This window comes from Manis pentadactyla, chromosome 1 (assembly GCF_030020395.1).
Source record: "Manis pentadactyla isolate mManPen7 chromosome 1, mManPen7.hap1, whole genome shotgun sequence".
NCBI classification, from domain to species: Eukaryota; Metazoa; Chordata; class Mammalia; order Pholidota; family Manidae; genus Manis; species Manis pentadactyla.
Window position 1 is genome coordinate 81,294,987 of NC_080019.1, and position 72,089 is coordinate 81,367,075.

Here is a 72,089-nt window from a genome sequence, read left to right on the forward strand (position 1 = left end):
TGTCAGTTAAAATTTGCCATCAAACAAAACTTTTACCAACTGCTACCCTTATGCCCATTGGACTTAAACCAGCTACTCTTCCCCACACTTTATATTCTGAATTAAATTGTGTGTGAAAATTACCTTTTATTGACTTTAGTAAGAGCCTTATACAAACAACTGAGGGCAGATTTCAACTGCCCAGTGCCAAAATAGCCCTCTGCTCCATCTGTTGGATGCACATATCATTAAGACTTTTATTAGCCTCAGAAATAGAGAACTAATTTTATGGTATTAGCAAAAAATCCACAAAAGTCCTTGAAAAGCAGCTCTTACTGGTTCTGGTAACCACTGCATCTGAACAAATGCTGTTAAAATACCAGACTGACAACAGACATTAAAAGAGAAAATGCCTCCGAATGATAGCACCAAAATGTCATTTCATGACAAAATACATCAATTCATATTTTACATTAAACTGCTCATAGAAAATATACCTACTGCCCCTTCAAAAATGGAGACTTTTTAAATTTCAAGTTTTGACAGAACACGGAAACTTCCCCAGAAACACTGGGAAGACATAACGTCTTAAAGAAACCACTGTGAAGGAAAGGCATGGCATAAAAGTCACCATCAGAAGAAATCAAGAACTTCCTTGGAAATGGAAAAGTTGTTAAAGGCTTAACCACTAGGGTCTCAGGGAGAAGTAATGATCTCTTACCAGAAGAAGAGAATAAAATCATGGAAGTCTAATATGGCTTTTTACAGTTCTGCTTACAATTATGCATTAAACAGTTTACCCCTTGTGGCTGAGTTCCTAAAGCCTGCTGAGATGTTGTACTCGGAGAAACGAGTACATGCTGTTTTTTCTTCTGTTGTGGTTCATTTTTATTAAAACAAAGAACTTAACTTTTTCTGAATTTGACTCTATCCAAGAAGACCAACAGCATGGATGCACATTTGTCCAATGTTTGTAGTAAGCCCAACAATAAAAGACAATGGCTTATACATTCATGCCCAGTCAATGTCCTACAGGCTGGAATTCATAAAATAAAGGCAGCAGATGGCACACCTAAATTTAATTTGCTCTTTGATTTATCCTTGTGTTACCACTCTGAAATGCAGATACTGAATGTTTATCTAACACTGTTAGAAAACACACAACCAGGCTTTGAGCAAGTTTATCATGTAATCTGATGCTGGATCATCAATCTTGAAAATGAAAACCATAGACCATCCACAGAAGCAGTCTCCTCAGATTAAGAGGGACCTATCAACAGCCAATACTCTGTGCATCAGGGTTAGTATTTCATTTGGTTTGGAATCACTGTTCATGGCAGTAAAGCAATACCAGAGACCATCAAGAGGAAGAATATGCATCTGATTTTGCTGTCCTAATTTGAAATCAGAGGGGTGTTTTTGTGTTTCTTACTTACCAATGGTCCCTGAGAAAACTGGTGGTTTGTTCTGATTGATTAATGTGGTCACTTTTCTATGTGCATTCTTCTCTTAAACACTGTGCTTCTGTCTTTAATTGTCTATTAGTATGTATACATCAGATCAATATTTTACACCACATTCCAAAATGAAAACTTCTTTAGTCTTACGTTACTGCTTCTGACAGCTGTCAAAATAATTCCTGCTGACATCATGTTTAACAGATTTGCCTCTGAGTCAGATAGTGCAAGGGAGCAGCAGGCAGTGCTGCAAAATTAGGTCATTACTTGTGAAGCAAGTTCAACCCTCCCCCTATTTAGACACTGAAACTTCCAAGGTAAAAAGAAACTGTATATTCAGAGATTCTGGAATCTTCTTTTAAATCTCTGTCAATTTAGCTGTTTAATTCTCAGTTCTATGGAAGTATTTTAGTATTATAAAAGTATAGTGAAATAATACCTAGTTCTCCAAAGGGACTACAAAACATTCCAACATTAAAATATATCACTCCTAAAATATATATACATATATGTGTGTGTGTGTGTATCATTAATAAAGGGTAAAGATCCAAATGGTAACATCCATTGTACTGACCACCTTTCTGAGCACTCAAATGTCAACTTTTTCACATGATTCCAGGAAAATCTGTTGTTGTCTGTTACTCTCAAGTGTCAACCAGAGTGATTGTCTTAAGATTAGCCTATAAAATTACCTCATAGCATAGTAATATAATAGAGAGAAACACAAGAGTCTCAGTGACTTAGAATCTGGGAATAGAAAAACCAATCTGGTGGTTAGAAGCAGATTGCCAAATGACAGCATCAGCTGCATTATCTGTGTGCCTGGAGGTTGCCCTTCCAAACTAATTTTAAGAATAAATTGAAATTGAACTGGAGCCATGCGAAGTAGAACACAGACCTTTCTGGATTCAAATCAAGTAAATAGTAAACAGGTTGTCAGAAAATATCAATGTTTTCTTTTCTGAACTGAACTGATTTTATGCTTTTATTTCTCTACCCATATGGCATATCATGTTATTAACAATTATTTATTAAAACCCTGTCCTTTCCTCAAAAGAGTTTAAGGAACTTTAATGTTCTGTTACAGCATTTTAAGAATAAAAATAGTTCTCCATTACCTTACAAACTAGAATAAAACAAATATTTCTCATATTTGAATTAGGAGTAGATATAGACATCTTCTTAGAAGTTTGTTTTCAATAAAGTATAAATGTTAAAAGGAAATATAACATATGCAACTTATTCATTTGATAATTCAAAATACCTGGGAATTTTTCCCTAAAATTCATCATCTAATGAACAAATCAAATGTCAAAATATTAAGATGGTATATAAGAATTAACAAAGATAAATGTAGGTATAAAACAGGTTGATTTATTTGACTCCATTCCAATTTATCTCCCCATTCTTCTGTCCTGATTAATTGCCCTCAGCAATGAGCTGGAGCCTAGTTATGCTGTCTTCTTAATTCCTATTGATGGAGTGTTGATATAAGGATAGAAAGAGAACCAACTGCTTCTTAAGTAACCCATTTTTCATGAGTTAATCAATCATAACTTGTCCATTTTAATTATCTCCCAAATTCCAAATAGAGATATGCTTGCAGTTTCAAAATATTTGCATGATTAAAGATAGTTTCCTTGTTTCAATAAGAAACCTCAAATTGATGAGCCAGGTGGTAAGATTTAATGGGAGTCCTGTTTATGTCCCAGCTTTCAAAAATTCTGTGGTCTGCAATTCACTAACAACATTCCCACCAGAGACGAGTAGAATATGCCTATTAATGATGATAATCATATACATCTATACACACACACACACACACACACACACACACACACACACACACCAACATCAGTAGATACTAGAGAGAAAAACCAGCCAAAAATGTTTACTAGCCTGTCTCTTCATATCCATAAGGCAGTCTATCTGAATATTAAACATAATTACACAAAGTTAGCAGGCCATTGTGCACCTGGATAACATTTTTAGGTTGTTTTGCCCTCCTTGGAGCAATAGCAACATTGGGTCATCAGTTATACCCATCAAGTTACAGGGAAATTCTGGCTGCCTCACAAACAACTGGACAGCTCAGTTATGATAAGGGTATGAGCAAAATTGTCACTGAGTTGACTGAACCAGTTATTTTGCTTGGATGCCAACAAAAACAAAAGCTAACTCTTTTCAAAAATAACTCCCCATTTAGGGGCTTCCCTCTTTTATCACCTAAAATCCCATTGTGTTTTTAATATCAAAATTGAAGCAACAATGTTCTTCCATGACAGATGGTCTGGCACTTGATGATATGATAGGATGATAATGGCAATCACAGTGATGATTGAAATTTATTTCTGAGAGAATAATTTTTATATAAATTTCTTCCTATTCAATATCAAAAGACACAAATACATGTATGTAGAAAGGACTTGAACTCCTCCAAGTCAGAACAGCTAGAACTATCTTCTCTGATTTAACAGAAGTTACACATTCCCTGATTTCTCTCTCTTCCCTGCTATCATCTGATCCTTTAAAAGTGAAGAGGAGCCCTTTGTTTACTTCTCGCCCATCAGTTCTAGGTAGCACTCAGATTGGGAGAATGGTTTACCCAGAATTATCAGTTGACCCAATTGTTAAGCCCGTATTCTAAAACAAGTAAGAAAGATGTCAAGAAAACTACTCCCTTCATATTTTGCCTGGCCCTTGCATGCCTGGCACAGCAGGCCTCGAAGAGCAGGAACCAAGCCCTGTTGATCTCTGAATAATCCAGCACTTACCCAGCGATCTCAACATTGAAGTCACAATGATCGCTTTGGCCTTGAACAAAACAGACCAACAATCCAGAAGGCCAAACTTTTAAGGCAATGCGATTCCATTTGTGAACTCCGTCTAGAGTTTCCCAAAATGTGTTCTCAAAATTACTGGTCCTGAGAGATGCTTTTGAAGGAAATGTTCCACAGCCAAACACACTGGAATGTAGCATTTGTCCTTCTTAGTCCTCTAATTCTATCTGGACTTAACCAACCTGGCACTCTACTGTGAGATGCGTTTGGGAAATGCCATATCAGAGTCCCTTTTTGATGATTTACAATACATATTAAAGACTCTAAAAAGCCCTACACTGAAGGAGCTTGTTTGTTTTAGCTTAAAGCAAACACATTTGACCTCAGAACTCTTTCCTATTTAACACCATGGAATATGCGTGGGGAAAGGCTTTTCCAGAAATGGAGACATCACATAGGATGAATTATAACACCATAAGGCAGTTCACAGACTCTCCAAAATCTCATGCTGTTACATGAAACACAAACAGACACAAAGGTGCCTCAGAGCTTATTAATCACCAAAGCTGTGCATAAAAAAGAATTTAAACATAAAAACATGAGATGGGAAGCAGAAATTTCAATATCTATGGAAAAATTATTGTAACTAACAAGAACAAATTTTAATTACTAACTGAAAAATCTTAATTGCCCTCCACTTGGATTCACAAAGCATCTACTGAAATACACTCTCTAGTATGTTTATAGTTCCAAGTTATAACACCACAAGTCAACCTCAAATGATTATTTCCTCTTTAGTGTATATTTGTCATTCTTTTTAGCCATTCAGATCTGAACCCCTTCTCTAATGCTGGAGAATGTTCTAGCTAAGAAGTCACAGGACGCAAAGACCCTTCCCACTATCAAAGTTAAAAGTCAGACTCCCACTTTCCCAGTCTCCCTTTTAGCTAGGCTGCTGACCTATGACCCTGACTTTGCTTAGCTGCTGATAACAAACACAAGTGAACTGCTCAAGACCTATCCTGGGAAGTGTACAGCAGCAGCAATGACAGCTGTATTAAATGATTTTTGAGGGGCTTATGCCAAAGTTCTAGGGGTGATCAAAGGACTTTGGCCTGGCCAATCAGCACATCTAATCATCCTGACCACAGAATTGCTTCAAGAATACGGAGGCACATATCCAAGTCAGTCCACTGACATTCAATCTGAAGATTTGGGTTAGAATTTGGGGGGAGAAGAAACTATCTCTTCAATAGAATTGCCAATCCAGAAGAATGCAAAACTGGACCTATTAGTGGCCATCCTATTATCACATGACAGAACTGACCAAAAAGGGAGACCCAGGCTTAACGAACATCATCAACTGAACTTATGAAACCAGCACTAATGCTGAGCTTTTCAGCTACATGAATAATGAGTTCCTTCTTTCATTTAGTAGTTTAGGCCAGGTTGTAATGTATGACAGAACTGCCAGAAACTCCCTCCTTGAAGGCCATGGTGGAGTCTGTGAGATAGCTAATAGATCCTGTTGTACTGTATTACTGCCTCAGGTGAAGTACAGTAGCACTGAAACTTAAGAAGAAAACTACTGGCTTTGCAAAGTAGACCATGATGACTTATGGAATTTGTTCAGCTGATTGGGTCTGGTAGTCTGGGGAGGCATGGCCGAGGTCTATATTACAGATTGGTTTCATCATGCTGCTTGGGGTACCATTGATATGAACCTTAATTAAATGCCACATTAGACAAATTGAATGGATTTGGTCCCAGCCCCTATCAGTCAGATTAATCAGAGTAACCGACAGAGTAGTATACTCACAGGAAAATTCAACACAAGTCACCTTAAGTCAAGAGTGTGTAGAAAGGGGTAGGTATTGCTGAAAGACAATTCCCCATGGATTCCTCTGTTTCTGTATGTCTTGGGGCAGCTTTTATTCTGGACTATTTTTTCAAATTAATTTGTACAGCAAACAGCTTGGAAGATAGAAATGCCATCTCCTGGCTGGTTATTATTGGTCTGCTTTGGTTATGTAGCTGTATTCCTATTATGTTAATGTGTGTACACAATTTAATTAGTAGTTTAAAACCTATACATGCTTATGTTACTCTACAAGAAGATAGGTCAAAGAAATAATCTTCCCATGTTTTCTTCCGTCTGCTACTTCTATAGCTTTTCTTCTTCCTCCCTAATTACAACCCTTAAGTAGAATTCGTGCCTCATATCGAAATTACTGAGTATCATAATTCTTCCAAGTGGTAGAGATACCTCACGACAAATGCTGGGCATAGAAGCCACAGGGCATAAATCTGCAAAGAAGTAAAAAGCTAACCTTTTCAAACAATAAGGCTTCTGTCTCACTTACCAACTTTACATTTCCCTGTATGGCCCCGGAAGATGACTGGTTAGCCAGAGACGGGTAAGATTCCTCAAGAGAGGAACAACCTAAGACAGGCACAGTCGCAGGGGGGCCATCAGGTGAGAAATTGGGGATCAACAGAGGTGAGGCTTAGAACCTCACCCCCCCCTGTTTTGAGAGAAATCTTCTGCAACTGTGGATGTTTTGTTGCCCTTGTCTAGCTTGGATTAATACTTAGTCTATAGGCACACACCTGATCATCTACATTTGCCCTCTTACAGAACTAAACTATGTTTTCTACCTTTATCTTGCACCTACCTACCACTTCAGCATTTTACTTAAAATAATAATAATAATAAAGGAGAAATGTGGGATTCACATATAAATCAAGTATAAAAATCAAACGAATATTCATATTTGACCTGATGGTTTATAGTTCATAATGCGTGATCAAAACCGAAAGTTTCTGTGATGACTGCCCTTGCACTGTTCACCATGTAAGAACTTATTCACTATGTAAGACCTTGTTCACCATGTAAGAACTTGTTCGTTATGCTTCAGGAGATTGGAGACTGTTGAGAATTAGGCTTGGGGTGATTAATGATTGTGCATTGAGTCCCCTATACAGAATTTTATTGTTGTTAACAACCATTTGATCAATAAATATGAGAGATGCCCTCTCAAAAAAAAAAAAAAAAAGATTATATCCAAAAAAAAAAAAAAAAAAAAAAAAGAATTGCCATCTCCTTCTAGAGCAAAGGAAGTTCTATTTGCCCTCCAGGATAATATAGCTAACGTTTCCTCTGGTGCAAAGTTTGGGCAGATTTGCCAGCAGAGCCCTCATAAGTGAAAGTTCCCTGAACTCAGTATTCCTCAAATGTGACACAAATCTGTGTATCCAGCCATCTATCTGGGCCTACCTCCACATCATCCTCATGGGACTGGGGAATAAAAGGACCTACACAAACATAAAGCTTATACTGCCTGCTATGCCATTTAAATATACAAAAGTTATTTGATTTTGTCCCAGAAGTTTCATGTCATAAACTTTTTATCTTACAGAAAAAAGAGACTCTCAGAACCTACACACTTTTTGACAATGACCTAGAATAATGACAGAGATATCATGCTTGTGAGTTGAAAGTCCCAATATTTGTTCTGAGATTGATCTAAAGATTCAGTGCAATCCCAGTCAAAATCCCAGCAAGATTTTTCATAGAAACTGACAAGATGATACTCAAATATATGTGGAAGTGTAAAATATTTAGAATAGCCAAAACAATCTTGGAAAATAAGAAAGTTGGATGACTTATATACTATCTAACCTTAAGATTTATTATAATAATAATCAAGACATTGTGACAGCTATATAAAATTAGACAAACAGATCAATGGAACAATGAAAGTCTAGAAACTACTCCACACATATATGGTCAAAAGAATATTGACAGAGAAGCCAATGTAATTCAGTGCAAAAAGAAGCCTTCTCAACAAATAGCATAGGATTTACTGGATATTCGTATTTTAAAATTCACTGATTCATACCTCACACCATATCTAAAGACCTAAACAACAAGCTGTCTATAAGAAAATACAGACAAATATGTTTGCAACCTTGGGATAGGCAAAGGTTTCTTGGGGAAAAAAAGTGTAAAAGAAACAAATTATTTTAAAAAATTGAAAAACTGAAACTCCATTAAAATTTAAAATTTCTGCTCATCAAAAGATAATATTGATAAAATTTTAATGCAAGCCACATATTGGAAAGAAATATTTGCAATGTATATATTTCTAATAAAGAACTTAGATCTATAATACAGAAAGAACTGCTATAAAACAGCAGTAAAAAGGCAATCAATTTCTTTAAAAGGTCAAAAGACTTCAATATATGCTTTTGCAAAGAGCACTTAGAAATGACCAATAAATGAAAAGATGTTCAACGTCATTAGTATCACAGAAATGCAAGTTAAAAACCACAATTAGATACATCTGCACACTCACTAGAATTACCAAAATTAAACACCAATAAAACAAAACCTCTAGAGAGAACACAGAGCATACTAGTGGAAGTTTAAAATGGCACAACCACTGTGGAAAACTGTTTGGCAAAGGTCTTATAATGTTAAACCTTCAACTACATTATTTAGCAATTCCACTCTTAGATATTTACTTCCCAAAATGAAAACATATGTCAACAAAAAGATTTGTGCAAAAATGTGTATTGCAGCTTTATTCATAGTATCACAGAATTGGAAACCACACAAACATCCATCAAATGGATAAGCAAATTGTGGTATAGTCATACAAGAAAACATTACTTGTTAAAAAGAACAAACCAATCATGCAAACAAAAATACTAATGAGTATCTACAACATTATCCCAAATGAAAGAAGCCAGACACAAAGGAATATATATAGTATGACCTCATTTACATAAAGTTTTAGTACAGGCAAAATTAATGTATGAAGCTAGAAATCCAAATAGTAGTTGCCTGAAGGGAATACAGAAATAGACTGGAAAGATTTCCAAAAGAACTTGTTGGGGTGATAAAAACGTTCTATAACTTGATGTTTATTACATGGGTTTATACATTTGTCAAAACTCATCCAAATTTACACTTAACTCTAATGAATTAATTGCATTTAATTTTCAACTCAAAAATTTTTTTAAAACTCAAAAAAAATTACAAAATATATTTTATTTAAAACTCATTTACCTACAGACTATTCAAGGTCTGACATCCGAATTAAAAAGGTCACATTTGAGATTATTTGCTCTGTTTCCACAGGTGTTGCAGCAGATATCCTCCTAGACTTTACTCAGCTACCAAAGCGACAATGCCAGGAAAACCATTAATCAAGGTTTGAGTGTGCCTATTCGCAATCAGAAGACAGAAACAAAGAACACCCTGGATTATAAAAGCAGGTGAAATGCATGCAAAAGCCTTACTCAGGAACAATGTTGGCATTCTTGATTCTTGTTACTGTAGCCCTATCATCTGCTCACCATTCTGGTGAACACTTTGAAGGGTAAGTAAGCAACTCCTTAAATGGCCAAGTCTTTCCTTGCTTTCCCCAAATTCGAATGCATTACTGATTTTAAATTTTCTCTTCTGCCCTCACCATTCAGTGAGAAAGTGTTCCGTGTCAATGTTGAAGATGAAAATCAAATCAGCGTACTCCGTGAGTTGGCCAGCACCAAACAGGTATCTCACAATTCTATACTAATCCTTCCCACTTTCTTTAAAAGTTTAGAGTGCACTGTGATTCCATCAAAGGGAGAATGACATGAAATATTAACTATAGCACGTTTTTAGCAAGAGGAAAAAACCTGAAAAACATTTAGTGCCACAGTCCCTTCTCTTTCTGCCATAGCCCTGGAGTATTGTAAATCCATGGTTACTTTTTTAAAAAGCTGACAGCACCTGGCAACTGGATGTGCTGAAACTGTCACAAAGGTCATAGAACATCAAATGTACAGTCGCTTCCCTTCTAAGGCAAAAGAGAAAAATGATCAACTTGGATATTACTGAAAAACTGGGCTTCTGTCCAACTTGAAATTCATTTCCACATCCCATGTATCATCTGTTCTCTTTGATTTTCTTTCATTCCAAATCAAACAGCTTGAATTTTCATGACCTTGATTCAGGCCCCCTTAATGATATGACATGATAGCAGGTGGGGGGAGGAAGAGGTAAAACTCATGAGTAATTTCCATACTTTTCCTTTACTTTCAACAAACCAAAATCTTTATGGTACTTCTTTAAAAAATCCACTATATATGGGGTGAGAACTGATATTTTTAATTATATATGTAGGTGGCAGGAATCTATTGCTGATCACAAATAGTTCACTTGGGCCACTGCTGTTTCTTCATGAATATATAAACCAAAATAATTTACTAGCACCTAAATATCTGTCTATCTATCTTGATTTCTATAGTTATTTCTCTAGCTTTTAAGGTGTGAAGGAAAAAAGAAAGTAAAGAGTGTCATAATATGAAACAGATTCAGAAGCTTACAAATGAAAGAATACATAAAGTATTCTATTCCAGCCTTCCACTCAAATCTGCAATTTCGTCCATGGAAATAGTATCCCTGGTGGTAGCCCTAATATCATCTGTTTGACTACTTCTAGGATAGTGAGAATACAGTTTTTTAGAGTAGCCCACTGGACTTACAAATCATTCTAATTGTTACATGGACCTGAAAGCTACCTTCTCTAACCCTGACCCACTGGACAGACCTGAGCCAAATACTGTCTTACCTCTAAGATGTATCTTTTCCAGGCCTTCCATCATTATCACTCTTAGCACTGGGTTACAATCGCTCTGATCATCTCAATATAGCCCAATATTTTTATTTATATTTCTTTTTTTTAAAGTAGTTCTCTGAATTGACATTAGACCTCGAGGGGTGCTCTAATTAATACATACTGCAGGACCACTGCCTATCTTCATTTGTAAAGCATACATTTATTAATGGGGCCTAAGATTCTTTTTTAGCGTTTTGAACAGTTATGGAATACTCTTAGCTCAGTATACCTATTGTGAATCAAAACCATTAGGTGACTTTTTTTCTCACATGAATCACCTTCAAGCACCATATTCTTTCTTCTGTGCTTGCCTAAGTGATTTTTTAACCACAATGAAGGATTTTAGATTTACTCTGTTAAAATTTATCTTGTTGGCCTATTTTCAGCATGTTGAGATGGTTTTAAAACAAAATTCAATAATCCAGGGATATAATTCTTCCCCCCAACTTTGCATCACAAGCATGTTTGATAAGTATGCCTTCTCAACTTTTATCTTTATCACTGATAAAGAAAAATATGGGCATATCTTGGATATACTGCAGGTTCAGTTCCAGACCACCACGATAAAGCAAATACCATGATAAGGTAAGTCAAATGAAGTTTTTCATTTCCCAGTGCATATAATAAAACTTGTTTACACCATACTGCAGTAACAATAACAGTATGTCTAAAAAATGTACATTGTTAATTTAAAAATATTTAATTGCTAAAAAATGTTAGCCATCATCTGAGATTTCAGTGAGTCAGAATCTTTTTGCTGATGGAAAGTCTTGCTTGGATGTTGATGGCTGCTGACTGATTGGGGTTGTGGGTTGCTGGAGGCTGGGGCAGCAGTTTCTTAAAAGACAACAGTGAAGTTTGCCACATCGATCAACTCTTCCTTTCACAATTTCTCTGTAGCATAGGATACTGTTTGGTAGCACTTTACCCACATAGACCTTCTTTCAAAATTGGTGTCAGTCCTCTCAGACCCTGCTGCTGCTTTATCAACTATGGTTTTGTAATATTCTAAACTCTTTATTGTCTTTTAAACCATCTTCACAGCATCTTTACCAGGAGTAGATGCCATACCAAGAAACCAATTTCTTTGCACATCCATAAGAAGCAATTCCTCATCCACTCAAGTTTTATCATGAGAGTGAAGCAATTCAATCACATATTCAGGCTCTACTTCTTTCTAATTCTAGTTCTCTTAGTCTTTCCACCACTTCTGTAGTAACTTCCTCCACTGAAATCTTGAACCCCTCAGAGTCCCCCCTGAGGGCTGGAATCAACTTCTTTCAAACTCCTGTTCATGGTAATGTTTTGACTTCTGACCATGAATCAGACATGTTCTTAATGGCATCTAGAATAGTGAATCCTCTCCAGGTGTTCAGTTGACTTTGCCCAGATTCAGCAGAGGAAACACGATCTATAGCAGCTGCTGCCCAACAAAACATCAGTTCTTAAATAATAAGACTTGAAAGTTTAAATTACTCCTTTGACCCATGCATGGGGCTGCAGAATGGATGTTGTGTTAGCAGCAGGGACAAAAACAGTATTAATCTCCTTGCACATCTCCATCAGAGCTCTTGGGTGACCAGGTGCATTGTCAATGAGCAACAATAATTTGTAAGGAATGTCATTTTTCTGAGCAGTAGGCTTAAAGTATTCAGTGAACCATTTATAAATACATGTGGTGTTATCCAAGCTTTGTTATTCCATTTGTGGAGTGCAGGCAGAGGAGACTGAGCATAATTCATCAGGGCCCTGGGATTTTTGGAATGGTAAATGAGCACTGGCTTCAATTTAAAGTCACCAGCTGCACTAGCCCCTGGCAAGCAAGAGTCAGCCTGTGCTTGAAAGTTTTGAAACCAGGCGCTGACTTGGCCTTTCCAGCTATGAGAGTCCTAGATGGCATCTTCTCCCAACAGAAGGCTGTTTCATCTACACTGAAAATCTGTTGTTGAGTGTATAGCCTTCATTAATGATCTGAGCTCCATCTTCTGGATAACTTGCTGCAGCTTCGACATCAGCACCTGCGGCTTTACCTGCACTTTTCTGTTATAGAGATGGCTTCTTTCCTTAAACCTCATGAACCAACCTCTGCTAGTTCCAAATTTTTCTTCTATAGCTGCCTCATCTATCTCAGCCTTCAGAGAATTGAAGAAAGTAAGGGTCTTGTTCTGGATTAGGGTTTGGCTAAACAGAATGTTAAGACTGGTTTGCTCCTCTACCCAGAACACTGAGACTTCCTCAATATCAGCAATAAGGCTATCATGCTTTCTTATTATTTGTGTATTCACTGGAACATCATTGTTAATTTCCTTTGAGAACTTTTACTTTGCACACACAACTTGGCTAAGTGTTTGCACAAGAGGCATAGCTTTCAGCCTGCCTCAGCTTTACCATGCCTTCCTTACAGAGCTTAATCATTTCTAGCTTTTAATTTAAAAAGAGAGAGTATGACTCCTCCTCTCACTTGAACACTTAGAGGCCACTGTAGAGTTATTAATTGTAAAATACTAGTATTAATATTTCTGTGTCTCAGGAAATAGAAAAGTCTGAGGTGAGGGAGAGCTGAGAGGACAGCAGGTCAGTGGGGCAGTCATAATACACACATTTATCAATTAAGTTTGCTGTCTTATACAGGTACAGTTACTAGTGCCACAAAACAATTACAACAGTAGCACTGATCACAGGTCACCATAACAAATACAAGAATAACAAAAATGGTGAAATATTGTGGGAATTACCAAAATATGACACAGAGACCTGAAGTGAGCAAATGCTGTTGGAAAAATGGTGCCAACAGTCTCGCTTACTGCGGCATTGCTACAAACCCTCAATTTGTAAAAAATGCAGTAACTATGAAACACAATAATGTGAAGTTCAATAAAATGAGGCATGCCTACATTATGTAAGTCAGGGACAGCACAGAATTGGAGGCCTCCTTCATCATCATGTATTCAGTACACATTTATCATGAGTCTCACTGTGCCAGACATAGTGTTAACCAACTTTCTTTGGAAATGTTTGCTCTACTATCCACATTGCTGAGGTGTGACCTACAGCTAACACTGTGCTTTCCAGCTTGTAAGGAATATGAATGCAGAGACATGGTCAAGCACTTTGCTTCAATCCAGACTCAGCATTCTACCAGGCTAGTGCTCTTTTTCAATAATGGCCTCTTTCAATAGTTCATTGGGTTGGACTTACTCTTGCTTTAAACCATGCTGGCTCCCAGGAATCACAGCTTCCTTTTCTGAGCATTCACAATCCATCTGCTTCTAGTTCATTCCACATCTTTGCCAGAATCCATGCCAGGCCCCAAGAGCAACTGCTTCTGGGGTCCACCTGTTTTCCTGTGTAGGAAATCCAAGACTTGCTCCCTCCACTCCTTGGTGTCTGTTAAAGCTCTGATTCCTCCAAGATTGCTGGGGAGGTTCTGCAACCACACCTGCAATATTTTTGTTATTTACCTTAAATTCAGTATTTAATGGTAGTCAAGAGGTGAAAATCTGGGCTCAGACTGCCAGGATACTGTTCCTGGCTCTACAACATGGAGTACCTCTCTGGGTCTCAACTTGCTCATTTGTCAAGTGAGGAGAATAATAGTACTTACCCTATAGGATTGTTGTGAGATTTAAAAGAATTAATATAAGTAAAACATTTACAAAGAACTTATATATTAAGAATTATATATGTTTGTTATTATTAGATCTGGGATTTTGAACACAGTTTAGTTAGTATAATTCCCCCTCTCTTCATCTATCTTGGGCCTCAATGTTCTCTTACCAAAGAAAGTATTTCTGCTAAAATCATAACATGAAAAATTCTTTACTTATGGTAATTTCTTCTCTCTCTAGAAATAGAAGAAACAAGAGAGAGTATAACTCCTTAGAAAAAACAAAAGACAAACAAGAGTTAATAGGGCTCTTTTTCTCTTCCACCTGCAAACATCGTTCTTTAGCTCCCAAACACTGGGTTGTATGTTTCTTCTTTACTCATTTTATTTCCAACATGATTGAAGAATAGATTTTTATTCTCCTTAGCCATCTTCCAAGTGTAGTATATTCTGGACTATAGCCTTCCTGATAAAATCCTTACAAGGGCATCTAGTCTTTGTATTCATCCTTGGCCATGTGCCCTTCCTCTCAGCTTTTGAACATGTCCTATTAAAAGCTGAATGTATTGGAGAAATCTGTGACCACCCTGCACTCTAGCAACCTCCCCGTTTTCATCTGTAACTGTATAGTAAAGCTTTTATTGCCTTGCAATCAGGGTTGCACTTTTTCCTTTACATCATAAAATCTACTCTCTTTTCTCTGTACTTTTTGAACTGTTCCTCTAGTTTAAGGTGCATATTCATCTATGCTCAAGGTAACACGGTTAGTCTTCCAATGTTCCTGTCTCTCCCACTCTGCTTTAGGGAAGTAAGTTCTTCCCTGCCATCTGGAATTAGGCCTAGAGCAGAAGTGACTTCCCTTTCCAACAAGAAAGGAAAATTCCATCAAGATAAATGAAGAATCACGGTAAATTAAGATGTTTGAACTTTCAGTCAAATGCAATGTGAAGAAACAAATTTGTGTAAATTTGTGAAGAACCAAAGATCCCTAACACCAATCTTTATTCTATTATATGACCATCTTATTCCTGAAAGAATTTATGGTGGACACTCTACTTTATCTTGGTTTTGTGCTGGTTTTGTGACATATCTTAGGAAGAATTCTTTAGTTATTAGCCAACTGATTGAGCTGCTATTGCCACAGTGCTATCAGTTCAAAGATATTCCCTTATCTTCCAACATATGTTCTTTATGATTCTTTGGCACTCAGCTTTTTGTATCTATAATTTTATAACCTCAGTTTTGTAACTTCTTCACATATAATTCAATTTCCCACATCTCATATTATATATTTTACTCCATTTCCATATTTCAAATAAAGGTTTCATTGACAGGTCTTGCTAGTTACTGAAATGTATGTTTCTCTCCTGTGCTAATACTTTGAGTTTATTATTTACATCTTTACTTGATGCATTGCTAAACATCTATGGGGCTATAGTACTGCTCCTAATTTTGGCTCCATTTCTCCTAAGAATGGAGAATAAGAATAACTCTAATATAAGAGTTTACACCATACTTGCAGGACTCCATAGTAGTTTTTTAAGGGACTTCAGGTCTGCAAGTCTTCTGTGAAACATATTTATGAGATTCTCTACTCCATTTTAAAGAATCCATCATTCTCAGTGCAGAATCTTAAAGGTAACTCTCTCTCTTCTTTATTCTCCTCTCTCCTTACATATATATTTCCCCCAACATTTGGCAGAGCCAACACCAACAGCCAAGAGGTTAGGAGACTAGGGAGGGCAGCTTCCAACTTAGTATCAGGAAGAAAACCACTCGTAAGGCAATTAGGCTGTTCTAAAGTGGTACCACATATACTCAAGATTGTATCAGAACCATCATCAAGGATATTGTGTGGGCATTTGTTGCTCTAAGTGGAAAGCTACATCTTAATATAGGTTCTTCCAGGGCAGAGCCTGAGACAAAGGTCCGAGGGCAAAAATTTCATTAAGGAAGCACAGGGAGCACTGGTAGAGGAGTGAGGAGGGATGCAGAGAAGGGAAGGCAGCCGACAAAGGAACTGCTATTAAGCTGGCTACCATACAGGAGCCTACAGAGGAACTCTAGGAGAGGGGGCAAGTCACACGCATCAGAATTATCCCCCCAGAGAAGTGAGGGAACTGGAGTATTAGACATCCACTTTCCAGGGTCATTGATTAAACAGCTCTCTGGGAAGTTATTTTTTTGGCAGCTCCTGCCTTCCATGAGCCTCTAGCTTGGTTTTATCCAGCTCTAGGAAAAACCCTTCCAGGGCAGAGATGCAGACCTGGCAGCAGAGAGTCCCAGCATCATGTATGAGCAGGGCACTCTCAGGTTGCCTGCGTATGCTTGGAGGACATGATGTGCTTTACTAATCCTAAACTTCGGTGTCTATAATAAAGTACACCTCCCTCTCCCGTCCCACCTTGAAATGACAAGCATATGTTAGGAATACAATTTAGAGTTAACTTATAAAAATATGCCTTCCCATACAATGTGCTTGTCTTGATTGCCCTTCTCTTAACAATGTTGGCTAACCAGAATTCATCACGAGCCCCTTGTTTTCTCAGCCTTATCATAACAAGCCTTTACATTTCCTTTACTATCTTAATCTCTCACCTTTATCCTCTCATCTTTGACTCCCCAGATCACACTCAGTAGCCAAACTTTATTAAATCATCAATACTCTCTCCTTTCAACATCTTAGTGTCAACCCTACTCACACATTTTCTTCTTGAATCCCTCCTGATGGAATCCTAATTTCCCTCCCTCCCATTTCCCTGACATTCCCTACGATTCCACCTCATGACTGAGCACCCACTAAACATCTACAATGGTGTGAAGGTTACCAGGCAAGATACACGCTATTGGATACTCCATAGGCAGATGTGTCTAAAACTGGTCTTAATATCTTAACATTATCAATTTTTATTAAACAACTCTCTTTCAGGTTTCCAAATCCTAAATATCACTACCTGTCCCATTCTCCAGCCTGAGACTAGTTCATAAACATCTAAGCAGGGGTTGGGTGAGATACAGGGTCAGAGAGATCCTATGTTAGGCTCACCCCAGGCTTCTAGGCCTTTATTCAGCTTAAGGAAGGAACAGGAAAACTGACACTTACGAGAGGCAGCATGTCCTTGGTTAATATTTTACCGTGGAAAAAGGAGATTTGAATCCACATATCCACAAAGAAAAACATGAGTTATCAAATATGTCATCCTGTTATTATTGTGCATAAGTTTCTCTAAAATGTCCCCATGAAGAGGGAAGCCATGTTCAATTTGCTCACTAGTATACTTCTAGTCTCAGGTACAGAGACTAGCACATAGTAGGTTCTCAGTAATGGTCAATGAATAATTGAACAAATGAAACTGTCAGTACATTACTGGATCTTCAAGACTATTTTGTTTCTGGCCATGGTACCAAGATGACCACTGTGGAAAGATACATTTCTCCTCCTTGATATATCCTCCATAGGCCAGGGATACTCCTGGTCCCACACATTACTGTGACATGTGCAACACTGAGTTACAAGTGAACTCATAAAATAACTCCTTTAAAAAGTAAAAAGGAAAGCTCAGTGTCTCTCTATTAAATTTTGTGGCTCTAGTTAATTCATCAACATTTATTCAGCACATTTATCTGTTACAACAAATATCACTATCACAATAAGCAATTGCTCCAGAGAGTCAATATATAGAAAAAAAACAGTTATGGAACACCACAATTAACTAGTTTAATAATTATATGTTCTTCTTGCTTGTTGATAATCAATTAAGGCTATGTATTCATGTGCAAACATTTTTATTGACATCTAACTGCTTGGTCCCAACTCTTGTTCACTCCAAGGAGATGTTTTTAAGAGATATCATGGGTAACTTGAATTTGAAAATAACTCAAAGGAGAAGACTAATAGTGTACGTGCTGATGAGAATTCACTCTGAATTACAGGTGTCCAAAACAATATGTCTTGTTCTTTATTCAGATTGACTTCTGGAAACCAGATTCTGTCACACAAATAAGACCTCACAGTATAGTTGACTTCCGTGTTAAAGCAGAAGATATTTTGGCTGTGGAAGACTTTCTGGAACAGAATGAATTACAATATGAGTAAGTTTATGTTTTTCACAGCTATTAAAATAATCTCCCATGTATGCTCTCCTCTGAGCCTCTGAATAACCCTGGGAAGGTAAAAATAAGACCAAGACCCATGTCTTTCCCAGGATCCCACAAACAGATCATGGCAGAGCAGGCCCTGGGCTCCCAATCTTAAGACTTCAGGCCTGATAGTTACTGTGTTTAGTTATTCCCCTAATAAAAACGGTTTTGACTCTTCAATCTTGACTCCTCAAATCTTCAGCCAGATACCTGCCCTGCTACTACTGGTTTACAACTGATATACAGACTACAGGTCATACTAACAGACCCTCTATTATCAGCAAGACATAGTTTTAGTTCCAAATTGTACCAAGTCTTCTTTCCAAGTGAGTAGCCAGACCTACTGTCAGCCATGAGGGTTCTCCACGCTCCTTTAGTGTAAGGACCAGATGAGACAGACTGAGTGGTTCCTTCTGCCCTTTCCAGGTGCCACACTGTCTCCAACGGTAGAAGGCATGGAGGCAGGCCTGAAACAGTCACCCCACATGTCCTTTCCCCGAATGCCACACGGGCCCATCTAAGTCTTTTAAGATGAGAATGTCCTCCTAAGTGGGGGCAGTTGTCCCTTTGTTGATCCAACACATAAATAGTAAGTGCCTACATATTCTAAGTACTGGAAAAGATATATATATATATATATATATATGGCTCTACCCCATGCAGAGGGAAACAGACTTTAAGCAAAAGAACTGCAATAATATGTAACAGAAGTCAACAAGAGTGAAGAGATGGAGATGTCGGGGAATAGACAAGTCAAGGGAGTAGAGAGGGCTGCACTTAGAAATGAGGCTTCAGCTGAAAACTGAAAGATGAGTAGGGGCTAGCCAAAGACAAGGACAAGTAATGCTCTAGGCAGAGAAGAGAATATATGCTAAGGCTTAGAAACGGGAGAGACGGTGCTGACCTGGAGGCATTTGCACTAGAAGGAAGGAGGAAATGAGGTCTTTAGTCTAAAGCAGAGTTCTTCCTCCAGGGTGTGGATCAGTGAGGGGCAAAGACAGTTATAGGCTCTAGTTCTGAACGTTCGACCATTCATTCAACAATCCCCTACCACAAGCTCAAGTGTTCATTCTATTTTGAGTAAATGCAGCCTATGTAATTTTTAACAGACATTTTCTCTTGTTTTTCAAATCTTAAAAATATATAATATTTATGCCCATGAAGATACCAGAATTGTCACCTATAAAATCTGTACCTCCATCAGGAGAAGTGGGGCAGTATAATGTAACAAGTAAATGCTTTGGGAAAAACAGATCGAATTCAAATCCTGGCTCTGCAGCTTCCTGGCTGTGTGACCTTGGATAATTTGTTTAATCTTTCTGAGCTTCAGTTTCCTTATCCACAATATGAAGATATAATGCCTTTCTCAAAGGGCCATTGTGAAGATGAAATAAAATAGATAAATAAATTGGAACTGGTATCATTATTGCTGTAATGCTGCTATGGTTTACTCTTGTACAGAGGGAGATGATATTTTTTAAAGGTCAACAGAAACTGTTCCGTTTAACCCCATTACCATGCTTCACCCGGCTTAGTTATCTGCTTCTGCCTAAGGGAAGTGTCAAAATGTGACCTTAAGAACTGGCCGTCTTTTTAAAACAAAGATATAGCACAGTAGGTATCAAAATATGATTAAGATTCATGCCTATGATATTTTCTCTTCTAATTACACAAGGAAGAACTTCTAAAATCCTAGCCTTTAGGAGCCTTCAAGAACATTCAGAAAAGAGGAGTTTCTTTATAACTCTTTAAGAAAAACAAAAGGAAAATCAGCCACCATAAGCCAACCCTAGACACCTGAATGATGTCCTTATTCTACTCATATCACAAAGCAGTGAAGTGGTTTCTAATAGCATGCCAGTCTCCTCCATCAGAGGTGAAATTCATGTCCTTTTTTAGTGGATACACTTTCTGGGAATTAGTGTATGAATGTTGTCTTATCTAGAACATAGGACGTTCCCTGAGGGCTAAGCTCCTGTTAATTTTTGCTACTCTGTTCACTGTTCAGCACATTTATAGCATATAATTCTCTAAATATTAAGTAATAATAAGTCCCTAGAAATCCTGGAGAAGTACACCAGCAATGTCCTTGCTGGGGCTGCAAGCAGTCCCTGTGCATCCCATTATTACCTCATATGGTAACTAATTTGTATTTAGACAGTTTCCTGCTGGCAAGACTTTGCAGTTGTGTTTGTATATAACAGAAACCGTCTACTGCACAAGTTCCACCAAAATAGTTTTTCAGATTTTTTAGTGGTTTCACCCCTCTTCACCAAGACTTGTATCTCTTTGGCAGCTTTAGTCAGGTTATGAATGACCAGGGGAAAAAATTCAAACTGTGTGCACCAAAAATATATACATGTATTTCTGAATACTTACATTGCACCCATTGGTACAGAAAATAGGAATTGGATGGTGTAAATCTCCAACTAATGGTTCTGAAGCCAAGTTAACAGAACACTTTGGGGATGGCCCTTCATAGAACATCCCCCTACAAATTGAGGATACAATTCAAAGAGAGACTGACTGTTGTTAACTGCTTATAAAATCATTTTCCTGCACATTTCAGATTTACACAAGAGAGTATCTTTGGATAGTAGTGGGAACATAGTAGTGTTCTTCAATAGCAATGCCCACACATTCCAGGAGCTCATTAAATACTCCTTTTTCAAGAATCTGAAAGGGGGAGAAAATTGAGTCACATCTCTCCTTCTAAGACATTAGGTCTCTTACTTTGTTGTGAGTCCCTGTTATCTAATTTGCCTGTATATTCTTTAAAAAAAGAAGTTGAATAGCATTATAAAAGGAGCATATAAAAGTATAAAATAGTGTATGTGCCTCTGTATTTTGGAGCTGTAATGCAGTCCCTATTACATTAAGAGGCATTGTTTTAATCTCCTAGAATAGAAGCTCATTATTTAGTAATAATATCTGGTAATATAGCTAAAACAGTGCTTTGTCTTAAATCTAATAACATCAAATAATCATAGGGCTGGAAGGATCATTTGAGGTCAATATCCCGCCTTCAGGCAAAAGTCAACACCTCATTTCAACCTCACTGTGATGCTCTTTCACCAAGCTACTATAGAATTACTCCTGGGTGTCATCTTAAATTTAACTGTTTTTTAATGTTTCTTTGTCCTGGTTATTGATGAAAATGTTTAATATTTAGCATAGTAATAACTCTAACAGAATATTTCTTCTTAGTGCCAAACAAAACACTAGCCCCGACATAGCCACTGATTCTCCAAAATAATTTGAATTTGAGGATTGTAAGCAGTAGAAAGGATAGCAATATGGTATGGAAGCTCTGCTACCTACCCCTTCCCTTCAGAGCTGGTTCCTGATAGACCAGAGATGGCCATGGTTACGGTCTTAGGTATAAATACCTAGTGAAAGTCTTATGGCTGTGGGATGCCTGGGAGCATTTAGCTGATGATTTATTTTCTCTGAGCACCCACTAAGAAGCCATGTGGCCTAGATGTACTTGCTCGCTGACAGTCTTGCTAAATCTTGTTAAAGTGTAAGTCAATGTCATTTACCATGTCCGCTTGGAATTTTTGTTTTGTCATTCAGTCAGAGCCATTCGTCCTTATTAGAGTGTTCTTTTGAATTGATGATCTTAGAATATATGGTCTTCTTAAAGGTTTCTGCCCATTGATTTTTTTCTGTTCTCAAGGTTTTTGTTTTGCTTGGGTTTTGTTTGTTTTTAGTTTTTGGTTGTATTTGAAAACCATTTTTCTAAACCATCTCTATTCTAGGTGTTTTCCTAGTGTTTATGAAGGTGGTAACTGGCAACTTCACTATAGCTGTTCTTTGGTTGTTCTGTTCTGTTTCATAAACTTTGGAAGACATCTCTGCAAATGACAGATGTCTGTGGATTTGAGTCAACAGTCACTGCATCTTGAAACTAAAAAGGATATGAATACCAGCTAATCCAATGCCCCATTCTAAAAATCATGAAACTAAGGCCCATACACTAAATGACTTTTCTGAAGCCAGTTCACAAGTTTGGCAAAACTATGACTTTCATCTTTTTATTTATAATTCTGGGTTATTTCTTTTTGTTCCCAAACAATCCAATTTTGATACTGCATATAATTAACAGCACTTACTATTAGCATTGTTCTTAACTGTAGCAGGCAGAATGATGGGCCACCCAAAGTGTCTACATCCTAATCCCCAGGAAATCTGCATAGGTTATATCATATGGCCGAGGAGTTAGGGTTGTACCGGAATTAAGGTCGCTAAGCAGCTGTACTTAAAATAGGTAGATTTTCCTGCATTGTGCAGATAAGCCCAATGTAACCACACAGGGTCCTTATGAAAGGGAGGCAGAGGAAGAGGCCAGAGTGATGCGGTATGAGAAGGATTTGAGCTGCTGTCGCTGGCTTTGACAATGGAGGAGGACGGCAGTGAGATAAGAGGTGGGCAGCCTCTAAGAACTGGAGAGAGCAAGGAGTCAGATTCTCTCCTAGAGCTTCCAGAAAGTACCACGTCCCTGTTGACACCTTGATTTTAGCCCAGTGAGACCATGTTGGACTTCAAACCTACAGAAGTGTAAGATAATAAATTCATGTTGGTTTATGCCACCTCATTTGTTGTAATTTAGAGCCGCTACAGAAACCAATGCACTAACAAAGCACAGAAGGCTGCTCAAGGGGAAATTTTCTTTCCACAGAACAAACTTTTAGATCTGCTTCTTTTCCTTTTTTTTTTTAATACTACCTTGAGACAGTATTTGCTTCTTATGAAGAAACACATATCACTTAGCATTAATTTATTGCATTTTCCAGAAACAGACACAAGTTCATGCCCAAGTTAACCAAATGAACAGAGACCAGGAGGAAGGCTCAGAGGATGTCCCTGACATACTTCATCAAATGCCCTTGGCACAGCCGGAGGAGAAGCAGACTTTTGATGTGTGGCTGCAATTTTGAGTGCATCAGATAAAAGCATTTCAAGGCTTGACTATGGATAATAGAAGCATTGGCAAACTAGCCTCTGTCTGTAATATTCACAGTGCTAGGATCAAGAACATTAATGCTCATAAAATTATGTCTGCTCACAATACACTTTCTACTCAAAGGTGGCAAAGAGAAACCAAGTCACACACACTCACACCTTCAGGCCTGCCTCTTTGCAACAGGAACTTTTCACCTGAATGATCACTTATAAAGATAAGGTTTGTCATCAGTTTTGTCATCAGTTTTCATATTACCTTGCTGCAGAACCATTCTTAATTAGTTTAAACCAGACAAAAGACAGTCAAACAGAAACTAGTTCTTAAAACCTAGTATTCTTTTGTCTAATAAATCTTTAGCTTGTCACTATTTCTGAGTTTCTACTCATCGATATCTTTTTCTTAGAACCTAGAGAAAGGCTTCAGGTGACCAAGTATCTCAGTTACCTGGGACTGAGTAGGTTCCTGGCACATGGGACTTTTAGTGCTAAAACCAGGAGGGTCCAAAGGAAGAAAGAGCATAAATCGGGCTCAAGTGCAAACTTCTGTGTGGCAGCCCAAGGCCCTGACCCAGAATGCCCCAGGAACCAGGAGAAACCATGCTCCAAGTTTAGTGTCCAAATGTGGTCCAAGAACATCCACATATGTGAAGTTTAGAAGAGCCTGCCTTTCTCACACTCTTTAGTGTCCTTCTCATTGATTTACTCACTCTTCATGAAAAGCAGGTCAGGTTGAAGAGCATCAGGAATAATCAGAAGACACATAGGACTCCATGGAGAATGCACTGCATCATCCACAAAAGCAGTGACTCTGGGTTTTGCATATATTCCCTGAGAAATACACTTACGTTCACAAGAGTTCACCCTTTGCTTTATTGCAGGGTATTGATAAGCAACCTGAGATCTGTGCTGGAGGCTCAGTTTGACAGCCAGGTTCGTGCTACCGGACACAATTACAAGAAGTACAACAATTGGGAAACGGTATGATGGACACACAATTTAGACAGACATTGCTTATTGCACTGCGAATGTCACATTAATCCACAAATGGTTTTATTTGGTAGATAGAAGCTTGGACTGAACAGATCACCAGTGAGAATCCAGACCTCATCTCTCGCAGCACCATTGGAACCACATTTGAAGGACGCACTATGTACCTCCTCAAGGTAATCATTTTTAACCATGACCTTGCCATGTCTGAGGGCTTTAAATCAATGAATTCTAACACATTAACATCTGTTTCACAGACATGCTCATCTAAACACTGGTATAACTTTCCCTGCCTATATCCCCCAGGGAATCAAATATATTCCCCAGCTTCTTTTATCAGATGTGGATTTTTAAATCATTATTTTGATTTATTCAAAGGGAAAAATGCAATAAAATAAGAGAAGTCATATAAATTTAGTCACATTCCTGTAAGCAATGTAAATGATATCTTACCTTGATGAAATTCTTCTCTCCCAGATGTTGTTTGCAAATTTATTTGCTAAAGAGGTTCATAAACTTCATGTCTATCAGACAATATTACAAAGTGTATACAACAATTTGTTTCTGTCATCCTCTAATGCCGTTTTTGTCATGTAATTCTAATGATGAAAATAAAAAGATGAGCAATAAGTGAGAGAGAAGGAAAAATTCTTACAAGACGGCAACAATCACGACTTCCAATTACTCATCCAGTTGTCTTGGTCATGTCACCTAATAATAGCAGCTGAAAATAACCTCCACGTGAGTACAATTAAGCAGGGTAATCAGCATCTTCTGAAAATATGAGCTTGTCAAGCTTTATAAAAATAATAAACAGCCATGTAAGCCTTCAGCTCAAACACTGTGTCTGGAGGCAAGAACATACAGTACTAGTATTATGCTTTAATTTAATCATAGGATGTATCTCTTGCTGCTGTCAAGTTTCACCTGTTGAATCCAAAGCCCAAACGGATAGAGAATGTTAACCTCTGAACGTGATGGTCACAATTTCTCTTTTCCTGTTGTTTGCAATAGGTTGGCAAAGCTGGACTAAATAAGCCTGCCATTTTCATGGACTGTGGTTTCCATGCCAGAGAGTGGATTTCCCCTGCATTTTGCCAATGGTTTGTGAGAGAGGTCAGTAAATAGAATGATTTTTGGCAGGAGGAAGTAGAGGGTTACTTTTTTTTATTTCAATCAATTCCTTATAACCTTGCTATAATAAAGGAATTATAACACAGAAAAAATATCCTAATTCCAAGTTCCCTTTTGTGGGTACTAGTTTCAACTTTCACCAGGAGACCTTGAGAGGGCAAGATTTTTAAACAGTTAGAAAATTGTATTCATTTGAATTTCACTCATCTGAACTTTCTTACCCACCTTTGGTGGAGAGCCCAACAGATAGTATAGCAGACAGACCACTTAAAAGTTAGTGATTGTGGATAAACCACTAACTTGATCATTAGTCCCTGGATAATAATCATTGTATATTTCAGAAAAAAAAAAATTACAGAGCAGTCCCTACTCTAAATGATGGTATTTTCATTCTTTATAATTCTAATGATAAGAAATATATGAAAACCCTTTAACTAAAGTTTTTAAATATCAATGAGCCCATATTTATATAAATAGATGATTCAATAAATAAAAGGGAGAAAAGGAACTCTTTCTTAAAGAAGAATTATAACTAATGGGTATACAAAAATATGAGTGAAATAGAATATCACCATTATAACACCACAGTTATAATCATTTCATTTGCCATAGGAAAACCCTCAGATAGATGCAAAACTTCATGGGTAAAAGTTTAAAAAGAAATAGATATTTGCAGTCTCAAAGTACCTCCCCAAAAATACAAAGGCATAATTTATAGTGCAGAAACCTAGTAGAAACTTGTTAACCAAGTGACCAAGTTAGCATCACTAGTATAAGACATAATTAGTGCCATGTAAACTCTGATATTATGCACTGAAGAGACACATCAGCTTTCTGGTATTCTTCCCCAAAATGTATAACCTCCCTCTAATCACGAAAAAAAAAATCAGACAAACTGAAATTGAGGGGCCTTCTGCAAAGAAACCAGACAAGTACTCTTCAACAGTGTCAAAGTCATAACCAACAGGGAAGCATGAGGAACTGTCACACATCAGAGGAGACTAAGGCAACGTGACAACCAAATGCAGTGTGGGATCAAGCCAAAGGACATTAGTGGAAAAACTAGTGAAGTCTGAATAAAACCTATAGTTTAGTTTATAGTGTTGTACCAGTGCTAATTTCTTCACTTTGGACATTGAACATTTGCTACATAAAATAGTAACACTAGGGGAAGCTGAGTGAAGAGATATGGGAATTCCTTATATTTGCAACTCTTTGGCAAGTCTAAAATTATTTCAAAATTGAAAGTTTAAAATATTAAAGTGTTTTAAAAATATAAGAATATTACTATATACAATATAATTTCTTTTGTGTGAAACACTTCTGTATCTACTTACTATGGTCTATTTATTATGATACATTCAGACATGTTATGTATCCAATTGGCACCATTTAACTTCATCGGTATCCTCACCATCCGACATCTACAAGGAATGAACTTTGTTATTTATATATACAACTTTATATATACAAGGAATCACCTTGGTTATCTCCAATTACAGACCACTAAAAGAATATGGTTCTATAGTTCCCCCAACCTAAAAAAGCACATACCTATCATGTGTTATTATAATGAATATACATGTATTATCACAAATCATATATAAAAACTATGAGTACCTAGAAGCCTCAAATATTTTCAAGTCTATTCAAGCAAGCCTGGGGAAGAGTTGAATTTAAGTTTCATATGATTGTGGGTCTGAGAGACTGTGACTAAGAAAACAATAAATGGGTATGAGGTCCTTCAGGCATAGAGAAGTATCTGCATTACTTAGGGGGAAGACCAAGTCCCTTAACAGGGTTCCCTTCTCCAGAGAGAAGAATAAGAAGGGGAGTTCCATCATCATGCAGGTTTGACCCTGGTGAGAGCTCCCCCGCCCCCACCAGGGTGAGCTTACTTCCTAATGGGAGGCTGTCTCATTCTCCTTTCATGCTGGGCACTCCCTCAGGTGAGGTCATCTACAGGAGGTTTCAAAAAATTGAATAAATTTTTAGATGATATTATTAGGAACATGCATAGTCATCCATAGACATTCCGTATTAGGAATAGGTATTACATTCATGTATACTAACTTTAAGGTATTATGTTACAATTACAAAGTAAATAAGTATGTATGTACTTTAAAAGTCTTTAATTTTTAAATCTTTGTTCATCTTTAAAAAATTAAAATGAAAAATAGTAATTATGTAAGTTATATATGAATGAAATAGAGTATCCTGGAAACAAAAAAATTAGAAACAACTATTTTAAACAAAACTATCAGAAATATTTTGTTAATTACTTTTTAAATATTAATATCTACCTCAATAGGGGACATGGTTTTTGTTATCAAAGTCAACATTCATCCAGTCTATATAAACTTTAACAGCATCATGCATTCCATTTTTCCATGAAATTCTCTTCACAATTCGTACACAGGCTGTTCGCACCTATGGACATGAAATCCACATGACAGAACTTCTCGACAAGTTAGACTTTTATGTCTTGCCTGTGGTCAATATTGATGGCTATGTCTACACCTGGACCAAGGTATATGAACCAACATTGAGGGGGGCTGATGAAACCACTTTAAAATGGTTTAAAACCAACCACTTTTTATTATACTTGTCCTAACCATGTAATCTATTTTCAGAACCGAATGTGGAGGAAGACCCGCTCTACCCATGCTGGGAGTACCTGCATCGGCACAGACCCTAACAGAAATTTTGATGCTGGCTGGTGCTGTAAGTATCTGGTTGACAATTTTGCATGCATCTATTGAAAGCATAGGAGGAAACATAACAGGAAAATACAACAGTGTCTAAGACAAGGAAAAGTTTAAAATTTTGTATTTTAGAGTTCCAACTTTCTGAAAGCACAGACAATAAACAGTTAATTTATTCAATCAATTTTGTGTTCCGAGCTGTGCTAGATGCTGAAAACATAAAACTAAACAAAGCAGACATAATCCTACCACTTGTCGAATGTACAATCTAGAGGAGAAAGTTATTAAATAATTATTTAATTAAAATTGTGATATAATTATAATTTTGTGATTCAAAACTCTCAGAAAATGATGAAGTAATATGGAAATTTCTCATGGATATTAGTTTGTCCCCTACTTATTAATTTTCTTACACTATATTGATCTCATTGTATACTACTACACAGGGACATATTGGTGATTCCACACACAACTTCCTACTCTATTAGTTTATAAACTTACCACCCTAATCTTATGAATAAATGTATATACATCTGTTATAATGTATACCTACATGAGGACAATTATAAGGACTGTACGAAAACAACTTATTTTTAACTCTCCAAGAAAGTTTGAAACACACCTGTGAGAATTTCAGTAGATGATCATTTGCCATTAATAACAATATAAGCTTTTTTTCAGCAATTGGAGCCTCTAAAAACCCCTGTGATGAGACTTACTGTGGACCTACTGCAGAGTCTGAAAAAGAAACCAAGGCCCTGGCTGATTTCATCCGCAACAACCTCTCTTCCATCAAAGCCTACCTAACAATCCACTCCTACTCCCAGATGATGCTCTACCCTTACTCCTATGCTGACAAAGTCGGAGAAAACAATGTTGAATTGGTAAGTAGTCATGGTAGTAGATATCGTATTTCATGGTCGAAATTTTTAAAATTCTATTCCTGAAGAAAAATGATCAGAACAATTTCTGGAAGTCCCATGATTGATTTTTGGTAGTAAAAGCAAAAATCTTACTGCAGATTTACAAGGAATCTGAAGTTGGCTAGATGAATTAGCTAAAAGAAATGTGATTTTGATGCAGGGAACAATTTCAACATGTGGCATCTTCACTAACCTTAAAAATGTCAATAGTTCCACTTCCTCTTGCTTCACCACAATACTAACTCACATGATGATTTCACATGCATCTAGAATAATCAACAAAGTTCCTTGATCTCATACATGATCTTAATCGAAAAGTTAATGTTATCAAGTTGCCCTGAGCAAGATTTGACATAGGCAGAGCATAGCAGGTATCATTAGGAATTTGGCACATTTGGTTGATACTAGGTTAAGTAATGAGATCCTAAAATTGCTTATTTCACTTTTTGAACAGGTGAGATACAGAAGTCAATTAATCAATGAACAAACAATGTAAATGGGTCCTTACTAGATATAGAAAATAATGCAAAGAAATGTTATAAATATCCCTGACTCTAACAACTAGCAAATTTGTTGGAGAATTGAGATATGACCACATGAACATTTAAGTAATATAAGAGTTTTATAACATTCACATTAACAAATATCATACATCAATGCATAAATTTTTTAAATAAGCAGGTTTGAATCCTTCAAACCATATTTCTTTTAATTTATGAAACATCTGGCTGCCAGAAGTTGGACCAATCATCTAAAAAGAACATGCCTAAGATTTAAAGCATTTGGGTTATGCCAAAAAAAAAAAATTATTCCATTTAGACAATGACACAGATATTCGACTTACCTAAATGCATTAATTTGGAGACCCAGTAACTTTAATAACTGGTCATTGCTGTTTTGTACTTTCAAATTCAGTCTCTCAGAGACAAAATAAAACACGTAATGCTGTAAATATTTTGTGAAGAGCAAAATGGAAAAATAACTCAGCCTCTTAGAATTGATGGCCAATAGTTGGCCAAGACCTTTTCTTTAAAAAAAAAAAAAATTATTTTTCAAAAACCTTCCCATTTTCCTTACCCGTAGCCAAAAACAAAGGAAAACATCATCAGTTGGAACCATTAAATATTTCAGTTTTCCAGCTATGCTTGATCTCTAAGTGTTCCCAGTGGGTGCTCACAGGCCTGCTGTCCCAGAGATAGGTGTGGTCAGCTCCTAATTCTAGTCCTAGATTTCTGGTCACCAGAGGAGAGGAGGTGGGGGTATGCTGTTTGCTTAATTCATGTGAATGTTTAAACTGTACTGTATCAGAAGAGAAAATGACAAAGTCATGATAGTTAGCACTATTAGTTAATGAGTAAAATACTAAAATTAAAATTATAAACCACAGTAAGTATAAAAATAACCAATATACCCAGTTTGCTCAATAGCAACTAGTTTTAAATACAAATTCTAAAAAACAAATGCAAGAGAAAAGCTTTTAAAGTATTCTTTGCAAATGTGCTGCTTCACAAAGTTTTAATACTTTTCCTTATTTTGGAAATGAGCTTAAGCACTTTTAGCAATGAAAGCTTTGTAGCCCAGCCGGCTCCATACAATAATAATGTACTATTAGGCTACTCTAAAGTCTATGAATTATCCTTTTTAAAAAAGAATCAAGTAAATTCTCTTTAGAATCTCATGAATAATTTTTGCTATTTCCTATGGAAAAAACCCAAAAGTCAGAGTTAGTGGGGTTAGTGGGCCAACTCACATGTGCCCCAAGTGGTATGAAACCATTCCAGCAAAATGTGAGCCACTGAAGCTCTTCTCTAAGAAGCACTTCTTCATTTAAAATCAAAGAAAGAGAGATACTAGTAAAAGAGATATTAGAAATTATATCCTCCATAATTGTTCTTAAATTCTAATTAACAAAGAAGTGAAATAAGCAATTATATCGAAGTAAACCATTCATAATCTATTTTCAAAAAAGGTACAAATCACAAAATAATCTTATCTTGGATGTTTATTTTTATACTGACAAAACTAATAAATTCAAGGAAATGTACATGTTACTTATCTTTTCCAGAGCATGATAAGACAAGGTGACTAAAGTGCAGAAAAACTGAATTGCACTTACATCACATGCATTGATTTAAAAGTTACCTTTATTTACAATTATTTTTTTCTATATTGAACTTCTACCTAGTATCTTCAAATAAATATTTAAATGCCACTAGTAAAATCAAAGGTGTTATTTGATTATTTGATTCATTCAGTATCTGAATCTCGCTTGGCACCCCAAAGCAACTTAAATCTTTTTAATAACTAGAGATCCTTTCGATCGTTTCCTTATTTTGTATAATTCCAATTCACTTACTTCCTAAGCACATTTTGCTAAAACTAATAATGTTATTATAAACCTATGTATAGCCAAAAGAAAATTTAAGTCTCCCAAAAAGAAAAATATTGGCTTTTTCATGTATGTAATATCAAGGGAAAAAAGTAAGTCTTGAGCTGGAAAGATGAATGTTCCATCCAAATCTAGTGCCTCCATATTAATTCTCAGTTAGAAAATGTGACCCCACTGTAGAAAAACAAAGGTAGGAAAAGATTAATGAGTTCTTGGCATACCATCTTATAAGTAACTCAGAAGTTCCTGAAGGGAATGCAAAGCAGACTTCATCCTGCACAGAATTCAGCTTGTATATATATATATACATAGATATAGATAGATGATTCTAATTTTCTTTATACTTATAAAACTTGTAAGATCATATTTATAGCCAAAAAGTGCTTCAAGAAGAATAAAACTGAAGGAAATTATTCTGTACTTATATTAGCATTCTCAGCCCAAATTTAGGCATGTCATAAGTAGAAATCTTTTGATATCTGAGTCATAAAAATTTATGTAGCTTCATTTCTGAAAGATCTTACAGGTAGATTACCTGACAAGTATTCATATCATGAAACAACATTCAGAGGGAGGAAAGACAGAGTTGGGAATGCAAAAAAACAGTAAAATGAAAGAATAAGAGAAGCAATAGCATGGATTATAAAGAAGGCTACCCAAATATGTATCTTCAGCAGATCAGTAAAAAATAGTTAGAATCATAAAAGTATCTCACATACATAACGCTTTCCAGTTTGCAAATAGCTTTTACACATACTATATTATTTAAAGAAAGAATACAAAATGTCCTGTGCGTTTCCAATAGCTCATAAACTGTCTAGTTCCTCAGTGTTGATTTCTTCAATATAAAACTATCATTTATCTTCAAAGGAAGTTTTAAGGACCAGAAAAAATATATACTTATATTTCCAAAATTCTAAAGGATAATGAAATACTGAATTATAAGACCTATTTATTGTTAGAGAAAATAAAAACTAGGAGATACAATTGAAAAGGTTCCCAAGTCTATCCATATTTTTGCATTTATCGAGCATGGAGAAGCTCCCAATCTTTGGTCCACCTTTCCCCCAGAGAGGCCTACATGGCATTGGTAATAACAAAAATTATTATTATAATACCACTTCTAAATTCAAAAGCAAGGACCCAGAATAATAACTGGCAACTAAGTATCCTGACCCATTCCCCAGATTTACCAAATAGAAAGCTTATATGCTCTATACAAAGGTGCAGATTCAGGACATGTGTCTAACATTACATTTCTACATTAGAAGCACAGAATTTTATATCTGGAAATGTTAGAATTTCTCTAGTTCTGCTTTCTCCTTTTCCAGTTGCGACAATGAAACCGTGCAAGAGAAGTACAGAACTGGGAATTTCCAACTAGGCACTGCAGTAGGAATTCAAGGCAGGAAAATGGCAATGTGGCATGAAGTTATTCAATGAAAGTTCTAAGGAGAGATACAAACTGTTTTGAGTTTGATGGATGGGCAGAACTTGGGTCACAGAGGAAGATCACATTTTATTTGACTTACCTTTAAACTAATTTTGTTCCCATCCCTGCTCACAGGGGACATTTGGCAATGGTAGGGAGACGTTGTGTTTGTCAGAGCTGTGGGAGTGCTACCAGCCCCTAGAGGCGGAGGCTGCGAGGCGTCCCGCAAGGCACAGGACAGCCCCCACAAAGAATTCTCCAGTCCACACGTCAGCAGTGCTGGGGTTGAGAAACCCTGCTTTAAACAAAGATAAGAACAGAGTCGCATTCCTGGCCAAAGGTCCTGGCTTTCACCCTCCTCACGAATAGTTGACAGTGTTTGCAAATCTTAAATACAAGAGACCCTGTATATCCCCCTTATACAGCACTAATTTTTTTATATTTATTTAGAAGAAACACCACCTCCACTAAAAAGGAAAAAAAATCTCTGGACTTGCAACTTCAGCTGATTCATGCTTCACATTCTCCTTGAATTTTAAGGTGCTTAAAAATATGTATGCGTATCAGCCAAAGAAGAAATTTGGTTTTCATCAGTGAAAGTATTCCCATACTCCCCACGGTCTCTGCCGAGAGGGCCAGGCTCTGCTCCCCTAAGCCAAGACCTTCCCTAACTCCTTGCCTTTCTCTAATCTCAGGGCTTTTCGGCCAGAGCCTACCCTTGTTTATCCTTCCTTTTATCTCAGAAACATATTTGTTTTTTCAAGTCCCACAGGCTTTCTCCTCAGTGTTTGCCTGTAGGCCTTGCAAGCTTCTCCTCTGCACAAAATTATAAAAGTTAAATTTTTCACTTCCCCCTTGACGTAAGTTTCCATTAGCACAGACAGAAGGAAGGAAACTACAGTTAAAGATCCTTCTGATGCTCCCATTATCACATGTACTCACCAGAGGGGTGATTAAACTCAGGACTTCAAGTTAGAAACAAAGTTCTGAAGAAAACTTCCTTTGACTTGGTTTATACCCCAGAGTCAGTTTGAGGCTTTTGTTTCCTTGCACTGTGATGCTGGACAGGGGAAGATCAGAAGAGGCAGCCCTACCCGCATGACAGTGGCCGTGTTTGTGGAGGTTAAAGTGAGGACCAATAGCAGTCACAAGACAGGGGCTTCCCAGTCATGCTAACTGGGAACACAGGCCAGTGGAAAAGAACACTCTTCCCTTATTCATCCCACGAGTCCCTGGAGCTCAGAGCCTGAGAAACATGACACTAGTTGGTCCTCTGTCTCTTGGGCTTTGAGTTAGGTGTAACATTTTTGCACTATGACCAAGGCCTCTTTTTAAGAAAACAGGTGCATAGTAAGTGGTAGGAAACTCCTATCTGAGGATTAATAAAGGCTGGCCATGTTTGGCCTTGACTGAAAGCAAAGTTTTCTCTGAGCTGATTTATATTTAGCTTCCTTCTGTTCTTTACAATTGGTAAAACCAGCTCCAGCAACACTTCTTTTGAAGTATTTGAAGGCCACAAGGAGAAGTGAAAAAGAGCACAGGATTTAAAGCAAGAAGAACCTAGCTCAAGTCGGCCACTTATGGGGCTGTGCGCCCTTGGGCAAGGTCTTTTATCCTTTCTGAGTTTCAGTTCTTTTATCTGTAAAATGGGGATAAAAATATCAAGCTCTTATCACAAGCTTTTTGTAAAGTCTAAGGTTTTATGTAAATGGTAGTTCTTATTTTGAACTCATTGAGCAAGGATGTAAGATGTCCCTAAAATGATAAGTTGTATAGAAAGGGCATTAACTGGAGTTTCAAGATGTGGATCACGCCCTCTCATGTGCTATTGCTTCTGCAGATCTCTTGTCAGCTGTCCTAGTCCCTTTTTACAGAACTATAACAAGGGAAAAGGTTACCTCTCTAACATTTTAGCAAATGCAGGAATCACCTCTCTTTCTTCTATTCCTGGCAGGGGTCAGTCACCCAGCTTGGCTGGAACATTCCCATCAAGTATACTGCCCCACATGGCATTCCATTCTGCTAGAAAACTCTGTGTCAATGAAATGTGAACAGATAATGTTAGGAAGATAAATGGGTAACATTTGTGAAAGTATTTGAACTCTTCAAAAGAAAAGACCCACACTGATTCCAGGGATTTTTGAAAAGATAATTGGAATTTAAAATATGGTATTTTGGTTGATTAATGCCTTTTCTGACTTTTTTTCTCTCCTGGCCTTGGGCTGAGAGAAAGGGTCCACAGATTTCTTTTTTTTTTTTTAATTAATGGAAATAAGTAAAGTGCACAGCAGAGGCAAATGTGTAAATATGGTACCCCACCAACCATCTCTGTGAGGTACACCACCCTTCCAACAAGCATCCCCAGCTCCCACTCAGGTGTGGGTCACAGCTCATCCTTTGCAGCTCAGCACCCTGCACCCCCAACCAAACCAGGCCCATCTGTAATGCCCCAAAGTCCTAGGATAAGACCTAGGATAAGACTCAATCAGCCAACCAGGTGCTAGGGGCTATGCAACCTGCTGAGGATACAAAATAAACCATCAAGAATCCCTTCCTACAAAGAACTCCACTGGGGGGAAATAGATGCAAAAACAATTGATTATAGCCTAGAGAGGAACTCTGATAGAGGTGTGAGCCCTCACAAGGAAAACGGCTCAGTGTTCCCTAAGGGAGGTAGGGGCAGCTTCACAAAGAGGAAGACACGGAAACCAAATCTGTAGGAACAATAGCAATTCTCCACGTGAACAAAAAGGGAAAGAGGATTCCAATGAAAGGAGAAGGTTACCCAAAGTCATGGAGGTAAGAAAAAGCAGGGAAGGGTGCACAGAGAAGTAGTTCAGGGTAACCGTGCTTGGAAGGCACATGGGAATGAAGGCACAGCAGGGATGCAGCCTGAGAGGGAAGGGAGGGACTAGGCCCCCTCCTGTATGCCAGAGGGGAGGCTGGATTCAGCAGAAGTGGAGAGAGCCACTGAAAGGTATGGTGGTGAGGTGATGCTCAGAAGATGATGATGAGGCAGAGAGGAGAGGAGAACGCAGCTGGGGACATGGAGAGCAAAGGCTGAGGCACAGACCAGATGTCCCTGCAATGTGTGTGCACTGGGGGCAGGAACAACGTGATGACCTATTTAAGCTAACATCAACCTTACATACTGCTTCAGCATCAATGGCAGAGCAACTGTTTCCAGAAGACGCCAAGGAAGGCTTAGGAAACACTTGGTTATTACTCTCAGCAATGGCAAACTGAACATTTTTGTGTGGCCCTAACAGTAGCTGTGACTAAACTGAGAAGTTGGTAAGTCAAAAGAGATAAGAGATCACAAGTAGGGCCCTTTGATTTTGCCGGATAACTCAAATATTATGTAACACCAGTAAAGGTTGAAGGTCAACTGACATGCGGAAGCTGAATTGATAACAATGATCTTGTCTTAAATCTTCTCTAGTCTTCATCACTTTTCACGTTTCAAACTAATCCTGAAGAATACATATTTCTTTTTTTTTCCAGCTTTATTGAGATATAATTGACATATAACATTGTGCAAGTTTAAGGTATACAGTGTGGTGATTTCTTACTCATATATATTGCAAAATGTTTACCACATTAGTTAACATACTCTTTACCTCACATAATTACACTTCTGTGGTGGTGGTGAGAACATTAAAGCTCTCCTCTCATAACAACTCCAGGTATATAATACAGTACTGTTAAATATAATCACAATGCTGTATTTGGATCCCTGGAACTTAGAATCATATTCTACCAACTAAAAGTAATAATACAAGGCCTAAGGGTTGGGAAAAATCAGAACAGATGAAAAATTTGAGGAAGGTAACTAGGGCAGAGTAAGAGTGCCTTAGGATCAGAGGCTCTGCTATACAGAAAAGTAACTAACTGCAGATGTCCTTGGAGGAATGGCAGGTAGAAGATCTAGGATAGTTGTAAACATACTGTTTACCTACCAAGAGAATTAGTACCTCACCATGTTTCATATCTCTGAAGATGGCTTTAAATTTGTTTTGAGTATTAGGCAATGCTTATAGATTATTATGGTTGCAGTCAGCAATAGGCCCTAAGCTAACGGGAGAGAACACCTAACCCCAAGGTGGTTAGAATGAGATTAAACAACAGGAACTGTACCTTTAGAAGCACAGCCGTAATGATTCTATGCTGTAAGAGAAAGCACATACTAGTTTACCAGTTTGGAAAAAAGAGGAGTGAAACCTTAAAATTTTCAAGTTACAGAAGAGTAAGTTAGAATAATAAGTTTGCTCTAAGACACTGATCACATCATTTCTGTGGAGCAGACCAGAAAATGAAGATTTAAGTTTTATAATTCTTTTTAGATTTTCTAATTTACCACTTGGTTGATGAAGCATTAACTCCTTGGGAGCTGGGATCCTTGAGGTCCTAGAGCCAGGCCCTGGGCAATGTGACGTAAAACTCTGCTACACTGGTCTTACTATCAGTATAAGGGCTAAGAGAAGTTGTTACTTTGTAACAATAGGATTATTATGATTTTATCACCAACCTCACAGGTTTCCATGCATATGATAAAACATCATTATGATGCTAGAGTACAAAATATTGCTAGTTTCATAACCAGAATGAATTATGGCTAATTGTCCTATACTAAGTAACCAGATTTTTCAAATCTGTATTCCTCAGACAGCCAAGTCAGGCCTTGCCTCTCAAGTCATTTCAACAGGCAGTATGTCAGTGGACGTCTGCAGTGCAGGGAGCACTTGGGGGCAGTTCCCTTCTCCTTGCAGGGGGCAGGAGGGCAATGGGTGACATTGTTTCTAAGAAAAAAAGAAAATACATAATACTTGCTACTTCATTTTTATTCTGGAATTCAAATGTTCTGCATTAAGAAATAGAATGTTCTCTAATTTTTCAGTCTAAAAATCTTCCAAGATGCAACTACCCCTCATCCTTGGAAGTGCCAATTCCCAAGCATTTCTGTGCTAGCACAGAATGGTGCGCTTATCATCCATCCAAGCGTTCATATATGTAGTTTCTAATATTCCTGCCTCAACTCACATGGCTTTATCTTGGCATTATAACCTGCCACATTTCTAGGTGGTTTTTGTTTTGTTTGGGGCTATTTTATATGTTTATTTGTTGGATTTTTGTTTGTTTGCCTGTAAAATAGGAGGATAACCTCTTTGCACAACTCTTAAGACCCCCTTGCCTCCTTCTTTTCTCTTAGAAGCTTCAGAGACGAGACAGAGTTGCCAAACTAATATTGAGACATGACCTAATTCTCAATACACAGTGCCATTTACTACACCGATAAATGTGATACCTGTGGCAGTTACAGACCATGATAGCCTCAGTTCTCTAGCCTCAACTAGTGTTTTTAAAAATATGTTTAACAAACCTAAATAAGAATTCCAGGGGGAAAGACCAATTAAGCTCTTTGTAAATTAAAAAAAAAAAACAGTAAAAGATTGTCCTCTGACTAAAATAGAACTTATTGCACTGACCCATGCTTTACTGCAACAATGACTTAAAATAAATGTCTGATATCTTGATAAGGGTGATGGTAACATGGGTGTATACACTAGTAAAATCCATTGATCTGTGTACTAAGATTTGTGGATTTTATTATATGTACCTCAATATTAAAAAGAAGAAGAAATGTAAGGACTTAATTCTAAAATAATAGGGTAAGAAGAATGCTTATCATCTACAGAGTTCCAATATCCTCAGTGTCCAACTGGACAACCACTAAGTGTCTAGTCCTGGGCTTGACCCGGGGACCACTGAGGTAAAAGACAGAAAAAGTCCCTGAGAACTGAGGTGCCAGAAAATAGTATGGATTCAATATGCCACATTCTGTGCATCACAGAGGGAAGCTCTGAGTGAGTGCTTAGGGGGGTTATTAGGGAAGACATCCTTTCACAAGAATCACTCGGATCATACAACTACATTCGCTGGAAAAATTGGGATGGGCACTGAATAACCCATACTGTGACTTACACGTTTTTAACATCTTACAGAAATGTACAGGTATTTGTCTGTTTGTCAGTAAGTACTTTGTCTATTCACTCACTCACTACTGGCTCTTTTGCAGAACACCCTGGCTAAAGCTACTGTGAAAGAACTTGCCACACTGCATGGTACCAAGTACACGTACGGCCCAGGGGCTACAACAATCTGTGAGTCTTGGCTTCACAACTGTGCGAAGAGACCACATGCCTAAAAAGGCGACAAATGGATTCCTTTCTGATCATTGAAAGCACATGGCTTTTGCCTGACCATGAATTTTTTATAAAATATGCCATCAGTTTTCTGTTCAGCAAAAAAGGGAGAAAAAAATCCCATTCAACATTTGCTCTCTGTGAACATCTATTGAGTATCTACATGCATTCCAGGCCTTCACTGGATGCTGGGGAGAAAGGAAGGAAGGATGGAGAGATGGCACAAGGGGAGGGAAAAGGGGAAAAGGGGGGCCAGTGCAGTTTTCAAAGAAGCCACAGTAGAAAAGCAGGAAAAGTGAGCATCAGGGTGCTCAGTGACAGGCAGATGCACCGGCAAGAGCACACTCAAGCACCACCCAACCCACTGTGCAGTGTCAGGGGTGACTTCCCAGAACAATGACACAGAAGCTTTACCTGGAGGGAAAGTTCTGGAAGGAAGCATAAAGGAGTGTTTTTCTGGCTAAACAGGGCTACTTAAGGCTCAAGCCACTTGCAAGGGGTAATGTCGACCCCTCTGACCAGTCCCTTGGTGTGAGCCAGCAGGCAGCAAGAGACACATGGACACATGGTGAGGGAATTAGGTAGGGGCTGACCCCCAGAGTTTAGATTTCACGTAAATACTGAATTGGGGAGGCTCCAATCCTAAGGGTGTTTTTTAAGCTTCGTGGAGAATACTGTTTTCCGTATTCTTGTCCTTTTTGAAACTGCTTTCAATCAGATGGAGTCCACTATTGTCTCAAGGGTGTTCTAGCAGAAATAACCACCTATTCATATATTGTGAACTTCTTACATGTTTTATTCAGACTAGTGTAATGGGACTTCTTTTTCTATTACATTTAAGCTGTTGGAAGGCAGGGGCCACATCTTTCCTTTGTCCCGGCGTCATCGCCATATTTGAGCCCAGTGCCTGCTGTTAACTGAATGAGTAACGGAATGAACACCCAATCTGTCCACACCATATGCTAGACCCTGAGGAAGCAAAAATGAAGACCCCACCCTGCCCTCAGGCTACTCCAATTTCATCATTTAGCATATTTTCTACAGAGCTTGGAGTTCTTTCCTATCAACAATAATCATAGAGCTTTCCTTATTTTCCTAGAAGATAAACATTTTTCCCCAGAAATTATATTTTGTAAGCAAATTACATGCCTTTTAGTTTACCATGGCATACAAGCACAGTGACAAGTTTATATTATATTACACATTACATACCTCCTGGGGCATTAAACACATCATTCCCACTAAGTAGGTTTAGAGGTAAAATTGAACTAATTTTTTAAACAGCCACCATATCTCTTATGATCAAATTTTCTAGATAAGTGGCCTATCTATAATACTTTGCACAGTGAAACATTTCTAATTCTAAAAGGAAGCTGGCATTTTTAAAAATTTCCTGCCTAGATTTAAAGTGGTTTTCTAACTGTTATTTGTACATTTCAGATCCTGCTGCTGGGGGCTCTGACGACTGGGCTTATGACCAAGGAATCAAATATTCCTTCACCTTTGAACTCCGGGATAAAGGCAGATACGGCTTTGCCCTCCCTGAATCCCAGATCCAGCCAACCTGTGAAGAGACAATGTTGGCAATCAAGTATGTCGCCAACTACCTCCTGGAACATCTGTACTAGTCAAGAATGCTAAGAGCCTTATTTCGAAGGGCTCACTCTTTGTTTCTTTTCTATCCTGAATTCTTTTTTTTGCCTAAATGTTTTCCAAATCCCAATCTTTCTTTTAAGCTTCCAAGTCTATTAAACTAGTTGGATCTTTTAATACTGATCATAATAAAAGTGAATCATTGTAACTGGAAAATCTGACAGATTCTCTACTTCTGTCGGGGGTAAACGATGTAAACAAATGACTAATGAGCCACGTGATGATATTGGGTCAGCCGTCCAGGAGTTAAAGTCCTTGGGGTGTTGGGCAACACTGGCAGAGTGCAGAGATGCACAGGTTATAATGGGGTACTTGTGAGGAAGAAGAAATAGAAGGACAAATTTAGACTTATAAAACTCAATATAAGTAAAAAGACCCCACCTTGGTTTAGCTTTCAGCTCAGCCCATTCCAGTTATTTTGTAAACTGCCAACCACTTTGTAAGCAACTGAGGACTTAGCAATGAAAAAGAAAAATAACATTTCTTCCCATGGTTGTATAAGCCATGTAGGAAGACAGATACCAAACAAATAGTTCAATATTTAATTAATTATTTAATAATTCAGGATTGAATTGACATTAAGCAAGTAAGTGCTAAGCAAACTACATAAAAAGAACATAAGGAGGTCTCCCTACCTGATCTGGGGAGAAGGCTCTCTCAGGAGTGATGAGACCTGACGAGTAAGTCACAAGCAATTAGACGAAGGGAAGCACCCCTTTCAGGCCCTGTGACTGTTCAGAGCCTGGAAGAAGAAGGCAGAGAGTGTGGAGCTTAGAGAGTTGAGGAAAGGAGGTCATGAGTAGGGGCTGAGGAGGGAAGTGGGGACCACGTCAGGCAAGGCTTAGACGCCATGGTAAGGATTTGGAATACTGGTCTAAGAACAGTGGAAAGCCATGGAAGAGATTAACCTTAAATGACGTGGTCAGAGTTCTTAAAACACCAGATTAGAAGTGAAAAGCAGATTAGAAGTAAAACAAGAGGGTACCAAAGACCCTGGCTGCACCTGTTGGGCCTTAAATTAAAGAGGCAAAAACCACCCTATAACTTGAAGTTTTCCAGAGTTAGAACTGAATATGCTAATGTTGGAAAGTATTGTGCAAGTCAAATTCTAAAATAATATGTATTTAGTCATAATTTCAAGGCATCTCTTACTTTAAAATCATAGAACAAAATATTACTTGTTCTTTTCTATGTGGATTCAAAGAAAACAGAATTCTATATCTAGTAGGTTAGTATGTTTGATATGCTAAAATACCACTAAAAATGTTACATCAAAAAATAAATCCTTCGAAATATCAATGGTTTGGAAGTTGTCAAGACAAAGAATGATTAACTGCATTAATTGTCCACTAGGTGGTAGTAGTGCAGCTGCTACAGTTTGTCCAGCAGTTATTTTCAAATGAAGTAGTAATACATCAATTAACTAGGCAAACAGACTCTAAAGTACAAAAAAAAAAGGAATTCTTGTGAAATCTTAAGCAGTACTGGTGGGAATTTTTAAAAAGGGATGTAATTTAGCTAAATTTTCTCTCCCCCATTCTATTTACATTATATCCATGTTGTTAACTGGACAGCTAACTCAACCCATAGTACCTAAGTGAAGTTATTTTGCTGGAGGTGTATCATTCATTTCACTGAAAGTTCCACAGGACACTCCCTTCCCCTGGTTCTAGCAAGTTAACACTGACCTCTAATTAAGGGATGCTGTGGCCCAACGTTCAGAAGTCATATGGGTAAAGCATAAAGAACCCTCCAAAGTCCCTAAATTGAGTGCTTTAAAACATGTATGCAAGATTTCCTGCACCAGAGACATTTTTGCTATGTCTCTTGCCAACTGAAAGATAACAGCTAGTTGGCTAGAAGTACCACTTGCCTGAGCTAAAGGGAGAAAAGACAGAAAGAGGAATCTTCTTTAATGCTTCCTAATGCAATAGTACTGTATGCCTTACTGCCTGGCTGACCAGAGTGCGGAGGGTCCCTGCCCAGCCTTCACTGCCCAGGAGCCCCTGGATGTAAGGGCACCTCTCCTCCTCCCTCTTAACTTACTGGCACACTGAGAGCCTAGGACAGGCTCTGAGTCCTTCCTCGGTCCCAAGATTTCATCTCCCCAGGGCAGCAATTAACCAACCACACCGGAATCTTTCCTGTTTCAAACAGTATTGTAACAAAACAGTAACCAGTAGTCCAGTCTGGAATATGGGAGCTCTTCCTCAGCCAGAATCCCATCCCATGTATTCATCTGCTTTTTCCAGGTTATGACGGGGTACTTGTGAGGAAGAAGAAATAGAAGGGCAAATTTAGAATTGTAAAACTCAATATAGGTAAAAAGACCCCACGTTGGCTTAGCTTTCAGCTCAGCCCATTCCAGTTATTTTGTGAACTGTCTACAATGCCAACCACTTTGTAAGCAACTGAGGACTTAGCAGTGTGTTCAAGAAATGTTCTATATGAGTTGGTCAAAGACAATTTCAGGAATTGAAGGAAGACAGGAGGAATCAGGACAGTTAAGGAGGTTATTTGGGGGCCAAATGGGGTCTGGATGAGCCTCTTAGGTCATCGCACCTGAGCAGGTAGTCACTCCCCCTCTAGCCAGGTCATACACTGCCTGAATCACACACCATGTCTTTGTTCAGAAATGCCACCACTCTATCAATAAATGAAGACAAGTTTCTCTGCCACATTTTGCAGGGCAGATTCATAACAATGTTAGAAACTCAATATCCACAACTAAAAGCAAAAAATATTTTCTTTCAATATATCCTTTCTGAGATAGCTAAAGGTACTCCAGAAGTTTATTGGATTCAATTTAAAGATAGAGAATTATTTGAAAGATTCTAGTGAATCACAAAAGAATTTTCATTTCCATTTTACAGGACACTTCTTTTAAAGTGATACTATTTGAAAAATAGGCAAAACGGTTTAAAAAATAAGTGATATTTTAAACTGGGGCTAGATAGACACTACCACAAAAGTCCTAGAATGCAAGATCCAGAAAGATGGAAAATTATTGCCATGTGAAGCAGTCAACTTTAAATCTCTTTTTAAAGACATTAATTTAATCTATCAAGCATTACAATGTCTTAAATAGCCAGCCTAAAATGATACGGTACCCAACAACTATTCATCCTTCTCCATACATATGCCAAAGCCTTTTATAAATCTTGATGCAGTAATATAAGATTGCACTACACTATGCCTGCCAAGATATCATAGCTGTTCTGAGAAAAAGCTCCAGAATATTCTTGAAATTCATCTATTGTAAAATTTGTTCCTCAAAGGATAGATAGACAGGGGAGGAATGGGAGGTCTTAAAAGCATCACTTGTTTCTCCTATTCCAGAAACAGGGAATGTTGTCAATATACAACACGTGTTAAGAGGTCAAAGATGATTTATCATCAGAATCTTGCCTGAAATATACGAGAATCTTTTAAACATTTACTTAGATCCCCAAAAGAAACAGAAGTGTCCTTCCTAATTGACCTGAAAACAGACATAGAAGCCTTCTCTACACTGTCTTTGTGGCACAGAAAAAGACTTAAAGAAAATATATCAGAATGTTAGAATTAAGGGTGATTTCTATTTCCTTCTTTCAACTTTTGTGTATTTTGCTAAATTGTTTTCAATGGGCATTATTACCTTTAGAAGCAGAAAACAAAATGCCAAAAAGCAAAGCTATAATATTAAAAACTTTTTATTGAAGTAGTCCACATTAAAACAAATACAGAGATATTTCACCCATAAAGGACATAACCACAACTTAATCTACCACATGAATATACTGATATTCATCAGTTCTGCAGCCTGACAGTGGCCAACTGTAAGTCTGTTTACAGAACCTGACCATTTTATCAACTGCCTAGAGGGAACAGGCATGCTTTTTAGTACCCACCGTTCACCAAGTCCCTTATACATGCTGTTTCATCTAGCCCTCACAGCCACCTATTAGAGTGCCATTTGCATCCCTGTTTTATAGATAAGGAATCCTAGATGCAGGATGATGAAGCTGCCTGCTCACAGTGAGTGTTTGGGAGTCACTCTGAGATTCCAGCTAACCCCAAAATCAAGCTCTTCCTTTTCCTCTGCACCCCAGCAAAGCACACGCTTAGAAGCAATGGGGCATTTGTTTTGAGAGTTTCTAGCATTGATAAGCTTGTCCACTGTCAAGAACATGAAAGCATTTGTAAAACCCTCTTCCTCCTACCTGCAGGGCTGGCAAGGGGAGCGGCCTGGGGGAGGTGTCCTGTCACACGCCTGTCGGGTGCAGAGGAATGAAGCTAGGGCAATGCACATGTAACAGGGGCATCTCCCTGACAACATTATTTCGATAATAAAAATATACAACCATGACTGTGAGAAGTTTCAAAGATGACCATGTATACATTAGTCAATGGGAAAAGAGCATTTTCAAAAGGAAATGCTAATAAGTTACATGATTAGGTAAATTCACCCACTTCTATAGGTTACATAAAATTCTGGGTTAAGGGGTTGCCTTCTCTCAAATAATCTGTGATTAACTGAGTTGTGTTGAAGACTTAAAGACCCCTCAAGAAATTGCTTAAAATGGTCTATAAATGACTTTTTGTTCATTCAGCTTTCAAAAGCGTTTATTGGGCACTTAGAGCATCCAGACCCTAAAGAGAGCAGCCAGCAAACAAACCTCTGAGCAAGCATACTGTCCTGCCCCCAGGAGCTCTCTGGCTGCTTCAGGAAGAGGGGTTCCCACTGAGGAGGAGGGAGGAGAAGGGGAAAGCTGAGGGTGATGTGAGTGCTTTAGCTCTTTCTTTACAGAGAAAATATGGCAAAAAGCTCTTTCTTGACAAGAAAAAGGCAAAGCAAATAAGGCAAAAAATATAAAATCTACATGGTAAACACATCTGTGTTTTCCAGATTACTTATGGTATTTTTAGTATACCAAAATATTTTTTAATTTAAATGTTTTAAATTTAACAATTTGCAACATGGCTTCACAAATGAATTTTATGTTAAGGATCACCTATCAAGGTTGTATTACCAGATACCCAAATTCATCTCAGGTTCCAAATGCAAATTTATACTGATTCCTTCCATCATTCAATTCAAGCAAATGGTAGAGCAGCATTTTAGAAAAAAGAACTGGGTTCAGATCTCAACCCTGTGAACATACTAGCTCTGCTGCCTTGGGCAAATTACCTACTAAAAAAGGAATCTGCCTCCCATATTATCTGTAAAATGGGTATTTCCAATTGTAAAAAGCACTTGAGGAACATGGCATTGTGTCTGCCACAAACTGGGCATTTAGCATTGTGTTGCCCACCTGCCCCCCACTCTCTCCAATGATGAAGAGCAGGAGGAAGAAATATCTGGCTCACCAGGACCCTAAGAGGAAATCAGCTGCTCATCCAGATAAGAGTCAAAGCATAAAACTGGAAGAGGGTCTTGGGGCAAGCAGAGAACCATGTGGTTCATCCTGCCCGTGGGTTTGATGGCCACCACCCTTGCGATTGCTCCTGTCCATTTTGACAGGTAAACCTCACTGCCCTGTGCTCCTGTCTGTGTCCAGGATTACAGTTTACATTTTCCATGTTTTGCATTCTTAAAGGGAGAAGGTGCTGCGCGTGAAGCCCCAGGATGAAAAACAAGCAAGCATCATAAAAGATTTGGCCAAAACCAACCAGGTAAGGCATTTAGGGGAATAATTTACCTTTCATTTCTGTTACCTAAAGTCTGCTTCTTCTGTATTTTATTTTTAAAGCCCACAGAGCTACCAGAGACAAAGATAGGGGCATATGGCAGGAGATACTTGGGAACTCAGCCAATTGAAGCAAGATGCCACTTTCACATCTTTGTCAGGGCCTCTTTCCCTCCCTGCTAGTCTCTGGCCCACTCCATTCTCACTCTCACCCTGACCTCCACCAGTGGCATAATTTCTGTTAAAATTGCAATAACATCAAGGTACTGGCTGACTGGTAGCATCAAGGTACTCATTGATATCAAGATGTAGTCCTTCCAAAGAGTGGATCTATTTTAAAAGGAAACAAAGTTAGATCAGTTTTGTAAAAATTCAACAGGTTAACATGATCATTTTATCATTCATTCACCTGCTCCTGTACACAAGGCACACTGCCAGCCACCTTACATACATCATTTCAAATTTTCCAACAAATTTTCAATGACAGAGTCATAACTTAATCCATTTAAGACAAAAGAACTGGGTTCAGATCTCAACCCTGTGAACATACTAGCTCTACTACCTTAGGCAAATTATTTACTAAAAAAGGAATTTGCCTCCCATACTATCTGTAAAGTGCATATTCCCAATTGTTCAAAAACAGTAAATTAAATGACCAAGATGACACATCAGATTTAAAACCAGAACCAAGTCTAGGCTTTATTCTAGCCACACACACCCTTAACTTCACATCAAATCAATCAAAAGTTCTGCCTATTCTCATTGCCAAGTATAGCTCTGTGGCCTTAGGCAAGTTACTTAACCTCTATGCATCTCAACTGCTTCCTCTATAAACTGGGGATAATAATCATACCTACCTCTTATGCTTGTTATAAAGACTAAATGAGATAATATTTGGGTAACAGTCAGAAGTGGGCATTGCCATAATAAGCTTCCAAACTGCCAGCCTCTGCAGGCTCCTGCTCCTCCACCCTCTTTCTTGCCCTTTGAGCTCCATAAACACCAAAAATTCACCCACACTGGCCTCGCACACATTCTGAGGGAGGAATGCATTGCCTTTTCTACTTGGCTAACACCTTATTCTTCAAGACCCAGCTCTGGCAAACATCTCGTGCAGGAAGGCTTCTCTGTCCATCAACTCTCATGACCCAGGTTAAGTTGCTTCTTGTGCTCCTGCAACACCTTGTACTTGCCCCTGGCATGGGTCAGCATGCTGGGAATGCACAGAAGGCTCTGTCTCCCACATTAAACATCTTGCTTCTTGTAAGCCCTTTGTTAGCCTCTACAATGCTGACACCCAGCTCTGTGCCTGGTGCTTAATAAATATTCATCAAAGTTCACCGAGCCCTAAACTTTTGCTCCCGTTACCCAGTTAGAACAGAGAAGTTGCTAGTATGATTATATGGCCCTGCCTAACTTGCCTTTAAATCATACTGTATCTCACATATCTCCAATTCATGCTATAACTATAGCTTTTTGATCAAAATAAACCAATAAATATTGATTGGCTCATAGCAGCCTCATATCAGCACATAACTGATTAACCCAGAGGTAGAGTGGGATTCACCTACAGAACAGCCAGGTAGACTTAGATACATGCCTACAGGAATGGTGTGATGGGTGGAAATTGAGCATTTCCTTCACATTTCCCAGGCTGGGCAGCTGAACTCCATTTGGTTTCACAATTGAGTATGATTTTGAACAAGAACTTGAATCTTCTCAAAATTGTATTAATCTGAAAGCTATCCTTCTGGGCCCATTCACCAAATTTTTGAAATTCTCAGCTATAGGAAGAAAAACAGCAGGGAATCAGCAGTAATTAAACACCTGAATGTCCCAGACCTCAGACCCATTTCACAGTCTTCACAACACTTCCAATGGAGTCCTGTAAGCCCCAATTTTTAAAGGACATAGCTGAAACTCAAAGAGTATTAGTAATTTGCCAAAGCGCACACTGCTAGAAAAACGACAGGACTGGGATTACACCTACTATTGACACAAACTTGACAGGAATTCCAGAGTTTACAGGGACATGTGGTTTTGAGGACTGGATGCAGTGTGGGGCAAAAGCAGGGGGATATTTTTAATCATGTTCCCAATTACAGACAGTTACTCTGGCTAAATCTATTAAGAAAAACCCCAGTCAATCCCAAAATGGTGGAAGCAAACAGATTAACCAAAAGCTGCTCATTTTTTTGCATTTACAGACACCATATCCTGAAAAAGTGACCAGGGCAGATGGTTTCTTTCCCATCCCCTAATATTCAACAGTTCTTAAATATATTTGCAAAAAGCTCATAAGCTTCTTAAAAGAAGGGCCCATACCTTAATCAAATTGAACCCTAAATTCCTTTTGTGATGTATGGTACATAGCCTAACAGATACGTGTTGGGTCAGCAAATAAACCACTGTGACTAACAACTTACCTCCACAGCTTGACTTCTGGTATCCAGACGCCACCCACCACATAGCTGCTAACATGACAGTCGACTTCCAAGTTAGTGAAAAGGAATCCCAGTCCATCCAGTCTGCCTTGGAGCAAAATAAAATGCACTATGAGTAAGTCCTATGCAAATAATCAAATGTGTCAGATATTCATACTTTGGGAGTCTTGAAATTGATTTTTTTTTTTAATTGGACCAAAGTTCACTCTGTGAGCAACAATTTACAGTTCCAAACAGACTATTGAAGCCTGCTAATGAGATGAAGAGATCAAAAGTGGCCACTCCACTGCATCTTATGTTTGCTCTGATCTACAAGAATAACAATTACCTACATCTGCCATCTCTACAAGCCAGGCCCTGGTAAGGACTGAGTGCATGTGAGCAGGCACAGATGGCTTAGCCACACTCACCCCAGGCAGGTAATCAGCCAGAGCTCAGGTGACTTCCACCACATTCTTGTATTTGAAGTCTTACGATACACAAAAGGAGACCCAAATAACAGTGCTCGACTTTGAGATGTGGGAATATAAAATATATACTAAATAAAGAATTCTCTATGAAAGAAATTCTTCCTCAGAGATTGCAAAAGCAGTGCAATAGAATAAGACCTAAATCCAACAGGAGAGAATTCTCAAATGGCCAAAGATACAGAAATGAGTCCTTATGGTCCCAGAGAGAAATAAGAGGAAATCAGAATTTATTGAGCACCAACCATGACCAGGCACGTCTGGGCCCTGGGGCAATGAAGCCCAGTGATGAATATCACAAATCAACACATAATCTAGAAAACAAAATTTGTTTTCATACTTTGAAACATTAGTAATTTTCTGTACTAAGGAGTCCTCTGCCAACTCCCCCAGCCTTGTCACCCCAGAATTTACCTTTATTGAGATCTTCACTGCTCAAAACACTGCTAAGCACTAGTTCTTTCTCACTTGCTATTTCATGCCTACCTGCTACCTAACTTATTGCTAAAATTCAAAAGGCCTCCTCCTGGCTGGGACAAAGATCCTACAATGTCATATTTCAGAGCAGTAATTTACTGCCACTCATCACAATTTGATTGTACTTATGATACTGTTATAATAGCCTTCTTAAATATAAACTCTATTGAAATTAAGGAAAGGCATGCAAGACAAGTAAACAAAAATGCATTCTTTTTCCTGGCTTAATGGCTTAAAAAGTAGCAGGCTATTATTTGTGGTTGTTGCTGATCACCATGTTTTTGCTGTTTTTTCAAAGGGTTGTGAAACAAATACAGAAGTAAATAAATGGAGAGAACGTATTCAAAATTAACTTATGCCAGCTTTTAACCCTTTCTAATTAATATATGGATGTATGCTTTTCTATTTTTTTATAAATTATTAGAAATAGACCATTTATAAGTATACCTACAAGACTGCAGAAATTAGTAGTGTGTTATGGACTCTGCTTACCCCAAGGTTCAGCTGATATTTCAATTCTTTCATCTAAAAGAAATCTCCCCTCCACCCTATCTACCCCTTGGTGACTATCTTGATTTACTTCACAGCCAGGTTTTTCAAATGTATTGCTTCAATTATGACTTCACACTCTTCACTTTACTTCATTAATATAGACCTGACCCAGTTCTTTGTAAGAATTCAGCTAATTCTTAAAAAATATCTAGCCCAAGCTAAAATAAATTTTAGCTGGCCAATTTTATATAATTTGTTTGAACAGCAAGGTAAAAATGAAGTATTATGTTTTCCTAAATATCCTGGTAATATAGACCAAAAAGCTAGTTGCTTGACATGGTGGCATCAAATAAGTCCCATCAGCCCCCCGCCACCCCCTTCCCGCTTTGGTCCTCTAGGCTTCTCCTAGCCTGAAACAATTCTGACTCAAACAGAGATCTACATTCAGATCCTCACAAAAAGTGTGTTTTTCACTTTGTGTTACACCAAGATACTTCCTTGCTATTTGCATCAACAACGAAAGTGTTAAACTACCTATAAAAATTAGTTTATCTAATTAGGACATGATTTCTAGAAATTGGCCCAAATTAGCCACAGTTGTGGGAAAGCCACATAATTAAATAGTTACCTTCCTCAGAAATATAAATATGTAAAGTGATCTATGCAGACAAGAACTATTTAAAATCTTGTCTCCAAGTACTAATTATATAGATAATTTTATTTGCATATTAATTATATGTGTTACTTCATGTCAGTCAGTAACAGAAGAGGGCTCTAAGAACAGAAACATCTGGTTGGACCCAGGCACTAGCCTGAATAAAACCACATTAATAGGCTGGTTTGACACAATGATTTACTTAGACACCCTTCATTAGACAGTGCATATAAGCCACTATTTAGTTTAAAGCATCTGTGTGTGACATATTTTAATTTTCAGAAAATTAAATTACTAAGATTTGATTTTAAAGTAGCATGTTTGCTTCTCCTCTTTTTTACACTTTTACAAAATCATAAAAGGCTAAGTCTAAAAAAACAAATAATATGTATATACTAACATACATGAACAGACTGGTAAATAAGTGTCTGAAGGGAAGGAAGCACATACATCAGACAGTGCCTGAAGACACAGAAACCGTATTTAGACAGAGCAGTTAAAAACCCCACTGTTTGTACTAATTTTTAGATATTTGTATTTTAGATACATTTTAGGTTATCTTTTCTTTGATCAAAAGATAAAATTAGAAAATAAAGAGTTATTAATGAAAGGAATTCAGAAAATTATTAATATAATAGAACTCAAATGATACAATTAAGATCTTATTAAATCAACATAAGATTATGTGAGAAATGCAAAAGAGATCTACACTAAACTGACACAGTGATCAACACTTCATATTAATGTCTAATTACCAATATAATGTTTAGTCAGACACAAATTCATACTGCAAATATATACACAGTCCTATCACATAAGTATTTCAATCTAACAAATCATTCTCTTGACTCATCCCATTCATTTTTCCTTCTGCTCTACATTTTTATGCATTACTTGCCCAAGAGTACAACAGGTTATATTGATACCTGTTACAAATGTCAGAGATGTTGGTCATGGTGGAAAGCAGAACTCCGTGACAGATAAGAATGTGAATTTCAGAGTGAGGCTGTCTGGGTCCAGTCCAATTTAACCATGCATCAGATTTTTTTTTTCATATCATTAATCTATGATTACACGAGGAACATTATGTTTACTAGGCTCCCCCCTTCACCAAGTGCCCCCCACACACCCCATAGATATTTAACATTGAAAATTTATTTAACTTTTATCCACCTCGTTTTCATCATCTTTAAAGTAGTGGTTCATAGAAGCTTCATGAAGACTGGGACCATAAAATCATTCTCTGCCAGGTTTCTTTACTACTACAAGAAGAGGAAAACCAGTTATACAAATGCTTACATGAGTGCATGCGTGCACACTCACACATTCACACACACACACACACGGCACAACAGAGGATAACTAGAAGCTATCACCAGATGCTCTCTTTCCCTCTTATTGAATAAATTAGTGCCTTAACATTTATTATCCAACACAAAGGTATGACTCAAGTGTTGGGAAATCCATGTCAATAAATGTCGAGTTTGATATGTGGTAACCCATTTAGGGAGCTACTAGAACAAATGGGATCTTGTGTAAACTGGAAATCATGCTTTCTGAGTGACTCTCATCCTGCTGGTGTGCAGGCATGGGGAAAAAGGACCAGTCCAGACCAGTCCATAAGGCACCGTAACAGTGACTCTGCCTCCCTTCCCCAGGGTGCACACATACACACACACCGAGTCTATGGCAGTTGCATACACTGGCCCAAAGTTCTCCATTCCTTCTTTGTTACTGTCTAAAAGTAGCAGAAGGAGGGAGCCTTGAAATCATCAAAATAGAATTCATCTTGCCTCTTCCCTAAACTTCTTACCTGCTTTCTGACCTTGGTTCTGACAGGTTATATTGATACCTGTTACAAATGTCACAAGACTTCCCAGAGAGCTGGTCATATGGGCAAACTTTGCACAAGCCTTACTGCACAAGAAGACTAATTACAAGGCTGGGGACAGTACACAAGGATTTTGCCCCTTGTGATGGAGGCATTGTTTTATAACGAATGGTTCACAGAGTACTGAAGCCAAATATCTCTAGGTTCAAATACCAGCCACCGTATTTTACCAGTTGTGTCAGCTTCGGAAATCTACCTGACCTGTATAAAAATGGGGGTAATAATGTACCAATTAGTAGTGTTGATGTGAGCATTAAATGATAATATGTAAACACCATGTTGAGCAGAATGCCTGGCACATATGAAAAGCTCAACAAACATTAGCCATTTACATTATTAAAATAATTGTTTATCCTTTCACCAACATTTAGGAATTTATTTTAACAAATTAAGCAAATCTCAGAGTGCCAAAATAATATCTGAGAGAAAGTAATTTGGTTTCATCTGCTTAAGACTGGCTGTTGGTTCATGCAAGGGCTCATGAAAATAACATCTGGCCCTAGTTCTTAATTTCCAGCCTTAGGTTTAATTTCTAGTCCCTATCAGCAACAATCTGGCATGGTTCTGATGTCCTCATGCAGCTGCTTTGTGGAAAAGTCGTATTTCAGCTCACACGATTTTCTTTTGCTGCTGTTATCACAAGATCTAAATTGATATGTGTAAGTCTAAAAATATTCTTAGATACCAGCTTCCTGTGACTAATACTGCCGTAGGTTACAAATCAACCTCTGCGACCATAAAATTTCTCTTTCACCTCATTCCTCCACTTCCATTAATGCAGATTGAGCAAAAGCCACGTGCAGTTCTTTGGAGCTTAAAACAATTAATTATGTCTGTAGTGACCACCCAAAATATAACTTCCAACCTTCTTTGGCCTTATATGAGTTTTACTACAAAGTGTCCCACCTGATTCCAAATTTGTTGTCACAATGTTTTTTCTCAGAAATCCCAGGTTTATCGTAAGTCAAAAGCCAAGCATAGAGTTAGATATAATCTGCATAATAATGTGCTTGTCAGTGAAGTTAATGAAAATCAATATTCATGAGCAGTACTTGGTCTCATGTGCTAAAAAATCTCTAATTAGGAGTATACCTTCTTTATATTCTGCCTCCAAACTCAGATCAGTTAGTCAATCAGCAAGAAGGAACCAAGAAGAGTGGGCTCTGCCAGTGTCACAATTCATTATGACCGGAAATGTAAGAACTCAGAGTCAAACAACCACACACTACCAAGGCCCGGTTCAAGGATATGCTAGTCTGTGAAGGAGTCATCAATTTTGTGACAGAATTATACTGAGGTTCACTGGGAGCCTACGGCTCGCCAATCACTTCCCATCTTCCACTTCATTTCATTCTCATCACAATCCTGGCTGGCATGGTTGATCTCCCATTGTAAAAGTGAGTATGCATATGTAAGATAGTGATAATATTAGCAAAATAATATAATGTATGTAAAGCAGCACCTGGCCCATATTAAGCAAATAGATGTCCAAGTGAAAACGTCAGGCCGTTGCATGTGCCAGCCGCAGGATAGACAGAGGAGTGGTAGGTTCAGGGAGAGTCCAGAATTAGAGACACAAATATGGGCAACCATCAGCTCACCATTAAAGCCATGGTTTTAATGAGATGATAACTCAAGAAGAGATGAAAATACAGCAGAGGGTAGAGGTATAAGCCTTCTGGTCCCCAACATAACCCCCCAACGATTCTTCCTGCATCTCAGTTCTCCTCCTCCAAACCAGCCTACCCATTTTCTAGCTCTGTAACCATGGGCAAGTTATTTAAACACTTTGTGCCTCCATTTTCTCATCTGCAAAATGAGGGTATTAATCTCATGTGAAGATTAAATGAGTTAATGTACATGTGTTGTAGCAATGACTGGCATATGGTGAGTGCTTACTATTAGTGTTATTACTCAAGTTTTCCCTCAGCTTTCCAAGTGTGAGATGGTCAGTATATTTGTGCATAAGAATATCCATTGCTGCTCTTGTTGTGTGTATGTGAATATGTGTGCTTTGGAGAAAGTTGGGGAGTGACAGAATAGCACTGACCAATATCAATATAAAGCAAGCCAGTGTGCGATCTTAAATATTCTAGTAGCCACACTTACAAAGTAAAAAGCAACAACCGAAACTAATTTTACCAATATATTTTATTTAACCCAGTATATCCAAAGTATTACTTCGAAATGTAATTAATATAAAACTTATTTGTGAAATATTTCACATGATTCTATGCTAAGTCTTCAAAATCCAGAGTAAATTTTACACAACCAGCAATCTCTATTTTTGGACAAGCTTTATTTTTTAAGTGCTCTATAGCCATGTGTGGCTAGACTACCATGTTGAACAGCCCAGCTCTACATCAATGGGAAGATCTGAAGCCAGACACATGACATATCTAAAAGGGATAGTTGGAGAATAATGAAGAAATGGGGCAAACTTGATCTAAGATAGAGAAAAAGGAAGAGGAATTTTCTGTAAGTGAAAGATAACTTTTTCTTTCTGTGGTAAATGTATACTTTATCATTTTCCTGTCAAACAGAATCTTGATTCATGATCTGCAAAAAGAGATTGAGAAACAGTTTGATGTGAAAGAAGATCAGCAAGCACAGCTATGCAAAATACAATAACTGGGACAAGGTACAGAGTAAAATGCCTGTACTTTAAAAAGAAATGTTACCTTCAACATTTCTTGTAATTTAGTTTTCTTTTATTCAAATTTCTCAAAATTGGTTTTGCTCTTAAGATTGTTGCTTGGATGGATAAAATGGTGCAGAAGCGTCCTGAAATGGTCTCTCATATTAAGATTGGAACTACTGTTGAAGATAACCCACTATATGTTCTCAAGGTAAAAACAATTTAAGAACTACTGTTTCTTATTATGGTTGAAAAATATGAGTTCAAAAGTTACTTTGTGACACAATAAGCTAATTCTGAGATAATAAAAAGTCTTATTTTTTTGAAGAACATATTGTAAACACCCATTCAAGAACAGAAATGACAGGTGGTTTTAGATGGAACCAAGAAAATCCCTGAGTAAACCATTTGTCAGACACAGTGGGCAAACCAAGACGAGTATTTTGTTCCATATCTTTATTATAAGAGTTTATTATGTCCCTGATGTATGAAGCAGTTTTCCATCCATTAAAACTCAGTGAAACTGATGGCTAAATGTCATAAAGAAAAGAGACATTTAAGTATCACAGAATCATAGGATCCCGGAACAGTAAGTGGGGCACTTCCACCTGTTATTGATGGAGAATTCCCTTCTATAACCAGGCTGACAACCGGCATTCAGCTGCTGCTAATTTTTACATCCTGAGATGCTCCTAAATTTTACATCCTAAGATGCTCCCTGATGCATCCCCTTACTACCTGGGAAGCCCTTCCTTACCCTGAATTCTCATCCACTCATTCTCTCCAACCACCCAAAACAAATCAAAGCTCTCTTCAAAATGACAGCCCTGCAAATACCCAGCCACTATTCCTCTTCCCCTCTGCAAACACAACCAGAAACTCTTTTCCATTTCAGGCTAAGCATCCTGTTTATGAAGCCAGAAAAATAATTATTTTGTGACTTTAACTCTAAAAGCAACTCTGATCCTAGGAGAAAGTTTTGAAAAATATACTGTGTACTAGATTATGAATTATGTATAGACATGTAAGGTTATGGTCATCCCTGAGAACAGTACGTGCATAAAAAGTTACTCATTCAACAGGGGACGGGGGAAAGAGTTGCTTTGAGAATATGAATGAGTTATTGGACAAAAAGGGATCAGTGTGTGAGTTCATGCAAAATAGTATCTCAAGCCTATTTTTAAATAGATTGGGACAAAAGAAGAAAGAAGAAAGGCTATTTTTATGGATTGTGGCATTCATGCACAAGAATGGATCTCCCCAGCATTCTGCCAGTGGTTTGTCTATCAGGCAAGTGAATTGGAACACACACAATTCTCCTTCCATTGTCAAGTCTCCAGCACTTCACTGAGCGGCAACACCCCTTTCCAAATGAGTGCAGTTCCACTTACCTAGAAGAGCCCACATCTGGTGCCATCAGGAAATAAATGCTCTGGATTTTACTCATCGTTGCAGTTTTTATAAAATTGACACCTTCCTTCAAACTCCTTGACTCCAGCTGACAGTTTATAAAACTAAAAGAAATTTTTTTTAGCTATAATATGGATTTTCTTATATTTAAATATGAAAGATCTGAAACTACCCATCTTACAACCTACAAATGTGGTCTTTCTTCAATGAGCTCAGAGCACAAACCTTTAGTTCCTGTTTAAATACTTAATTGGCCATGAATGTACTTGGAATTTTCCTACTTAAATTTCCTTTCTAAGTGAAAAATAACTCACTTATTTGTAAAGGCAAATCCAGTATATAAATTTGTTCTCACTCCACTGTATTCTGACCCCTACTATCTTTTAATTTTCTCTTTGCCGCCAGCTTTTTGCACACAACATGCTGATGGAATATGCATGGCAATGGCTGTCTGGGCTCACGTACTCTCACTAGGAATGAATCTTTCAGGGGACTGATTTATCCTGCGGTGTTTTAGCTCTTCAGCTGAGGACTGAGGGCTTCCCTTACTCAGCCCACAAAGGAACACACGAGAGGGTATAAGAAATCTCTTGGCTATTCACTATGTAAGAATTTGTTCTCCATGTAAGAACTTGTTTGTTATGCCTCAGAAGATTGGAGACTGATGAAAATTAGGCTTGGTGTGGATTAATGATTGTGCATTGAGCATTGACTCCCCTATACAGAATTTTATTGTTGTTAACAACCATTTGATCAATAAATATGAGAGATGCCCTCACAAAAAAAAAAAAAAAAAAAAAGTACACACTTCCAATGGTAAAATAAATAAGTAACCGGGATGTAATGTATAGCATAAGGAATATAGTCAAGATATTGTAACAGCTTGGTATGGTGATAGCTGGTACCTAGAATTGTCATGTATATAAATGTTGAATCACTGTGTTGTACACCTGAAACTAATGTAATGTAATACTGTGTGTCAACTACCCTTCAATAAAAAATAATTATCTAAAAAAAAAAAAAAGAAATCTCCTGGCTCTGGTACACACATACCTGGGAAACATTTTCCAAGAATGTTAAGAAAGATTTCAGGTAGCCATAGAAGTCCAGATAACTGGAGAAATTTCAGTCCAGTGTGAGGAAAAAAATGTAGATTGGTCAATTTAAACGCTTAAGTTTTTAATTAATTAAACTAAACACTTGACTTATTAATAGAGCATTTTAAGGAATTTTTTCTTTGATCCTGTTTAAAATTAATTTTTGAATCCTCTCCAATATTTATATTTTTGCTTATAATTTGTGCTTATCCCTATGCTTATCTTTACCTAAAGGATATAAGGAACAGACTCCATTTAAAACAAGTTGTACTGCCAGTTTTTCACTTGGCCTCCATTATTTCTATGAAACTTATCTTGCATGTTTCATTCAGAATGCTACAAGTTTTAATAATTAAATGGTCATCTAAAGAATGTTTAGATCAGTTAATTTCACTAGTCTGAATAAGTGTCATTTTTTTCTTTCATCTTTATGGGTCACCTATTTTTATGCAGTTTAGGGAAAATATGTTTGAAATCATGTGACTTTGGCCAAATGACTTAAGAAGTGATAGCTTTTACTATTATAACCACAGTCTTCCACAAACTAGCTAAAATGTACACCATATGTTAATTTTCTCCTACCCTTACAGGCAACCAAAACTTATGGAAAAAACAAAATTATGACCAAACTCCTGGACCAAATGAATTTTTATGTTCTTCCTGTGTTCAACGTTGATGGATATATTTGGTCATGGACACAGGTACTACTCTGTATTTACTGACTTTAATGCAGATTGATTGCTGTGCATTAAGTTTAAGGTTTTTTTGTTTAAACTTTAATTTCAGTTAATTCCAATTCAGAAGAGTATGTTTTTTAAAAATATCTCAATTTCAGACTACTGAAACAAGCATGATTTCCTAGTTGCAGAGGGACCTGACCTTGAAATAATATTAAGTATTTTTCTGCACTTGAAGCTAGTAATGTGCAAAAGTGAAATAAGGGAGTAATTAAAAAAGGAAATATGTTACAGGATATAGCAAAAGCATATTCTAGCTAAGAATAAAAGTCATTTAAAGACATTATGAACATATTGACTCCAAAGCAAAAGTCATTGTATTCCATCAACATGGGACAGAATTTGAGGTGGAACAACTGTATCAAAAAAAATATGCAGGAGTGACACGGATATCTGTTTATCTGTCTTTTTAAAGTATTCTTCATTGCCCTGATGTTGCTAAATAAGATTAATATGAAACTTTCAGTATTATTAAATTTATACTATACAGTAATAACTATATTATGATCATTACTATACTGTTATATTTATATATTATCACATCAAGTTCCTTTCTGAAAATTATGCTTCAACAGTCACAATTTAACTTGTATTATATCTGAATCTATAGATGGTGAAAGATAAAATGAAGTTATGATTTAAATTTTAGGCAACTTCAGAACATCATTGGTCATTTTCTATTACTGTGAACAAAACAACAGTTTTTAAAACTAACAGAACTTTTTTTATCAAGGTCTTGGAATGTTAATATAAAAAACAAAATTTCTGAAAATATTACAAGTTATAAGAAAACAATATAGTTTTCTTTATATGGGCCTCAGGTTAACTAGAAATATTTCAAATAACTGCAGAGAGAATCTGAAATGATCAAATTGAAAAATGCAAACTGATTTGGTGTAAACATTTCCATCATTCCATCCTACAGAACCGCATGTGGAGAAAAAATCGTTCTAAGAATCAAAACTCCAAATGCATCGGCACTGACCTCAATAGGAACTTTAATGCCTCATGGAACTGTGAGTAGCAGACTTGACCTCAAGGAAAACAGCTATAGAGTGCCTAGACACCAAATTGAGTTAAACTTTTTTCAGAGAAGATAGGTATTAACTGAGTGAGTGTTAATTTTCTAATCTAAAAAGTGAAAGATAATCATCACTATCATAGAAGTATTATGGATATTTTGTTATGTGGGAGAAAGAGGGGGATGGGGTTGTTTGTCAAACTATCCCTTACATAATATATCTAGCTTGGTAAAAATCAGGCACATTCCAGACAGGCAAAAATTTAGATAATCTGAAGAGAAGTCTCTGGTCCTGACTCTTCCTGGTCTGATAAAAGTTGAGAAATACTAGTGGTTAAAATGAACATATGGATAGTTCTTCAGATGTTTAGTGAAAAGAAACATCTGAGAAAAGGATTAAATATGGCTGCATGAGAGGTGAGACAGAGGCTTCCTCCAAAAACTGCATATAATACGAAAATATAATAAATACAACTAACCCTGAGAGAGCAACAGGAAAGAGGGCTGCGCCAGACTGCACACACCTGGAGAAAAGAGCAGACCTCACTGAACAGGGTAACGTACCAGAGCTGTGGCCTGGCAGGACCCGAGCCCCTCCCCCACACCAGCTCACCAGCGGGAGGAAGAGAAACTGAGCAAGGAGAGAGTGGAGACCTGGGACTGCTGAATACCTGACTGTGGAGATCTGCTGCTCTGGGAACAAAAACCTACATTTCATGGTACTTTCATCATACTCTTGTGATTAAGGGGTTGGAAAGCTGGGACAGATGGAGTTACTGGGGAGACTGGGATTCTGGCTGCTTGTGGAAAGTAGGGATCCATATCTGGCTGCTCTGGGACAAAAGTGTTTGGCCCACTGGTTCAGGCAGTGGAAGCATGCATAGCAGCCAGGAAGCAGGACTTTTTCCTACCCCCAGGCACCAATACCACTCCTCTGTGACCCCTGACATTGCTTCAGGGGCTGAGCAGCTCCAGAGAGTAGAGCTCCTGGACACCAGAGGGCACCATATACAAATATGAAATGCCAGAGGAACTTGGTCCAGAGTAAAATTATTAATACAACTCCAGAGAAAGATTTAAATGACATGGACGTTGTGACTCTTCCAGAAAGGGAGTTCAATATAAAAATCATCAACATGCTAATGGAGGTACAGAAAGATATCCAAGAACTCAGGAATGAATTCCGGTCGGAGATCCAATCGTTAAAGAACACAATGTAGGGTATTAAAAGCAGGTTGAATATGGTGGAGGAGACGATAAATGAAATAGAAACCAGAGAAGAGGAATACAAAGAAGCTGAGACACAGAGAGAAAAAAGGATCTCTAAGAATGAAAGAATATTGAGAGAACTGTGTGACCAATCCAAACGGAACAATATTCGCATTACAGGGATACCAAACAAGAAGAGAAAGAGAAAGGGATAGAAAATGTCTTTGAGGAGATAATTGCTGAAAACTTCCTCAATCTGGGGAAGGAGATAGTCTCTCAAGCCATGGAGGTGCACAGATCTCCCAACACAAGGGACCCAAGGAGGACACCACCAAGACATATAGTACTTAAAATGGAAAAGATCAAGGATAAAGACAGACTATTAAAAGCAGCTAGAGAGAGAAATAAGATCACATACAAAGGAAAGCCCATCAGGCTATCATCGGACTTCTCAGCAGAAACCTTACAGGCCAGAAGGGAGTGGCATGATGTATTTAAAGCAATGAAGCAGAAGGGCCTGGAAAAAAATATTACCTTATCTGGCAAGATTATCATTTAAATTTGAAAGAGGGATTAAACAATTTCCAGATAAGCTAAAGCTGAGAGAATTTACCTCCCACAAACCATCTCTACAGTATATTTTTGAGGGACTGCTATAGATGGAAGTGTTCCTAAGGTTTAATAGCTGTTTTTATACCACAGGTAATAAAACCATAGTAAAGAAAGTAGAACAGCTAACTACTAAGCAAATGCAAAATTAAATTAACTATCCCCAGAGTCAATCAAGGGATAGACAAACAGTACAGAATACGATACCTAATATATAAAGAATGGAGGAGGAAGAAAAAAGAGGAGAAAAAGAAAAGAACCTTTAGATTGTGTTTGTAATAGCATATTAAGTGAGTTAAGTTAGACTCTTGGATAGTAAGGAAGTTAACCTTGACCTTTGGTAACCATGAATGTAAAGTCTGCGATGGCAATAAGTACATACCTATAGATAATCATGCTAAATGTAAATGGACTGAATGCACCAATCAAAAGACATAGAGTCACTGAATGGATAAAAAAACAAGGCCCATCTATATGCTGCCTATAAGAGACACACTTTAAACCCAAAGACATACACAGACTAAAAGTGAAGGGGTGGAAAAAGATATTTCATGCAACTAATAGAGAGAAAAAAGCAGGAGTTGCAGTACTTGTATCAGACAAAATAGACTTCAAAACAAAGAAAGTCACAAGACATAAAGAAGGACATTACATAATGATAAAGGGGTCAATCCAACAAGAAGTTATAACCATTATAAATATCTATGCTCCCAACACAGGAGCACCTACATATGTGCAACAAATACTAACTGAATTAAAAAGGGAAATAGAATGCAATGCATTCATTCTAGGAGACTTCAACACTCCACTCACTCTGAATGACAGATCAACCAGACAGAAAATAAGTAAGGACACAGAGGCACTGAACAACACATTAGAACAGATGGACCTAATAGACATCAACAGATCTCTACACCCAAACACAGCAAAATACACATTCTTCTCAAGTGAACATGGAACATTTTCAAGAATAGATCATATACTAGGCCACAAAAAGAACCTCAGTAAATTCAAAAAGATTAGAATTGTACCAATCAGTTTCTCAGACCACAAAGGTATGAAACTAGAAATAAATTATGCAAAGAAAATGAAAAATCCCACAAACACTTGAAGGCTTAACAACATGCTCCTAAATAACCAATGGATCAATGACAAAACAAAAACAGAGATCAAGCAATATATGGAGACAATTAACAATGACAATTCAACACCACAAAATCGGTGGGACGCAGCCAAGGCCATGCTAAGAGGAAAGTATATTGCAATACAGGCCTACCTCAGGAAAGAAGAACAATCCCATATAAGCAGTCTAAACTCACAATTAATGAAACTAGAAAAAGAAGAACAAATGAGGCCCAAAGTCAGTAGAAGGAGGGACATAATAAAGATTAGAGCAGAAATTTAAAAAATCGAGAAGAATAAAACAATAGAAAGAATAAATGAAAACAAGAGCTGGTTCTTCAAGAAAATAAACAAAATAGATAAACCCCTAGCCAGACTTATCAAGAAAAAAAGAGAGTCTACATTCATAAACAGAAGCAGAAATGAGAAAGGAAAAATCACTACAGACACCACAGAAATACAAAGAATTATTAGAGAACACTATGAAAAATTATATGCTAACAAACTGGATAACCTAGAAGAAATGGACAACTTTCTAGAAAAATACAACCTTCCAAGGCTGACCCAGGAAGAAAGAGAAAATCTGAACAGACCAATTACCAGCAATGAAATTGAACTGGTAATCAGAAAACTACCTAAGAACAAAACTCCTGGACCAAATGGCTTCACCGCTGAATTTTATCAAACATTTGGTAAAGACCTAATATCCATCCTCCTCAAAGTTTTCCAAAGAGTAGAAGAAGAGGGAATACTTCCAAAATCATTCTATGAGGCCAGCATCACTCTAATACCAAAACCAGGCAAAGACACCACAATAAAAGAAAATTACAGACCAATATCCCTGATGAACATAGATGCCAAAATACTCAACAAAATACTAGCAAACCAAATTCAAAAATACATCAAAAAGATCATCCATCATGATCAAGTAGGATTTATTCCAGGAATGCAAGGATGGTAGAACATTTGAAAATCCATCAACATCATCCACCACATCAACAAAAAGAAGGACAAAAACTACATGATCATCTCTATAGATGCTGAAAAAGCATTTGACAAAATTCAACATCCACACCCAAAATGGGTATAGAGGGCAAGTACCTCAACATAATAAAGGTCATATATGACAAAACCACAGCCAACATCATACGTAACAGTGAGAAGCTGAAAGCTTTTCATTTAAGATTAGGAACAAGACAAGGATGCCCACTTTCCCCACCGCTATTCAACATAGTACTGGAGGTCCTATCTATGGCAATCAGACAACACAAAGAAATAAAAGATATACAGATTGGCAAGGAAGAAGTCAAACTGTCCCTGTTTGCAGATGACATGATATTGTACATAAAAAACCCTAAAGAATCCACCCCTAAACGACTAGATCTAATATCTGCATTCAGCAAAGTTGCAGGATACAAAGTTAATACATAGAAATCTGTGGCATTCCTATACACTAACAATGAACTAACAGAGAGATAACTCAGTAAAACAATTCCATTCACAGTTGCATCAAAAAGAATAAAATACCTAGGAATAAACCTAACCAAGGAAGTGAAAGACCTATACCCTGAAAACTACAAGACACACATGAGAGAAACTGAAGAAGACACCAATAAATGGAAACACATCCCGTGCTCATGGATAGGAAGAATTAACATTGTCAAAATGGCCATCCTGCCTAAAGCAATCTACAGATTCAATGCAATCCCTGTCAAAATACCAAAAGCATTCTTCAATGACCTGGAACAAATAGTTCTAAAATTCATGTGGAACCACAAAAGACCCCAAATAGCCAAGGCAATCCTGAGAAAGAATAAAGCTGGAGGGATTTTTCTCCCCAACTTCAAGCTCTACTACAAAGCCACAGTAATCCGGACAATTTGGTACTGGCACAAGAACAGACCCATACACCAATGGAACAGACTAGAGAGCCCAGATATAAACCCAACCATACATGGTCAATGAATATATGATAAAGGAGCAATGGATATACAATGGGGAAATGACAGCCTCTTCAACAGCTGGTGTTGGCAAAACTAGACAACTACATGCAAGAGAATGAAACTGGATTATTGTTTAACCCCATACACAAAAGTAAACTCAAAATGGATTAAAGACTTGAATGTAAGTCATGAAACCATAAAACTCTTAGAAGACAACATAAGCAAACATCTCCTGAATATAAGCATGAGCAACTTCTTCCTGAATGCATCTCCTTGAGCAAGGGAAACAAAAGCAAAAATGAACTCATGGGACTACATCAAACTAAAAAGTTTCTGTACAGCAAAGGACACCATCAACAGAACAAAAAGGCATCCTACAGTATGGGAGAATATATTTGTAAATGACATATCTGACAAGGGGTTAACATCCAAAATATATAAAGAACTTACATGCCTCAACACCCAAAAAGCAAATAACCCAATTAAAAAATGGGCAGAGGATATGAAGAGACACTTCTCCAAAGAAGAAATTCAGATGGCCAACAGACACATGAAAAGATGCTCAACATCACTAGTCATCAGCAAAATGCAAATTAAAACCACAGTGAGATATCACCTCACACCAGTAAGGATGGCCAGCATCGAAAAGACTAAGAACAACAAATGCTGGCGAGGATGCAGAGAAAGGGGAACCCTCCTACACCATTGGTGGGAATGTAAGCTAGTTCAACCATTGTGGAAAGCAATATGGAAGTTCCTCAAAAAACTAAAAATAGAAATACCATTTGACCCAGGAATCCCACTCCTTGGAATTTACCCAAAGAATACAACTTCTCAGATTTAAAAAGACATATGCACCCCTATGTTTATCACAGCACTTTTTACAATAGCCAAGCTATGGAAGCAACCTAAGTGTCCGTCAGTAGATGAATGGATAAAGAAGAGGTGGTACATATACACAATGGAATACTATTGTGCAGTAAGAAACAGATTCTACCATTTGCAATCACATGGATGGAGCTGGAGGACATTATGCTCAGTGAAATAAGCCAGGCAGAGAAAGACAAATGCCAAATTATTTCCCTCATTTGTGGAGTATAACAATGAAGCAAAACTGAAGGAACAAAATAGCAGCAGACTCAGAGACTCCAAGAATGAACTATTGATTACCAAAGAGGAGGGGTGTGGGAGGGCAGGTGGGGAGGGAGGGAGAAGGGGATTGAGGGGTATTATGTTTAGTACACTTGGTGTGGGGGATCACATGGAGAACAGTGTAGCACAGAGAAGGCACATAGTGGATCTGTGGCATCTTCTGCACTGATGGACAGTGACTGCATTGGGGTATGGGTAGGGACTTGATAATATGGGTGAATGTAGTAACCACATTGTTTTTCATGTGAAACCTTCATAAGAGTGTATATAAATTATACCTTAATAAAAATAAGTAAAAAAAAAAAAAAGAAAGAAACATTTGAGGCAAAAGACCTGAAAAAAGTTTAATGGAAATGCAATGATAGGCAGATGACCCTGTTATTGCTGCATAAATGACTTTATCTTTTTATACAGTCAAGGAGGAATTACCACTACCCCAATTCAAAAAATTTTTCTTTACACAAATTTGTTGAAAATACAGCCTCAGAATTTTACTCTATTCTCCATAATGAATATGGTAATAGCAGCTATCCTTCACTGAGAGCCGCCTGCTGAAACAGGTTGAAAAAACTCAGGCTCAAAGAAGGTGATTTACACCAGTCCCCGGTGAGTTAGAGCTGGGGTTGAATTGAAACGGATCTATCTGGCTCCAGGCCCCGGGCTGCTTCTGATGTATTATTATTCCTGTGACCCTGGGAAATTTCACAAAGGAAAATAAATAAGGCTAAGAATAGTCCAGTGGGTTAAGTTTGTTCCACACTGAGTTGTGTGTACAAAGCTACTGCAGTGGCTATGACACCAGAGACACTGAGGCAGCCCTACAAGCCTGGGAGACTAAAGTGTTTAAAATATTTTGTGAATTCGCACCAGAAAAGGAAGGGGCTATACTGATGGAGAGCAGACTGTGATCTACCCATTTGTGTCTTCTACAGCATTTCCCAACAGTAAGGACCCATGTGAGGATATCTATCGGGGCCGTGCACCAGAGTCGGAGAGAGAGACGAAAGCTGTTACTGACTTCATTCAAAGCCACCTAAAATCACTCAAGGCCTACATCACCTTTCATTCCTACTCCCAGATGCTACTGTTTCCCTACGGATATACAACAGAACTGCCACCTAACCACGAGGACCTGGTATGTAGAAAGAAGTTTGTGGTTCATGCATTGACACCACCATGGACTTTCAGTCTGTTCTTCATTAACAACATGGGTTATGTTGAAAGAATTTCACATTTTAATACCAAAGAAAAGAAGTAATGAAGTTTTCTTTAGAGTTATAACCATAATCCTTCATTTTTCATGTGATAAAAGTATAGAGATGATTCTAAAATAAAACCAGTGGGAAGAAATGTCTAGACAATCCAGGGTAGAACTGCATCACTACCCAGATCATTACATAGTTAAACATTTACTATGGGTCATATTATAAAACCACACACAGCAAAAGTCTAACAGAACAGCAAAGATATCTGTGATTCTGTCCTTATGACACCAGGTTTAAGAGGATCCACTGGATTGTTACCCTGGTGACCAACTGGGAAATGATATTATTTTACTCTCTAAAGAAAGATGAATGTTGGAGAAGCTTCCTCACTAAATGCAATCTTCCCAGAATTCTGATTCACTAAGCATACCTCTCCCTTTATATGAAAAATAATCATGTTAGCTTTAAAAAAAAAAGCCCTCCACATACTGAGTCCAATGAATCACAAGAACTGGCAGTGTGAATGACTGAGTATCCATAAAAAGGAATAAACGATTTTAATTGCTGTAAAAAAAAAAAAAGAAAGAGAGCTGATAAAGTTCTCTATCCCAGATCCCACGTGGGCTGGCAAATGTAACATACTCAGTAAAAGATGTTGTTCAAATGCTACCTCATCAAATTTTTAATTTTTATAAAGAGGTCACAATTGTCATTCTCACTTCAGTCAACTGAATTCAGCACAACTGCATTTCATTTGAGTTGGGGCAGAGATTTGAACCAGTCATTAAAATAATTTATGTGTATACAACAAAGAAAATATACAAGCAAAAGGTAGACCACAGAGTCATCTATTTATTTGGTTGAGAATCTGAACCCATGAGTTTGATTAATTTATGCAAAGATATAGCAATGCAATTTCAATCTGCCCTTAGGAAAATGGTATTATGGATTAAAAATTAAAAATAGACTCAATCCACTTTGAGTAACGTAAAAGCTGTTACTCAGCAACTAAAGTGAGTAAGAAAAAATTATTTCTTTGTTACACATGTTTTACATATGGACTAAAATTAAAATCTTCATTTAGAGTACAAATATGATAGTGACTATATTCCATTACAGCTCATTCCTCTCATCATTCCCAACAAAAAACACTAATATGTATTAAAGGTCATGAAATGCCACTCTGGAAGAGAAACTCTAACAGAACTATTTTTAAAAGGAGCCAACCACCTTCCTGCCTTTGGCGTGCTAAAATGAGATGCGGAGAAAGTCCTACAGCAATGCGGGCCATATAAAGAAAAAGGAAGGAGGAACATGGGAAAAATGGACTTTGGAAAAGACAGCTGCCTGAAGCCAAAAACAATCTGAGAGGAAGAAGAAAGAATATGTTTTCTAGGAGGAAGGAAGGGAGGAGAGAAAAGAAAGGGTAGAAACACAAAATGAGACAAGATATTACTGTTTATAACTGATATCACATTTAGATCTTCACAATGACAATATTTCTTACTGAAAATAAATTTCTCATTTAACCATGTATTTTGATCTTCAAATGCAAAGAAAACTGGTAACACTGACTTTTTTTTATCTCCAGTAAATTAATGGCATTTACATAGCATACTATTATTCCACTCTAACTTCCCTTTCTCTCCTGGCCAAAGTTGCAAAGATTGGCACTGATGTTCTATCAACTCGATATGAAAGCCACTACATCTATGGCCCAATAGCAACAACAATTTGTAAGTCTTTCCTTACTTACTGTGTCATTTACCCTAATTCTTTTTTAAAAATATTGAAGAAAAATACAGAATTTATAAATTAGGATTAAACACCTGGAGTTTGAACTTTAGTTTTAACAGGTAATTCTGAATTAATATGTGAATCTAGGGCACAGATCCTGCCCTTCTGGGGAGTAAGATTTTTCTTAAAAAAAATTACACTGAACTTTTATAAGGTTATAAGGTCAACATTGTTATTAAGTCAAGATGAATTGACAGTTGAATTCATCCACCTTCCTGTTCCCCATGACCAACAATATTTTATCCTCACAGGAACTAACAAGAGTCACTTTGGGCAGAATCGATACTTTTGTTTAAACCATTTAACTTAATCGGACTTTTCCTTCCTTGGCCTAGTCCCCATGCAAGCAGTCTTTCCTGAGTCCCTGGTGGAAAAATGGTAGACCAGCAGTTTCAGCCCTGTCAAACCAGCTTCCTGTCCCTCGGACCAGCCCTTTCCTACTGTATTCAACTGAAATGTACATAGTAAATTAAGAAAGGAGGTCATAAGGTTCTAGTTTCGTTGCTTTGTTTCAGTGTCTCAGCACTACTTCTCACTTTTCACTATTTTTACACTTCTTTGTGTGTTTTGAAACATTGACTTAGATTTCTTACAAGTCAAGCACTGCTTAGCTCTTGATTTTTACAATCTCAGTTAATCCTCACAAGACCCTATGAGGTGGGCAGTGCTCGCAACTAGTTAAACTGGGTTCAGTCCCAGGTTTTTTAACAAAACCAACACCTATGATCTTGACCACTGTGCATACTGCTTTCCCATCTGGTTTTTCTAACTGGCTTTTCTATTTTGATGCAATGAAAAGAAATTCATCTGATTTTCACCAAAGACTATTAATTCACATCTTAGAAAATGAGATCATTTATGCTCTTATAGCAAGATCACACTGATCCTAGTTTGGAAATACTATAGTAAAAATCACCTTTTCTCCAAACCATTTCTGAGCTTCAGTTCTTAGGCCCAAAACTTACAGAAAATTCCCAACGAAACTGCTTACAAAACCTTAACTTCCTAAGAAAATTCAATTCCTCAAAGGCAATTCTTTCTGATTTCCTCTCAGATATAGTAATATCTAGCACAGTGCAAGACACAGAATAACAACAGAACTAAAATCCATAAACTTGCTCAATGAAAATGGTGCCCTGATTTATCCAAAAGAGGGAATGTGGATTGAAACTGCAGACTAGACTTGATTTAGCCTGCATCACTGTCTAGAGTCATGATATCCAATGTTTTTGGCATGCTGCTATTTCACTTTTGAACATTTCATGGACAACCCACCCTCACCAAATACACATGCTCATATTCATTATGCATTTAGAATTTGTTGGATGAGAAAAATATATGTGCATATGAATCCATGGATTCCCTGTGATACCCTACCTGGCCATACCTTATAAATCACTTCCAAATCTATGCTGAAAGTATAAACTTGGAACTGCAAGTCTATACCCTTAACAACTACTATGGAATTTGAAAATGCCACAGTTATCACATACAGCTTCTAGAGCCCACTTATCGGAAGCTTCTTTGGTGGTGGTAAAAAAATGACTCAAAAAAAAAAAAAAACAGGCAAGTTCCATTCCTAGAGAACATTCACTAGCATTCACCTATCAGCCAGTTGTTGTTAAAGGGCTAAGAGAAAGTACAAGACCTGCATCCACCTAGATCTTGCTGCAACATAGCCATGCCAGGGATTCATTACATCTACAAGTGATTGACAACAAGATTTCAAAACAGATGATACACCCAGATACATATGTATCTGAACAGAAAGTGAGCAAAATGAAAAACAAAAGAACAGACTAGAAAACCAGTTTAAAATGGTTATTTTAAACTCAGTAGATATGAGAAATAGCAGGACCAGATAAGCCACTCAGACACAATGTAAGAGCAACTCACATCATAAGCAGAAAAACACACATATTCTTGGCAGCAAAGAACAAAGGTTCCAAACAGGAATAAACTTTGCAAATGACAAATAGAGCATCAAAGTATTATTACTCTTACACTTTCCACATATATATATGTATATAGCAGCATGCCAAAAATATTGGATATCATGGCTCTATAATATATATATTATATATGCAAATTATGAGCATATTTCAGCTATGAACGGCATTGTACCACAATCATTTAATAAGCAAGAAATCATGGAGTGCCTACCAAAATCCTACAAATGTGGAGCTTTGAGAGGTAGGTTAGAAGGGTTACAACAAACTAAATGCTCTCAAGGAGCTACACAATAACTTGGAGGAACAGATATCCAAAGATACCATAGCTCCATCAGGTGTGACTTCTATGTCACTTTCAAGGTGGGAGGATAGGGTGAAAAGGAGTTACTATTCGGAACAGCCATGTAGCAGTATTTTTAAATTTCCTTATTACCAGTTTTTTTGAAGGAATTCAGATTTAGAAAGAATTGCCTCTTCCATACAGGGTTGCAGCAGCTTGATAGATGTTCAAAATTTTCAGGAGTGACTGCTTTAATAAAACATCTGATTTGAATGTTAATCAAACATTCATGAGAAGCAGTGGGTAGCAAAGTGGTTGACTTGGTAAGACTAGACAATAAGGCCATCCCATGATTAAATTTGAGCCTTTCCAATATCCTGATTGTCACTTAACAGGTCCCAGGATTTGGGGAAAGCATCTAGCATTTGCCAGTATTTTTCTCTCTTTGATTTGACAGAGACAAAAGAAAAGGACTGAGAGAGCATTTTTTAAACCCAAATTGTGAAGACATCTTAACCTCCAATTTGAGACTAACAAGCAAATACAGCAAATAAGTTAAAATTATAAAATTTGAAACCAGAAGGAAACAGAAAATGATCTAATTCATGGTTCTCAAGCCTAACTTCTCATGAGAATCATCTGAGAAGCTCTTAAAATAGGAGGATGATCAAGCCCAACCCCCAGTCTGGTTTCACTAATCTGTGATGGGACCCAAGAATTCTCATTTTTTAAAGTACTGAAAGTGATTCTAAAATGAAATAGGTTGAGAAGCATGAGAAGCACTGAGCTAAGCATAA

The 72,089-nt window shown here is 37.5% G+C and overlaps 2 protein-coding genes across 3 annotated transcripts in view; both read left to right on the forward strand.

Annotated features, from left to right (window-relative positions):
- Nucleotides 1–9,488: 9,488 nt before the first annotated feature.
- On the forward strand, nt 9,489–41,348 carry CPB1 (carboxypeptidase B1). 2 transcript variants are annotated; one of them, XM_036896388.2, is made up of 11 exons: nt 9,533–9,603; nt 9,704–9,779; nt 18,462–18,586; nt 24,478–24,577; nt 24,661–24,762; nt 25,601–25,702; nt 28,140–28,250; nt 28,354–28,444; nt 29,107–29,309; nt 39,246–39,330; nt 40,813–41,348. In XM_036896388.2, exons 1-11 carry the CDS (start codon nt 9,533–9,535, stop codon nt 40,998–41,000), a joined length of 1,254 nt encoding a protein of 417 aa, XP_036752283.1. In that variant the 3' UTR covers nt 41,001–41,348. The 2 variants fall into 2 exon arrangements, with proteins under 2 accessions (XP_057354980.1, XP_036752283.1); XM_057498997.1 differs by having other exon boundaries at nt 9,489–9,779.
- A 5,067-nt stretch (nt 41,349–46,415) lies between these two features.
- The window catches only part of CPA3 (carboxypeptidase A3), a 33,252-nt gene continuing 7,578 nt past the window's right edge, over nt 46,416–72,089 (forward strand). Inside the window, 11 exon segments of the mRNA XM_057499025.1 lie at nt 46,416–46,528; nt 46,605–46,680; nt 49,129–49,253; nt 55,664–55,720; nt 55,722–55,761; nt 55,868–55,969; nt 56,947–57,048; nt 58,856–58,966; nt 59,928–60,018; nt 66,991–67,195; nt 68,917–68,999. Coding sequence (XP_057355008.1) covers nt 46,461–46,528; nt 46,605–46,680; nt 49,129–49,253; nt 55,664–55,720; nt 55,722–55,761; nt 55,868–55,969; nt 56,947–57,048; nt 58,856–58,966; nt 59,928–60,018; nt 66,991–67,195; nt 68,917–68,999 — 1,060 coding nt within the window. The 5' untranslated portion in view covers nt 46,416–46,460.

Bases quoted from the DNA above. Each gene is read 5' to 3' on its own strand.
- CPB1 (XM_057498997.1), top strand. From the start codon at position 9,624: ATGGCCAAGTCTTTCCTTGCTTTCCCCAAATTCGAATGCATTACTGAT. The intron at 9,780-18,461 runs GTATCTCACAAT...TTCTTTATTCAG, and splicing joins AGTTGGCCAGCACCAAACAG to ATTGACTTCTGGAAACCAGA. The intron at 18,587-24,477 runs GTAAGTTTATGT...GCTTTATTGCAG, and splicing joins CAGAATGAATTACAATATGA to GGTATTGATAAGCAACCTGA.